Source organism: Rhynchophorus ferrugineus, unplaced genomic scaffold, assembly GCF_030347505.1.
Source record: "Rhynchophorus ferrugineus isolate W39M unplaced genomic scaffold, kcgeb_rfMv2 rfM13, whole genome shotgun sequence".
Lineage (NCBI taxonomy): Eukaryota > Metazoa > Arthropoda > Insecta > Coleoptera > Curculionidae > Rhynchophorus > Rhynchophorus ferrugineus.
Window position 1 is genome coordinate 2,483,732 of NW_027472592.1, and position 72,089 is coordinate 2,555,820.

The window sequence follows — 72,089 nt, forward strand, 5'->3', positions numbered from 1 at the left end:
TTACGTTGCCGATTGCCAAATTGCATTATCTCTTATAGTTTCCGAGATATGGACTATCGACATCTGACAATATTGGCTCTGCTTCTAACTTGGGCCAGAATTGTAAAATGGTCTTATGAATTAGCGATTTCGTTCCAATTCACATTCCAAGTAATATTCGGCATGCTAATTACGCTGCCGATTGCCAAATTGCATTATCTCTTATAGTTTCCGAGATATGGACAATCGAAATTTTACACCTTAGAGTCTGTTTCTAACTGGGGTCAAAATTGTAAAATGGTCTTACGAATTAGCGATTTCGATCCAATTCACATTCCAAGTAATATTCGGCATGCTATTTACGCTGCCGATTGCCAAATTGCATTATCTCTTATAGTTTCCGAGATATGGACTATCGACATCTAACAATATAGGCTCTGCTTCTAACTTGGGCCAGAATTGTAAAATGGTCTTATGAATTAGCGATTTCGTTCCAATTCACATTCCAAGTAATATTCGGCATGCTAATTACGTTGCCGATTGCCAAATTGCATTATCTCTTATAGTTTCCGAAATATGGACAATCGAAATTTTACACCTTAGAGTCTGTTTCTAACTGGGGTCAAAATTGTAAAATGGTCTTACGAATTAGCGATTTCGTTCCAATTCACATTCCAAGTAATATTCGGCATGCTAATTACGTTGCCCATTGCCAAATTGCATTATCTCTTATAGTTTCCGAGATATGGACTATCGACATCTGACAATATTGGCTCTGCTTCTAACTTGGGCGAGAACTGTAAAATGGTCTTATGAATTAGCGATTTCGTTCCAATTCACATTCCAAGTAATATTCGGCATGCTAATTACGCTGCCGATTGCCAAATTGCATTATCTCTTATAGTTTCCGAGATATGGACAATCGAAATTTTACACCTTAGAGTCTGTTTCTAACTGGGGTCAAAATTGTAAAATGGTCTTACGAATTAGCGATTTCGTTCCAATTCACATTCCAAGTAATATTCGGCATGCTATTTACGCTGCCGATTGCCAAATTGCATTATCTCTTATAGTTTCCGAGATATGGACTATCGACATCTAACAATATAGGCTCTGTTTCTAACTGGGGTCAAAATTGTAAAATGGTCTTACGAATTAGCGATTTCGTTCCAATTCACATTCCAAGTAATATTCGGCATGCTAATTACGTTGCCGATTGCCAAATTGCATTATCTCTTATAGTTTCCGAGATATGGACTATCGACATCTGACAATATTGGCTCTGCTTCTAACTTGGGCCAGAATTGCAAAATGGTCTTATGAATTAGCGATTTCGCTCCAATTCACATTCCAAGTAATATTCGGCATGCTAATTACGTTGCCGATTGCCAAATTGCATTATCTCTTATAGTTTCCGAGATATGGACTATCGAAATTTTACACCTTAGAGTCTGTTTCTAACTGGGGTCAAAATTGTAAAATGGCCTTACGAATTAGCGATTTCGTTCCAATTCACATTCCAAGTAATATTCGGCATGCTAATTACGCTGCCGATTGCCAAATTGCATTATCTCTTATAGTTTCCGAGATATGGACTATCGACATCTAACAATATTGGCTCTGCTTCTAACTTGGGCCAGAATTGTAAAATGGTCTTATGAATTAGAGATTTCGCTCCAATTCACATTCCAAGTAATATTCGGCATGCTATTTACGCTGCCGATTGCCAAATTGCATTATCTCTTATAGTTTCCGGAATATGGACTATCGACATCTAACAATATTGGCTCTGCTTCTAACTTGGGCCAGAATTGTAAAATGGTCTTATGAATTAGCGATTTCGTTCCAATTCACATTCCAAGTAATATTCGGCATGCTAATTACGCTGCCGATTGCCAAATTGCATTATCTCTTATAGTTTCCGAAATATGGACAATCGAAATTTTACACCTTAGAGTCTGTTTCTAACTGGGGTCAAAATTGTAAAATGGTCTTACGAATTAGCGATTTCGTTCCAATTCACATTCCAAGTAATATTCGGCATGCTAATTACGTTGCCCATTGCCAAATTGCATTATCTCTTATAGTTTCCGAGATATGGACTATCGACATCTGACAATATTGGCTCTGCTTCTAACTTGGGCCAGAACTGTAAAATGGTCTTATGAATTAGCGATTTCGTTCCAATTCACATTCCAAGTAATATTCGGCATGCTAATTACGCTGCCGATTGCCAAATTGCATTATCTCTTATAGTTTCCGAGATATGGACAATCGAAATTTTACACCTTAGAGTCTGTTTCTAACTGGGGTCAAAATTGTAAAATGGTCTTACGAATTAGCGATTTCGTTCCAATTCACAATCCAAGTAATATTCGGCATGCTATTTACGCTGCCGATTGCCAAATTGCATTATCTCTTATAGTTTCCGAGATATGGACTATCGACATCTAACAATATAGGCTCTGTTTCTAACTGGGGTCAAAATTGTAAAATGGTCTTACGAATTAGCGATTTCGTTCCAATTCACATTCCAAGTAATATTCGGCATGCTAATTACGTTGCCGATTGCCAAATTGCATTATCTCTTATAGTTTCCGAGATATGGACTATCGACATCTGACAATATTGGCTCTGCTTCTAACTTGGGCCAGAATTGTAAAATGGTCTTATGAATTAGCGATTTCGCTCCAATTCACATTCCAAGTAATATTCGGCATGCTAATTACGTTGCCGATTGCCAAATTGCATTATCTCTTATAGTTTCCGAGATATGGACTATCGAAATTTTACACCTTAGAGTCTGTTTCTAACTGGGGTCAAAATTGTAAAATGGTCTTACGAATTAGCGATTTCGTTCCAATTCACATTCCAAGTAATATTCGGCATGCTAATTACGCTGCCGATTGCCAAATTGCATTATCTCTTATAGTTTCCGAGATATGGACTATCGACATCTAACAATATTGGCTCTGCTTCTAACTTGGGCCAGAATTGTAAAATGGTCTTATGAATTAGAGATTTCGCTCCAATTCACATTCCAAGTAATATTCGGCATGCTATTTACGCTGCCGATTGCCAAATTGCATTATCTCTTATAGTTTCCGGGATATGGACTATCGACATCTAACAATATTGGCTCTGCTTCTAACTTGGGCCAGAATTGTAAAATGGTCTTATGAATTAGCGATTTCGTTCCAATTCACATTCCAAGTAATATTCGGCATGCTAATTACGCTGCCGATTGCCAAATTGCATTATCTCTTATAGTTTCCGAGATATGGACAATCGACATCTGACAATATTGGCTCTGCTTCTAACTTGGGCCAGAACTGTAAAATGGTCTTATGAATTAGCGATTTCGTTCCAATTCACATTCCAAGTAATATTCGGCATGCTAATTACGCTGCCGATTGCCAAATTGCATTATCTCTTATAGTTTCCGAGATATGGACAATCGAAATTTTACACCTTAGAGTCTGTTTCTAACTGGGGTCAAAATTGTAAAATGGTCTTACGAATTAGCGATTTCGTTCCAATTCACATTCCAAGTAATATTCGGCATGCTATTTACGCTGCCGATTGCCAAATTGCATTATCTCTTATAGTTTCCGAGATATGGACTATCGACATCTAACAATATAGGCTCTGTTTCTAACTGGGGTCAAAATTGTAAAATGGTCTTACGAATTAGCGATTTCGTTCCAATTCACATTCCAAGTAATATTCGGCATGCTAATTACGTTGCCGATTGCCAAATTGCATTATCTCTTATAGTTTCCGAGATATGGACTATCGACCTCTGACAATATTGGCTCTGCTTCTAACTTGGGCCAGAATTGTAAAATGGTCTTACGAATTAGCGATTTCGTTCCAATTCACATTCCAAGTAATATTCGGCATGCTAATTACGTTGCCGATTGCCAAATTGCATTATCTCTTATAGTTTCCGAGATATGGACTATCGACATCTAACAATATTGGCTCTGCTTCTAACTAGGGCCAGAATTGTAAAATGGTCTTATGAATTAGCGATTTCGCTCCAATTCACATTCCAAGTAATATTCGGCATGCTAATTACGTTGCCGATTGCCAAATTGCATTATCTCTTATAGTTTCCGAGATATGGACTATCGAAATTTTACACCTTAGAGTCTGTTTCTAACTGGGGTCAAAATTGTAAAATGGTCTTACGAATTAGCGATTTCGTTCCAATTCACATTCCAAGTAATATTCGGCATGCTAATTACGCTGCCGATTGCCAAATTGCATTATCTCTTATAGTTTCCGAGATATGGACTATCGACATCTAACAATATTGGCTCTGCTTCTAACTTGGGCCAGAATTGTAAAATGGTCTTATGAATTAGAGATTTCGCTCCAATTCACATTCCAAGTAATATTCGGCATGCTATTTACGCTGCCGATTGCCAAATTGCATTATCTCTTATAGTTTCCGAGATATGGACTATCGACATCTAACAATATTGGCTCTGCTTCTAACTTGGGCCAGAATTGTAAAATGGTCTTATGAGTTAGCGATTTCGCTCCAATTCACATTCTAAGTAATATTCGGCATGCTAATTACGTTGCCGATTGCCAAATTGCATTATCTCTTATAGTTTCCGAAATATGGACAATCGAAATTTTACACCTTAGAGTCTGTTTCTAACTGGGGTCAAAATTGTAAAATGGTCTTACGAATTAGCGATTTCGTTCCAATTCACATTCCAAGTAATATTCGGCATGCTAATTACGCTGCCGATTGCCAAATTGCATTATCTCTAATAGTTTCCGAGATATGGACTATCGAAATCTAACAATATTGGCTCTGCTTCTAACTTGGGCCAGAATTATAAAATGGTCTTATGAATTAGAGATTTCGCTCCAATTCACATTCCAAGTAATATTCGGCATGCTATTTACGCTGCCGATTGCCAAATTGCATTATCTCTTATAGTTTCCGAGATATGGACTATCGACATCTAACAATATTGGCTCTGCCTCTAACTTGGGCCAGAATTGTAAAATGGTCTTATGAATTAGAGATTTCGCTCCAATTCACATTCCAAGTAATATTCGGAATGCTAATTACGCTGCCGATTGCCAAATTGCATTATCTCTCATAGTTTCCGAGATATGGACAATCGAAATTTTACACCTTAGAGTCTGTTTCTAACTGGGGTCAAAATTGTAAAATGGTCTTACGAATTAGCGATTTCGTTCCAATTCACATTCCAAGTAATATTCGGCATGCTAATTACGCTGCCGATTGCCAAATTGCATTATCTCTCATAGTTTCCGAGATATATACAATCGAAATTTTACACCTTAGAGTCTGTTTCTAACTTTGGTCAAAATTGTAAAATGGTCTTACGAATTAGCGATTTCGTTCCAATTCACATTCCAAGTAATATTCGTCATGCTAATTACGTTGCCGATTGCCAAATTGCATTATCTCTTATAGTTTCCGAGATATGGACTATCGACATCTGACAATATTGGCTCTGCTTCTAACTTGGGCCAGAATTGTAAAATGGTCTTATGAATTAGCGATTTCGTTCCAATTCACATTCCAAGTAATATTCGGCATGCTAATTACGCTGCCGATTGCCAAATTGCATTATCTCTTATAGTTTCCGAGATATGGACAATCGAAATTTTACACCTTAGAGTCTGTTTCTAACTGGGGTCAAAATTGTAAAATGGTCTTACGAATTAGCGATTTCGATCCAATTCACATTCCAAGTAATATTCGGCATGCTATTTACGCTGCCGATTGCCAAATTGCATTATCTCTTATAGTTTCCGAGATATGGACTATCGACATCTAACAATATAGGCTCTGCTTCTAACTTGGGCCAGAATTGTAAAATGGTCTTATGAATTAGCGATTTCGTTCCAATTCACATTCCAAGTAATATTCGGCATGCTAATTACGTTGCCGATTGCCAAATTGCATTATCTCTTATAGTTTCCGAAATATGGACAATCGAAATTTTACACCTTAGAGTCTGTTTCTAACTGGGGTCAAAATTGTAAAATGGTCTTACGAATTAGCGATTTCGTTCCAATTCACATTCCAAGTAATATTCGGCATGCTAATTACGTTGCCCATTGCCAAATTGCATTATCTCTTATAGTTTCCGAGATATGGACTATCGACATCTGACAATATTGGCTCTGCTTCTAACTTGGGCCAGAACTGTAAAATGGTCTTATGAATTAGCGATTTCGTTCCAATTCACATTCCAAGTAATATTCGGCATGCTAATTACGCTGCCGATTGCCAAATTGCATTATCTCTTATAGTTTCCGAGATATGGACAATCGAAATTTTACACCTTAGAGTCTGTTTCTAACTGGGGTCAAAATTGTAAAATGGTCTTACGAATTAGCGATTTCGTTCCAATTCACATTCCAAGTAATATTCGGCATGCTATTTACGCTGCCGATTGCCAAATTGCATTATCTCTTATAGTTTCCGAGATATGGACTATCGACATCTAACAATATAGGCTCTGTTTCTAACTGGGGTCAAAATTGTAAAATGGTCTTACGAATTAGCGATTTCGTTCCAATTCACATTCCAAGTAATATTCGGCATGCTAATTACGTTGCCGATTGCCAAATTGCATTATCTCTTATAGTTTCCGAGATATGGACTATCGACATCTGACAATATTGGCTCTGCTTCTAACTTGGGCCAGAATTGTAAAATGGTCTTATGAATTAGCGATTTCGCTCCAATTCACATTCCAAGTAATATTCGGCATGCTAATTACGTTGCCGATTGCCAAATTGCATTATCTCTTATAGTTTCCGAGATATGGAATATCGAAATTTTACACCTTAGAGTCTGTTTCTAACTGGGGTCAAAATTGTAAAATGGTCTTACGAATTAGCGATTTCGTTCCAATTCACATTCCAAGTAATATTCGGCATGCTAATTACGCTGCCGATTGCCAAATTGCATCATCTCTTATAGTTTCCGAAATATGGACAATCGAAATTTTACACCTTAGAGTCTGTTTCTAACTGGGGTCAAAATTGTAAAATGGTCTTACGAATTAGCGATTTCGTTCCAATTCACATTCCAAGTAATATTCGGCATGCTAATTACGTTGCCCATTGCCAAATTGCATTATCTCTTATAGTTTCCGAGATATGGACTATCGACATCTGACAATATTGGCTCTGCTTCTAACTTGGGCCAGAACTGTAAAATGGTCTTATGAATTAGCGATTTCGTTCCAATTCACATTCCAAGTAATATTCGGCATGCTAATTACGCTGCCGATTGCCAAATTGCATTATCTCTTATAGTTTCCGAGATATGGACAATCGAAATTTTACACCTTAGAGTCTGTTTCTAACTGGGGTCAAAATTGTAAAATGGTCTTACGAATTAGCGATTTCGTTCCAATTCACATTCCAAGTAATATTCGGCATGCTAATTACGTTGCCCATTGCCAAATTGCATTATCTCTTATAGTTTCCGAGATATGGACTATCGACATCTGACAATATTGGCTCTGCTTCTAACTTGGGCCAGAACTGTAAAATGGTCTTATGAATTAGCGATTTCGTTCCAATTCACATTCCAAGTAATATTCGGCATGCTAATTACGTTGCCCATTGCCAAATTGCATTATCTCTTATAGTTTCCGAGATATGGACTATCGACATCTAACAATATTGGCTCTGCTTCTAACTTGGGCCAGAATTGTAAAATGGTCTTATGAATTAGAGATTTCGCTCCAATTCACATTCCAAGTAATATTCGGCATGCTATTTACGCTGCCGATTGCCAAATTGCATTATCTCTTATAGTTTCCGGGATATGGACTATCGACATCTAACAATATTGGCTCTGCTTCTAACTTGGGCCAGAATTGTAAAATGGTCTTATGAATTAGCGATTTCGTTCCAATTCACATTCCAAGTAATATTCGGCATGCTATTTACGCTGCCGATTGCCAAATTGCATTATCTCTTATAGTTTCCGAGATATGGACAATCGACATCTGACAATATTGGCTCTGCTTCTAACTTGGGAGAGAACTGTAAAATGGTCTTATGAATTAGCGATTTCGTTCCAATTCACATTCCAAGTAATATTCGGCATGCTAATTACGCTGCCGATTGCCAAATTGCATTATCTCTTATAGTTTCCGAGATATGGACAATCGAAATTTTACACCTTAGAGTCTGTTTCTAACTGGGGTCAAAATTGTAAAATGGTCTTACGAATTAGCGATTTCGTTCCAATTCACATTCCAAGTAATATTCGGCATGCTATTTACGCTGCCGATTGCCAAATTGCATTATCTCTTATAGTTTCCGAGATATGGACTATCGACATCTAACAATATAGGCTCTGTTTCTAACTGGGGTCAAAATTGTAAAATGGTCTTACGAATTAGCGATTTCGTTCCAATTCACATTCCAAGTAATATTCGGCATGCTAATTACGTTGCCGATTGCCAAATTGCATTATCTCTTATAGTTTCCGAGATATGGACTATCGACATCTGACAATATTGGCTCTGCTTCTAACTTGGGCCAGAATTGTAAAATGGTCTTACGAATTAGCGATTTCAGGTTCGTCCATCGATCGATGGACAATTCACATTCCAAGTAATATTCGGCATGCTAATTACGTTGCCGATTGCCAAATTGCATTATCTCTTATAGTTTCCGAGATATGGACTATCGACATCTAACAATATTGGCTCTGCTTCTAACTAGGGCCAGAATTGTAAAATGGTCTTATGAATTAGCGATTTCGCTCCAATTCACATTCCAAGTAATATTCGGCATGCTAATTACGTTGCCGATTGCCAAATTGCATTATCTCTTATAGTTTCCGAGATATGGACTATCGAAATTTTACACCTTAGAGTCTGTTTCTAACTGGGGTCAAAATTGTAAAATGGTCTTACGAATTAGCGATTTCGTTCCAATTCACATTCCAAGTAATATTCGGCATGCTAATTACGCTGCCGATTGCCAAATTGCATTATCTCTTATAGTTTCCGAGATATGGACTATCGACATCTAACAATATTGGCTCTGCTTCTAACTTGGGCCAGAATTGTAAAATGGTCTTATGAATTAGAGATTTCGCTCCAATTCACATTCCAAGTAATATTCGGCATGCTATTTACGCTGCCGATTGCCAAATTGCATTATCTCTTATAGTTTCCGAGATATGGACTATCGACATCTAACAATATTGGCTCTGCTTCTAACTTGGGCCAGAATTGTAAAATGGTCTTATGAGTTAGCGATTTCGCTCCAATTCACATTCTAAGTAATATTCGGCATGCTAATTACGTTGCCGATTGCCAAATTGCATTATCTCTTATAGTTTCCGAAATATGGACAATCGAAATTTTACACCTTAGAGTCTGTTTCTAACTGGGGTCAAAATTGTAAAATGGTCTTACGAATTAGCGATTTCGTTCCAATTCACATTCCAAGTAATATTCGGCATGCTAATTACGCTGCCGATTGCCAAATTGCATTATCTCTAATAGTTTCCGAGATATGGACTATCGAAATCTAACAATATTGGCTCTGCTTCTAACTTGGGCCAGAATTGTAAAATGGTCTTATGAATTAGAGATTTCGCTCCAATTCACATTCCAAGTAATATTCGGCATGCTATTTACGCTGCCGATTGCCAAATTGCATTATCTCTTATAGTTTCCGAGATATGGACTATCGACATCTAACAATATTGGCTCTGCCTCTAACTTGGGCCAGAATTGTAAAATGGTCTTATGAATTAGCGATTTCGCTCCAATTCACATTCCAAGTAATATTCGGAATGCTAATTACGCTGCCGATTGCCAAATTGCATTATCTCTCATAGTTTCCGAGATATGGACAATCGAAATTTTACACCTTAGAGTCTGTTTCTAACTGGGGTCAAAATTGTAAAATGGTCTTACGAATTAGCGATTTCGTTCCAATTCACATTCCAAGTAATATTCGGCATGCTAATTACGCTGCCGATTGCCAAATTGCATTATCTCTCATAGTTTCCGAGATATATACAATCGAAATTTTACACCTTAGAGTCTGTTTCTAACTTTGGTCAAAATTGTAAAATGGTCTTACGAATTAGCGATTTCGTTCCAATTCACATTCCAAGTAATATTCGTCATGCTAATTACGTTGCCGATTGCCAAATTGCATTATCTCTTATAGTTTCCGAGATATGGACTATCGACATCTGACAATATTGGCTCTGCTTCTAACTTGGGCCAGAATTGTAAAATGGTCTTATGAATTAGCGATTTCGTTCCAATTCACATTCCAAGTAATATTCGGCATGCTAATTACGCTGCCGATTGCCAAATTGCATTATCTCTTATAGTTTCCGAGATATGGACAATCGAAATTTTACACCTTAGAGTCTGTTTCTAACTGGGGTCAAAATTGTAAAATGGTCTTACGAATTAGCGATTTCGATCCAATTCACATTCCAAGTAATATTCGGCATGCTATTTACGCTGCCGATTGCCAAATTGCATTATCTCTTATAGTTTCCGAGATATGGACTATCGACATCTAACAATATAGGCTCTGCTTCTAACTTGGGCCAGAATTGTAAAATGGTCTTATGAATTAGCGATTTCGTTCCAATTCACATTCCAAGTAATATTCGGCATGCTAATTACGTTGCCGATTGCCAAATTGCATTATCTCTTATAGTTTCCGAAATATGGACAATCGAAATTTTACACCTTAGAGTCTGTTTCTAACTGGGGTCAAAATTGTAAAATGGTCTTACGAATTAGCGATTTCGTTCCAATTCACATTCCAAGTAATATTCGGCATGCTAATTACGTTGCCCATTGCCAAATTGCATTATCTCTTATAGTTTCCGAGATATGGACTATCGACATCTGACAATATTGGCTCTGCTTCTAACTTGGGCCAGAACTGTAAAATGGTCTTATGAATTAGCGATTTCGTTCCAATTCACATTCCAAGTAATATTCGGCATGCTAATTACGCTGCCGATTGCCAAATTGCATTATCTCTTATAGTTTCCGAGATATGGACAATCGAAATTTTACACCTTAGAGTCTGTTTCTAACTGGGGTCAAAATTGTAAAATGGTCTTACGAATTAGCGATTTCGTTCCAATTCACATTCCAAGTAATATTCGGCATGCTATTTTCGCTGCCGATTGCCAAATTGCATTATCTCTTATAGTTTCCGAGATATGGACTATCGACATCTAACAATATAGGCTCTGTTTCTAACTGGGGTCAAAATTGTAAAATGGTCTTACGAATTAGCGATTTCGTTCCAATTCACATTCCAAGTAATATTCGGCATGCTAATTACGTTGCCGATTGCCAAATTGCATTATCTCTTATAGTTTCCGAGATATGGACTATCGACATCTGACAATATTGGCTCTGCTTCTAACTTGGGCCAGAATTGTAAAATGGTCTTATGAATTAGCGATTTCGCTCCAATTCACATTCCAAGTAATATTCGGCATGCTAATTACGTTGCCGATTGCCAAATTGCATTATCTCTTATAGTTTCCGAGATATGGAATATCGAAATTTTACACCTTAGAGTCTGTTTCTAACTGGGGTCAAAATTGTAAAATGGTCTTACGAATTAGCGATTTCGTTCCAATTCACATTCCAAGTAATATTCGGCATGCTAATTACGCTGCCGATTGCCAAATTGCATTATCTCTTATAGTTTCCGAGATATGGACTATCGACATCTAACAATATTGGCTCTGCTTCTAACTTGGGCCAGAATTGTAAAATGGTCTTATGAATTAGAGATTTCGCTCCAATTCACATTCCAAGTAATATTCGGCATGCTATTTACGCTGCCGATTGCCAAATTGGATTATCTCTTATAGTTTCCGGGATATGGACTATCGACATCTAACAATATTGGCTCTGCTTCTAACTTGGGCCAGAATTGTAAAATGGTCTTATGAATTAGCGATTTCGTTCCAATTCACATTCCAAGTAATATTCGGCATGCTAATTACGCTGCCGATTGCCAAATTGCATTATCTCTTATAGTTTCCGAAATATGGACAATCGAAATTTTACACCTTAGAGTCTGTTTCTAACTGGGGTCAAAATTGTAAAATGGTCTTACGAATTAGCGATTTCGTTCCAATTCACATTCCAAGTAATATTCGGCATGCTAATTACGTTGCCCATTGCCAAATTGCATTATCTCTTATAGTTTCCGAGATATGGACTATCGACATCTGACAATATTGGCTCTGCTTCTAACTTGGGCCAGAACTGTAAAATGGTCTTATGAATTAGCGATTTCGTTCCAATTCACATTCCAAGTAATATTCGGCATGCTAATTACGCTGCCGATTGCCAAATTGCATTATCTCTTATAGTTTCCGAGATATGGACAATCGAAATTTTACACCTTAGAGTCTGTTTCTAACTGGGGTCAAAATTGTAAAATGGTCTTACGAATTAGCGATTTCGTTCCAATTCACAATCCAAGTAATATTCGGCATGCTATTTACGCTGCCGATTGCCAAATTGCATTATCTCTTATAGTTTCCGAGATATGGACTATCGACATCTAACAATATAGGCTCTGTTTCTAACTGGGGTCAAAATTGTAAAATGAATTTTGAATTAGAGATTTCGCTCCAATTCACATTCCAAGTAATATTCGGCATGCTATTTACGCTGCCGATTGCCAAATTGCATTATCTCTTATAGTTTCCGGGATATGGACTATCGACATCTAACAATATTGGCTCTGCTTCTAACTTGGGCCAGAATTGTAAAATGGTCTTATGAATTAGCGATTTCGTTCCAATTCACATTCCAAGTAATATTCGGCATGCTAATTACGCTGCCGATTGCCAAATTGCATTATCTCTTATAGTTTCCGAGATATGGACAATCGACATCTGACAATATTGGCTCTGCTTCTAACTTGGGCCAGAACTGTAAAATGGTCTTATGAATTAGCGATTTCGTTCCAATTCACATTCCAAGTAATATTCGGCATGCTAATTACGCTGCCGATTGCCAAATTGCATTATCTCTTATAGTTTCCGAGATATGGACAATCGAAATTTTACACCTTAGAGTCTGTTTCTAACTGGGGTCAAAATTGTAAAATGGTCTTACGAATTAGCGATTTCGTTCCAATTCACATTCCAAGTAATATTCGGCATGCTATTTACGCTGCCGATTGCCAAATTGCATTATCTCTTATAGTTTCCGAGATATGGACTATCGACATCTAACAATATAGGCTCTGTTTCTAACTGGGGTCAAAATTGTAAAATGGTCTTACGAATTAGCGATTTCGTTCCAATTCACAATCTAAGTAATATTCGGCATGCTAATTACGTTGCCGATTGCCAAATTGCATTATCTCTTATAGTTTCCGAGATATGGACTATCGACATCTGACAATATTGGCTCTGCTTCTAACTTGGGCCAGAATTGTAAAATGGTCTTACGAATTAGCGATTTCGTTCCAATTCACATTCCAAGTAATATTCGGCATGCTAATTACGTTGCCGATTGCCAAATTGCATTATCTCTTATAGTTTCCGAGATATGGACTATCGAAATTTTACACCTTAGAGTCTGTTTCTAACTGGGGTCAAAATTGTAAAATGGTCTTAGGAATTAGCGATTTCGTTCCAATTCACATTCCAAGTAATATTCGGCATGCTAATTACGCTGCCGATTGCCAAATTGCATTATCTCTTATAGTTTCCGAGATATGGACTATCGACATCTAACAATATTGGCTCTGCTTCTAACTTGGGCCAGAATTGTAAAATGGTCTTATGAATTAGAGATTTCGCTCCAATTCACATTCCAAGTAATATTCGGCATGCTATTTACGCTGCCGATTGCCAAATTGCATTATCTCTTATAGTTTCCGGGATATGGACTATCGACATCTAACAATATTGGCTCTGCTTCTAACTTGGGCCAGAATTGTAAAATGGTCTTATGAATTAGCGATTTCGTTCCAATTCACATTCCAAGTAATATTCGGCATGCTAATTACGCTGCCGATTGCCAAATTGCATTATCTCTTATAGTTTCCGAGATATGGACAATCGACATCTGACAATATTGGCTCTGCTTCTAACTTGGGCCAGAACTGTAAAATGGTCTTATGAATTAGCGATTTCGTTCCAATTCACATTCCAAGTAATATTCGGCATGCTAATTACGCTGCCGATTGCCAAATTGCATTATCTCTTATAGTTTCCGAGATATGGACAATCGAAATTTTACACCTTAGAGTCTGTTTCTAACTGGGGTCAAAATTGTAAAATGGTCTTACGAATTAGCGATTTCGTTCCAATTCACATTCCAAGTAATATTCGGCATGCTATTTACGCTGCCGATTGCCAAATTGCATTATCTCTTATAGTTTCCGAGATATGGACTATCGACATCTAACAATATAGGCTCTGTTTCTAACTGGGGTCAAAATTGTAAAATGGTCTTACGAATTAGCGATTTCGTTCCAATTCACAATCTAAGTAATATTCGGCATGCTAATTACGTTGCCGATTGCCAAATTGCATTATCTCTTATAGTTTCCGAGATATGGACTATCGACATCTGACAATATTGGCTCTGCTTCTAACTTGGGCCAGAATTGTAAAATGGTCTTACGAATTAGCGATTTCGTTCCAATTCACATTCCAAGTAATATTCGGCATGCTAATTACGTTGCCGATTGCCAAATTGCATTATCTCTTATAGTTTCCGAGATATGGACTATCGACATCTAACAATATTGGCTCTGCTTCTAACTAGGGCCAGAATTGTAAAATGGTCTTATGAATTAGCGATTTCGCTCCAATTCACATTCCAAGTAATATTCGGCATGCTAATTACGTTGCCGATTGCCAAATTGCATTATCTCTTATAGTTTCCGAGATATGGACTATCGAAATTTTACACCTTAGAGTCTGTTTCTAACTGGGGTCAAAATTGTAAAATGGTCTTACGAATAAGCGATTTCGTTCCAATTCACATTCCAAGTAATATTCGGCATGCTAATTACGCTGCCGATTGCCAAATTGCATTATCTCTTATAGTTTCCGAGATATGGACTATCGACATCTAACAATATTGGCTCTGCTTCTAACTTGGGCCAGAATTGTAAAATGGTCTTATGAATTAGAGATTTCGCTCCAATTCACATTCCAAGTAATATTCGGCATGCTATTTACGCTGCCGATTGCCAAATTGCATTATCTCTTATAGTTTCCGAGATATGGACTATCGACATCTAACAATATTGGCTCTGCTTCTAACTTGGGCCAGAATTGTAAAATGGTCTTATGAGTTAGCGATTTCGCTCCAATTCACATTCTAAGTAATATTCGGCATGCTAATTACGTTGCCGATTGCCAAATTGCATTATCTCTTATAGTTTCCGAAATATGGACAATCGAAATTTCACACCTTAGAGTCTGTTTCTAACTGGGGTCAAAATTGTAAAATGGTCTTACGAATTAGCAATTTCGTTCCAATTCACATTCCAAGTAATATTCGGCATGCTAATTACGTTGCCGATTGCCAAATTACATTATCTCTTATAGTTTCCGAGATATGGACTATCGACATCTGACAATATTGGCTCTGCTTCTAACTTGGGCCAGAATTGTAAAATGGTCTTATGAATTAGCGATTTCGCTCCAATTCACATTCCAAGTAATATTCGGAATGCTAATTACGCTGCCGATTGCCAAATTGCATTATCTCTTATACTTTCCGAGATATGGACTATCGACATCTAACAATATTGGCTCTGCTTCTAACTTGGGCCAGAATTGTAAAATGGTCTTATGAGTTGGCGATTTCGTTCCAATTCACATTCTAAGTAATATTCGGCATGCTAATTACGTTGCCGATTGCCAAATTGCATTATCTCTTATAGTTTCCGAGATATGGACTATCGAAATTTTACACCTTAGAGTCTGCTTCTAACTGGGGTCAAAATTGTAAAATGGTCTTACGAATTAGCGATTTCGTTCCAATTCACATTCCAAGTAATATTCGGCATGCTAATTACGCTGCCGATTGCCAAATTGCATTATCTCTTATAGTTTCCGAGATATGGACTATCGACATCTAACAATATTGGCTCTGCTTCTAACTTGGGCCAGAATTGTAAAATGGTCTTATGAATTAGCGATTTCGCTCCAATTCACATTCCAAGTAATATTCGGAATGCTAATTACGCTGCCGATTGCCAAATTGCATTATCTCTCATAGTTTCCGAGATATGGACAATCGAAATTTTACACCTTAGAGTCTGTTTCTAACTGGGGTCAAAATTGTAAAATGGTCTTACGAATTAGCGATTTCGTTCCAATTCACATTCCAAGTAATATTCGGCATGCTAATTACGTTGCCGATTGCCAAATTGCATTATCTCTTATAGTTTCCGAGATATGGACTATCGACATCTGACAATACTGGCTCTGCTTCTAACTTGGGCCAGAATTGTAAAATGGTCTTATGAATTAGCGATTTCGTTCCAATTCACATTCCAAGTAATATTCGGCATGCTAATTACGCTGCCGATTGCCAAATTGCATTATCTCTCATAGTTTCCGAGATATGGACTATCGACATCTGACAATATTGGCTCTGCTTCTAACTTGGGCCAGAATTGTAAAATGGTCTTATGAATTAGCGATTTCGTTCCAATTCACATTCCAAGTAATATTCGGCATGCTAATTACGCTGCCGATTGCCAAATTGCATTATCTCTTATAGTTTCCGAGATATGGACAATCGAAATTTTACACCTTAGAGTCTGTTTCTAACTGGGGTCAAAATTGTAAAATGGTCTTACGAATTAGCGATTTCGTTCCAATTCACATTCCAAGTAATATTCGGCATGCTAATTACGTTGCCGATTGCCAAATTGCATTATCTCTTATAGTTTCCGAGATATGGACTATCGACATCTGACAATATTGGCTCTGCTTCTAACTTGGGCCAGAATTGTAAAATGGTCTTATGAATTAGCGATTTCGTTCCAATTCACATTCCAAGTAATATTCGGCATGCTAATTACGCTGCCGATTGCCAAATTGCATTATCTCTTATAGTTTCCGAGATATGGACAATCGAAATTTTACACCTTAGAGTCTGTTTCTAACTGGGGTCAAAATTGTAAAATGGTCTTACGAATTAGCGATTTCGTTCCAATTCACATTCCAAGTAATATTCGGCATGCTATTTACGCTGCCGATTGCCAAATTGCATTATCTCTTATAGTTTCCGAGATATGGACTATCGACATCTAACAATATAGGCTCTGCTTCTAACTTGGGCCAGAATTGTAAAATGGTCTTATGAATTAGCGATTTCGTTCCAATTCACATTCCAAGTAATATTCGGCATGCTAATTACGTTGCCGATTGCCAAATTGCATTATCTCTTATAGTTTCCGAAATATGGACAATCGAAATTTTACACCTTAGAGTCTGTTTCTAACTGGGGTCAAAATTGTAAAATGGTCTTACGAATTAGCGATTTCGTTCCAATACACATTCCAAGTAATACTCGGCATGCTAATTACGTTGCCGATTGCCAAATTGCATTATCTCTTATAGTTTCCGAGATATGGACTATCGACATCTGACAATATTGGCTCTGCTTCTAACTTGGGCCAGAATTGTAAAATGGTCTTATGAATTAGCGATTTCGTTCCAATTCACATTCCAAGTAATATTCGGCATGCTAATTACGCTGCCGATTGCCAAATTGCATTATCTCTTATAGTTTCCGAGATATGGACAATCGAAATTTTACACCTTAGAGTCTGTTTCTAACTGGGGTCAAAATTGTAAAATGGTCTTACGAATTAGCGATTTCGTTCCAATTCACATTCCAAGTAATATTCAGCATGCTATTTACGCTGCCGATTGCCAAATTGCATTATCTCTTATAGTTTCCGAGATATGGACTATCGACATCTAACAATATAGGCTCTGTTTCTAACTGGGGTCAAAATTGTAAAATGGTCTTACGAATTAGCGATTTCGTTCCAATTCACATTCCAAGTAACATTCGGCATGCTAATTACGTTGCCGATTGCCAAATTGCATTATCTCTTATAGTTTCCGAGATATGGACTATCGACATCTAACAATATTGGCTCTGCTTCTAACTTGGGCCAGAATTGTAAAATGGTCTTATGAGTTAGCGATTTCGCTCCAATTCACATTCTAAGTAATATTCGGCATGCTAATTACGTTGCCGATTGCCAAATTGCATTATCTCTTATAGTTTCCGAAATATGGACAATCGAAATTTTACACCTTAGAGTCTGTTTCTAACTGGGGTCAAAATTGTAAAATGGTCTTACGAATTAGCAATTTCGTTCCAATTCACATTCCAAGTAATATTCGGCATGCTAATTACGTTGCCGATTGCCAAATTGCATTATCTCTTATAGTTTCCGAGATATGGACTATCGACATCTGACAATATTGGCTCTGCTTCTAACTTGGGCCAGAATTGTAAAATGGTCTTATGAATTAGCGATTTCGTTCCAATTCACATTCCAAGTAATATTCGGCATGCTAATTACGCTGCCGATTGCCAAATTGCATTATCTCTTATAGTTTCCGAGATATGGACAATCGAAATTTTACACCTTAGAGTCTGTTTCTAACTGGGGTCAAAATTGTAAAATGGTCTTACGAATTAGCGATTTCGTTCCAATTCACATTCCAATTAATATTCGGCATGCTATTTACGCTGCCGATTGCCAAATTGCATTATCTGTTATAGTTTCCGAAATATGGACTATCGACATCTAACAATATAGGCTCTGTTTCTAACTTGGGCCAGAATTGTAAAATGGTCTTACGAATTAGCGATTTCGTTCCAATTCACATTCCAAGTAATATACGGCATGCTAATTACGTTGCCGATTGCCAAATTGCATTATCTCTTATAGTTTCCGAGATATGGACTATCGACATCTAACAATATTGGCTCTGCTTCTAACTTGGGCCAGAATTGTAAAATGGTCTTATGAATTAGCGATTTCGCTCCAATTCACATTCCAAGTAATATTCGGAATGCTAATTACGCTGCCGATTGCCAAATTGCATTATCTCTTATACTTTCCGAGATATGGACTATCGACATCTAACAATATTGGCTCTGCTTCTAACTTGGGCCAGAATTGTAAAATGGTCTTATGAGTTGGCGATTTCGCTCCAATTCACATTCTAAGTAATATTCGGCATGCTAATTACGTTGCCGATTGCCAAATTGCATTATCTCTTATAGTTTCCGAGATATGGACTATCGAAATTTTACACCTTAGAGTCTGCTTCTAACTGGGGTCAAAATTGTAAAATGGTCTTACGAATTAGCGATTTCGTTCCAATTCACATTCCAAGTAATATTCGGCATGCTAATTACGCTGCCGATTGCCAAATTGCATTATCTCTTATAGTTTCCGAGATATGGACTATCGACATCTAACAATATTGGCTCTGCTTCTAACTTGGGCCAGAATTGTAAAATGGTCTTATGAATTAGCGATTTCGCTCCAATTCACATTCCAAGTAATATTCGGAATGCTAATTACGCTGCCGATTGCCAAATTGCATTATCCCTCATAGTTTCCGAGATATGGACAATCGAAATTTTACACCTTTGAGTCTGTTTCTAATTGGGGTCAAAATTGTAAAATGGTCTTACGAATTAGCGATTTCGTTCCAATTCACATTCCAAGTAATATTCGGCATGCTAATTACATTGCCGATTGCCAAATTGCATTATCTCTTATAGTTTCCGAGATATGGACTATCGACATCTGACAATGACTCTGCTTCTAACTTGGGCCAGAATTGTAAAATGGTCTTATGAATTAGCGATTTCGTTCCAATTCACATTCCAAGTAATATTCGGCATGCTAATTACGCTGCCTATTGCCAAATTGCATTATCTCTTATAGTTTCCGATATAGGGACAATCGAAATTTTACACCTTAGAGTCTGTTTCTAACTGGGGTCAAAATTGTAAAATGGTCTTACGAATTAGCGATTTCGTTCCAAATCACATTCCAAGTAATATTCGGCATGCTATTTACGCTGCCGATTGCCAAATTGCATTATCCCTTATAGTTTCCGAGATATGGACTATCGACATCTAACAATATAGGCTCTGCTTCTAACTTGGGCCAGAATTGTAAAATGGTCTTATGAATTAGCGATTTCGTTCCAATTCACATTCCAAGTAATATTCGGCATGCTAATTACGTTGCCGATTGCCAAATTGCATTATCTCTTATAGTTTCCGTGATATGGACTATCGACATCTAACAATATTGGCTCTGCTTCTAACTTGGGCCAGAATTGTAAAATGGTCTTATGAATTAGCGATTTCGCTCCAATTCACATTCCAAGTAATATTCGGAATGCTAATTACGCTGCCGATTGCCAAATTGCATTATCTCTTATACTTTCCGAGATATGGACTATCGACATCTAACAATATTGGCTCTGCTTCTAACTTGGGCCAGAATTGTAAAATGGTCTTATGAATTAGCGATTTCGTTCCAATTCACATTCCAAGTAATATTCGGCATGCTAATTACGCTGCCGATTGCCAAATTGCATTATCTCTTATAGTTTCTGAGATATGGACAATCGAAATTTTACACCTTAGAGTCTGTTTCTAACTGGGGTCAAAATTGTAAAATGGTCTTACGAATTAGCGATTTCGTTCCAATTCACATTCCAAGTAATATTCAGCATGCTATTTACGCTGCCGATTGCCAAATTGCATTATCTCTTATAGTTTCCGAGATATGGACTATCGACATCTAACAATATAGGCTCTGTTTCTAACTGGGGTCAAAATTGTAAAATGGTCTTACGAATTAGCGATTTCGTTCCAATTCACATTCCAAGTAACATTCGGCATGCTAATTACGTTGCCGATTGCCAAATTGCATTATCTCTTATAGTTTCCGAGATATGGACTATCGACATCTAACAATATTGGCTCTGCTTCTAACTTGGGCCAGAATTGTAAAATGGTCTTATGAGTTAGCGATTTCGCTCCAATTCACATTCTAAGTAATATTCGGCATGCTAATTACGTTGCCGATTGCCAAATTGCATTATCTCTTATAGTTTCCGAAATATGGACAATCGAAATTTTACACCTTAGAGTCTGTTTCTAACTGGGGTCAAAATTGCAAAATGGTCTTACGAATTAGCAATTTCGTTCCAATTCATATTCCAAGTAATATTCGGCATGCTAATTACGTTGCCGATTGCCAAATTGCATTATCTCTTATAGTTTCCGAGATATGGACTATCGACATCTGACAATATTGGCTCTGCTTCTAACTTGGGCCAGAATTGTAAAATGGTCTTATGAATTAGCGCTTTCGTTCCAATTCACATTCCAAGTAATATTCGGCATGCTAATTACGCTGCCGATTGCCAAATTGCATTATCTCTTATAGTTTCCGAGATATGGACTATCGACATCTAACAATATAGGCTCTGCTTCTAACTTGGGCCAGAATTGTAAAATGGTCTTAAGAATTAGCGATTTCGCTCCAATTCACATTCTAAGTAATATTCGGCATGCTAATTACGTTGCCGATTGCCAAATTGCATTATCTCTTATAGTTTCCGAGATATGGACTATCGAAATTTTACACCTTAGAGTCTGCTTCTAACTGGGGTCAAAATTGTAAAATGGTCTTGCGAATTAGCGATTTCGTTCCAATTCACATTCCAAGTAATATTCGGCATGCTAATTACGCTGCCGATTGCCAAATTGCATTATCTCTTATAGTTTCCGAGATATGGGCTATCGACATCTAACAATATTGGCTCTGTTTCTAACTTGGGCCAGAATTGTAAAATGGTCTTATGAATTAGCGATTTCGCTCCAATTCACATTCCAAGTAATATTCGGAATGCTAATTACGCTGCCGATTGCCAAATTGCATTATCCCTCATAGTTTCCGAGATATGGACAATCGAAATTTTACACCTTAGAGTCTGTTTCTAACTGGGGTCAAAATTGTAAAATGGTCTTAGGAATTAGCGATTTCGTTCCAATTCACATTCCAAGTAATTTTCGGCATGCTAATTACGTTGCCGATTGCCAAATTGCATTATCTCTTATAGTTTCCGAGATATGGACTATCGACATCTGACAATATTGGCTCTGCTTCTAACTTGGGCCAGAATTGTAAAATGGTCTTATGAATTAGCGATTTCGTTCCAATTCACATTCCAAGTAATATTCGGCATGCTAATTACGCTGCCGATTGCCAAATTGCATTATCTCTCATAGTTTCCGAGATATGGACAATCGAAATTTTACACCTTAGAGTCTGTTTCTAACTGGGGTCAAAATTGTAAAATGGTCTTACGAATTAGCGATTTCGTTCCAATTCACATTCCAAGTAATATTCGGCATGCTAATTACATTGCCGATTGCCAAATTGCATTATCTCTTATAGTTTCCGAGATATGGACTATCGACATCTGACAATATTGGCTCTGCTTCTAACTTGGGCCAGAATTGTAAAATGGTCTTATGAATTAGCGATTTCGTTCCAATTCACATTCCAAGTAATATTCGGCATGCTAATTACGCTGCCTATTGCCAAATTGCATTATCTCTTATAGTTTCCGAGATATGGACAATCGAAATTTTACACCTTAGAGTCTGTTTCTAACTGGGGTCAAAATTGTAAAATGGTCTTACGAATTAGCGATTTCGTTCCAATTCACATTCCAAGTAATATTCGGCATGCTATTTACGCTGCCGATTGCCAAATTGCATTATCTCTTATAGTTTCCGAGATATGGACTATCGACATCAAACAATATAGGCTCTGCTTCTAACTTGGGCCAGAATTGTAAAATGGTCTTATGAATTAGCGATTTCGTTCCAATTCACATTCCAAGTAATATTCGGCATGCTAATTACGTTGCCGATTGCCAAATTGCATTATCTCTTATAGTTTCCGAAATATGGACAGTCGAAATTTTACATCTTAGAGTCTGTTTCTAACTGGGGTCAAAATTGTAAAATGGTCTTACGAATTAGCGATTTCGTTCCAATACACATTCCAAGTAATATTCGGCATGCTAATTACGTTGCCGATTGCCAAATTGCATTATCTCTTAAAGTTTCCGAGATATGGACTATCGACATCTGACAATATTGGCTCTGCTTCTAACTTGGGCCAGAATTGTAAAATGGTCTTATGAATTAGCGATTTCGTTCCAATTCACATTCCAAGTAATATTCGGCATGCTAATTACGCTGCCGATTGCCAAATTGTATTATCTCTTATAGTTTCCGAGATATGGACAATCGAAATTTTACACCTTAGGGTCTGTTTCTAACTGGGGTCAAAATTGTAAAATGGTCTTACGAATTAGCGATTTCGTTCCAATTCACATTCCAAGTAATATTCGGCATGCTATTTACGCTGCCGATTGCCAAATTGCATTATCTGTTATAGTTTCCGAAATATGGACTATCGACATCTAACAATATAGGCTCTGCTTCTAACTTGGGCCAGAATTGTAAAATGGTCTTACGAATTAGCGATTTCGTTCCAATTCACATTCCAAGTAATATTCGGCATGCTAATTACGTTGCCGATTGCCAAATTGCATTATCTCTTATAGTTTCCGAGATATGGACTATCGACATCTAACAATATTGGCTCTGCTTCTAACTTGGGCCAGAATTGTAAAATGGTCTTATGAATTAGCGATTTCGCTCCAATTCACATTCCAAGTAATATTCGGAATGCTAATTACGCTGCCGATTGCCAAATTGCATTATCTCTTATACTTTCCGAGATATGGACTATCGACATCTAACAATATTGGCTCTGCTTCTAACTTGGGCCAGAATTGTAAAATGGTCTTATGAGTTGGCGATTTCGCTCCTATTCACATTCTAAGTAATATTCGGCATGCTAATTACGTTGCCGATTGCCAAATTGCATTATCTCCTATAGTTTCCGAGATATGGACTATCGAAATTTTACACCTTAGAGTCTGCTTCTAACTGGGGTCAAAATTGTAAAATGGTCTTACGAATTAGCGATTTCGTTCCAATTCACATTCCAAGTAATATTCGGCATGCTAATTACGCTGCCGATTGCCAAATTGCATTATCTCTTATAGTTTCCGAGATATGGACTATCGACATCTAACAATATTGGCTCTGCTTCTAACTTGGGCCAGAATTGTAAAATGGTCTTATGAATTAGCGATTTCGCTCCAATTCACATTCCAAGTAATATTCGGAATGCTAATTACGCTGCCGATTGCCAAATTGCATTATCCCTCATAGTTTCCGAGATATGGACAATCGAAATTTTACACCTTAGAGTCTGTTTCTAACTGGGGTCAAAATTGTAAAATGGTCTTACGAATTAGCGATTTCGTTCCAATTCACATTCCAAGTAATTTTCGGCATGCTAATTACGTTGCCGATTGCCAAATTGCATTATCTCTTATAGTTTCCGAGATATGGACTATCGACATCTGACAATATTGGCTCTGCTTCTAACTTGGGCCAGAATTGTAAAATGGTCTTATGAATTAGCGATTTCGCTCCAATTCACATTCCAAGTAATATTCGGAATGCTAATTACGCTGCCGATTGCCAAATTGCATTATCCCTCATAGTTTCCGAGATATGGACAATCGAAATTTTACACCTTAGAGTCTGTTTCTAACTGGGGTCAAAATTGTAAAATGGTCTTGCGAATTAGCGATTTCGTTCCAATTCACATTCCAAGTAATATTCGGCATGCTAATTACGCTGCCTATTGCCAAATTGCATTATCTCTTATAGTTTCCGAGATATGGACAATCGAAATTTTACACCTTAGAGTCTGTTTCTAACTGGGGTCAAAATTGTAAAATGGTCTTACGAATTAGCGATTTCGTTCCAATTCACATTCCAAGTAATATTCGGCATGCTATTTACGCTGCCGATTGCCAAATTGCATTATCTCTTATAGTTTCCGAGATATGGACTATCGACATCTAACAATATAGGCTCTGCTTCTAACTTGGGCCAGAATTGTAAAATGGTCTTATGAATTAGCGATTTCGTTCCAATTCACATTCCAAGTAATATTCGGCATGCTAATTACGTTGCCGATTGCCAAATTGCATTATCTCTTATAGTTTCCGAAATATGGACAGTCGAAATTTTACATCTTAGAGTCTATTTCTAACTGGGGTCAAAATTGTAAAATGGTCTTACGAATTAGCGATTTCGTTCCAATACACATTCCAAGTAATATTCGGCATGCTAATTACGTTGCCGATTGCCAAATTGCATTATCTCTTAAAGTTTCCGAGATATGGACTATCGACATCTGACAATATTGGCTCTGCTTCTAACTTGGGCCAGAATTGTAAAATGGTCTTATGAATTAGCGATTTCGTTCCAATTCACATTCCAAGTAATATTCGGCATGCTAATTACGCTGCCGATTGCCAAATTGCATTATCTCTTATAGTTTCCGAGATATGGACAATCGAAATTTTACACCTTAGAGTCTGTTTCTAACTGGGGTCAAAATTGTAAAATGGTCTTACGAATTAGCGATTTCGTTCCAATTCACATTCCAAGTAATATTCGGCATGCTATTTACGCTGCCGATTGCCAAATTGCATTATCTGTTATAGTTTCCGAAATATGGACTATCGACATCTAACAATATAGGCTCTGCTTCTAACTTGGGCCAGAATTGTAAAATGGTCTTACGAATTAGCGATTTCGTTCCAATTCACATTCCAAGTAATATTCGGCATGCTAATTACGTTGCCGATTGCCAAATTGCATTATCTCTTATAGTTTCCGAGATATGGACTATCGACATCTAACAATATTGGCTCTGCTTCTAACTTGGGCCAGAATTGTAAAATGGTCTTATGAATTAGCGATTTCGCTCCAATTCACATTCCAAGTAATATTCGGAATGCTAATTACGCTGCCGATTGCCAAATTGCATTATCTCTTATACTTTCCGAGATATGGACTATCGACATCTAACAATATTGGCTCTGCTTCTAACTTGGGCCAGAATTGTAAAATGGTCTTATGAGTTGGCGATTTCGCTCCTATTCACATTCTAAGTAATATTCGGCATGCTAATTACGTTGCCGATTGCCAAATTGCATTATCTCTTATAGTTTCCGAGATATGGACTATCGAAATTTTACACCTTAGAGTCTGCTTCTAACTGGGGTCAAAATTGTAAAATGGTCTTACGAATTAGCGATTTCGTTCCAATTCACATTCCAAGTAATATTCGGCATGCTAATTACGCTGCCGATTGCCAAATTGCATTATCTCTTATAGTTTCCGAGATATGGACTATCGACATCTAACAATATTGGCTCTGCTTCTAACTTGGGCCAGAATTGTAAAATGGTCTTATGAATTAGCGATTTCGCTCCAATTCACATTCCAAGTAATATTCGGAATGCTAATTACGCTGCCGATTGCCAAATTGCATTATCCCTCATAGTTTCCGAGATATGGACAATCGAAATTTTACACCTTAGAGTCTGTTTCTAACTGGGGTCAAAATTGTAAAATGGTCTTACGAATTAGCGATTTCGTTCCAATTCACATTCCAAGTAATATTCGGCATGCTAATTACATTGCCGATTGCCAAATTGCATTATCTCTTATAGTTTCCGAGATATGGACTATCGACATCTGACAATATTGGCTCTGCTTCTAACTTGGGCCAGAATTGTAAAATGGTCTTATGAATTAGCGATTTCGTTCCAATTCACATTCCAAGTAATATTCGGCATGCTAATTACGCTGCCGACTGCCAAATTGCATTATCTCTTATAGTTTCCGAGATATGGACAATCGAAATTTTACACCTTAGAGTCTGTTTCTAACTGGGGTCAAAATTGTAAAATGGTCTTACGAATTAGTGATTTCGTTCCAATTCACATTCCAAGTAATATTCGGCATGCTATTTACGCTGCCGATTGCCAAATTGCATTATCTCTTATAGTTTCCGAGATATGGACTATCGACATCTAACAATATAGGCTCTGCTTCTAACTTGGGCCAGAATTGTAAAATGGTCTTATGAATTAGCGATTTCGTTCCAATTCACATTCCAATTAATATTCGGCATGCTAATTACGTTGCCGATTGCCAAATTGCATTATCTCTTATAGTTTCCGAAATATGGACAGTCGAAATTTTACATCTTAGAGTCTGTTTCTAACTGGGGTCAAAATTGTAAAATGGTCTTACGAATTAGCGATTTCGTTCCAATACACATTCCAAGTAATATTCGGCATGCTAATTACGTTGCCGATTGCCAAATTGCATTATCTCTTATAGTTTCCGAGATATGGACTATCGACATCTGACAATATTGGCTCTGCTTCTAACTTGGGCCAGAATTGTAAAATGGTCTTATGGATTAGCGATTTCGCTCCAATTCACATTCCAAGTAATATTCGGCATGCTAATTACGTTGCCGATTGCCAAATTGCATTATCTCTTATAGTTTCCGAGATATGGACGATCGAAATTTTACACCTTAGAGTCTGTTTCTAACTGGGGTCAAAATTGTAAAATGGTCTTACGAATTAGCGATTTCGTTCCAATTCACATTCCAAGTAATATTCGGCATGCTAATTACGCTGCCGATTGCCAAATTGCATTATCTCTTATAGTTTCCGAGATATGGACTATCGACATCTAACAATATAGGCTCTGCTTCTAACTTGGGCCAGAATTGTAAAATGGTCTTACGAATTAGCGATTTCGTTCCAATTCACATTCCAAGTAATATTTGGCATGCTAATTACGTTGCCGATTGCCAAATTGCATTATCTCTTATAGTTTCCGAGATATGGACTATCGACATCTGACAATATTGGCTCTGCTTCTAACTTGGGCCAGAATTGTAAAATGGTCTTATGAATTAGCGATTTCGCTCCAATTCACATTCCAAGTAATATTCGGCATGCTAATTACGTTGCCGATTGCCAAATTGCATTATCTCTTATAGTTTCCGAGATATGGACTATCGACATCTAACAATATTGGCTCTGCTTCTAACTAGGGCCAGAATTGTAAAATGGTCTTATGAATTAGCGATTTCGCTCCAATTCACATTCCAAGTAATATTCGGCATGCTAATTACGTTGCCGATTGCCAAATTGCATTATCTCTTATAGTTTCCGAGATATGGACTATCGAAATTTTACACCTTAGAGTCTGCTTCTAACTGGGGTCAAAATTGTAAAATGGTCTTACGAATTAGCGATTTCGTTCCAATTCACATTCCAAGTAATATTCGGCATGCTAATTACGCTGCCGATTGCCAAATTGCATTATCTCTTATAGTTTCCGAGATATGGACTATCGACATCTAACAATATTGGCTCTGCTTCTAACTTGGGCCAGAATTGTAAAATGGTCTTATGAATTAGCGATTTCGCTCCAATTCACATTCCAAGTAATATTCGGAATGCTAATTACGCTGCCGATTGCCAAATTGCATTATCCCTCATAGTTTCCGAGATATGGACAATCGAAATTTTACACCTTAGAGTCTGTTTCTAACTGGGGTCAAAATTGTAAAATGGTCTTACGAATTAGCGATTTCGTTCCAATTCACATTCCAAGTAATTTTCGGCATGCTAATTACGTTGCCGATTGCCAAATTGCATTATCTCTTATAGTTTCCGAGATATGGACTATCGACATCTGACAATATTGGCTCTGCTTCTAACTTGGGCCAGAATTGTAAAATGGTCTTATGAATTAGCGATTTCGCTCCAATTCACATTCCAAGTAATATTCGGAATGCTAATTACGCTGCCGATTGCCAAATTGCATTATCCCTCATAGTTTCCGAGATATGGACAATCGAAATTTTACACCTTAGAGTCTGTTTCTAACTGGGGTCAAAATTGTAAAATGGTCTTACGAATTAGCGATTTCGTTCCAATTCACATTTCAAGTAATATTCGGCATGCTAATTACGCTGCCTATTGCCAAATTGCATTATCTCTTATAGTTTCCGAGATATGGACAATCGAAATTTTACACCTTAGAGTCTGTTTCTAACTGGGGTCAAAATTGTAAAATGGTCTTACGAATTAGCGATTTCGTTCCAATTCACATTCCAAGTAATATTCGGCATGCTATTTACGCTGCCGATTGCCAAATTGCATTATCTCTTATAGTTTCCGAGATATGGACTATCGACATCTAACAATATAGGCTCTGCTTCTAACTTGGGCCAGAATTGTAAAATGGTCTTATGAATTAGCGATTTCGTTCCAATTCACATTCCAAGTAATATTCGGCATGCTAATTACGTTGCCGATTGCCAAATTGCATTATCTCTTATAGTTTCCGAAATATGGACAGTCGAAATTTTACATCTTAGAGTCTGTTTCTAACTGGGGTCAAAATTGTAAAATGGTCTTACGAATTAGCGATTTCGTTCCAATACACATTCCAAGTAATATTCGGCATGCTAATTACGTTGCCGATTGCCAAATTGCATTATCTCTTAAAGTTTCCGAGATATGGACTATCGACATCTGACAATATTGGCTCTGCTTCTAACTTGGGCCAGAATTGTAAAATGGTCTTATGAATTAGCGATTTCGTTCCAATTCACATTCCAAGTAATATTCGGCATGCTAATTACGCTGCCGATTGCCAAATTGCATTATCTCTTATAGTTTCCGAGATATGGACAATCGAAATTTTACACCTTAGAGTCTGTTTCTAACTGGGGTCAAAATTGTAAAATGGTCTTACGAATTAGCGATTTCGTTCCAATTCACATTCCAAGTAATATTCGGCATGCTATTTACGCTGCCGATTGCCAAATTGCATTATCTGTTATAGTTTCCGAAATATGGACTATCGACATCTAACAATATAGGCTCTGCTTCTAACTTGGGCCAGAATTGTAAAATGGTCTTACGAATTAGCGATTTCGTTCCAATTCACATTCCAAGTAATATTCGGCATGCTAATTACGTTGCCGATTGCCAAATTGCATTATCTCTTATAGTTTCCGAGATATGGACTATCGACATCTAACAATATTGGCTCTGCTTCTAACTTGGGCCAGAATTGTAAAATGGTCTTATGAATTAGCGATTTCGCTCCAATTCACATTCCAAGTAATATTCGGAATGCTAATTACGCTGCCGATTGCCAAATTGCATTATCCCTCATAGTTTCCGAGATATGGACAATCGAAATTTTACACCTTAGAGTCTGTTTCTAACTGGGGTCAAAATTGTAAAATGGTCTTACGAATTAGCGATTTCGTTCCAATTCACATTCCAAGTAATATTCGGCATGCTAATTACGCTGCCTATTGCCAAATTGCATTATCTCTTATAGTTTCCGAGATATGGACAATCGAAATTTTACACCTTAGAGTCTGTTTCTAACTGGGGCCAAATTGTAAAATGGTCTTACGAATTAGCGATTTCGTTCCAATTCACATTCCAAGTAATATTCGGCATCCTATTTACGCTGCCGATTGCCAAATTGCATTATCTCTTATAGTTTCCGAGATATGGACTATCGACATCTAACAATATAGGCTCTGCTTCTAACTTGGGCCAGAATTGTAAAATGGTCTTATGAATTAGCGATTTCGTTCCAATTCACATTCCAAGTAATATTCGGCATGCTAATTACGTTGCCGATTGCCAAATTGCATTATCTCTTATAGTTTCCGAAATATGGACAGTCGAAATTTTACATCTTAGAGTCTGTTTCTAACTGGGGTCAAAATTGTAAAATGGTCTTACGAATTAGCGATTTCGTTCCAATACACATTCCAAGTAATATTCGGCATGCTAATTACGTTGCCGATTGCCAAATTGCATTATCTCTTAAAGTTTCCGAGATATGGACTATCGACATCTGACAATATTGGCTCTGCTTCTAACTTGGGCCAGAATTGTAAAATGGTCTTATGAATTAGCGATTTCGTTCCAATTCACATTCCAAGTAATATTCGGCATGCTAATTACGCTGCCGATTGCCAAATTGCATTATCTCTTATAGTTTCCGAGATATGGACAATCGAAATTTTACACCTTAGAGTCTGTTTCTAACTGGGGTCAAAATTGTAAAATGGTCTTACGAATTAGCGATTTCGTTCCAATTCACATTCCAAGTAATATTCGGCATGCTATTTACGCTGCCGATTGCCAAATTGCATTATCTGTTATAGTTTCCGAAATATGGACTATCGACATCTAACAATATAGGCTCTGCTTCTAACTTGGGCCAGAATTGTAAAATGGTCTTACGAATTAGCGATTTCGTTCCAATTCACATTCCAAGTAATATTCGGCATGCTAATTACGTTGCCGATTGCCAAATTGCATTATCTCTTATAGTTTCCGAGATATGGACTATCGACATCTAACAATATTGGCTCTGCTTCTAACTTGGGCCAGAATTGTAAAATGGTCTTATGAATTAGCGATTTCGCTCCAATTCACATTCCAAGTAATATTCGGAATGCTAATTACGCTGCCGATTGCCAAATTGCATTATCTCTTATACTTTCCGAGATATGGACTATCGACATCTAACAATATTGGCTCTGCTTCTAACTTGGGCCAGAATTGTAAAATGGTCTTATGAGTTGGCGATTTCGCTCCTATTCACATTCTAAGTAATATTCGGCATGCTAATTACGTTGCCGATTGCCAAATTGCATTATCTCTTATAGTTTCCGAGATATGGACTATCGAAATTTTACACCTTAGAGTCTGCTTCTAACTGGGGTCAAAATTGTAAAATGGTCTTACGAATTAGCGATTTCGTTCCAATTCACATTCCAAGTAATATTCGGCATGCTAATTACGCTGCCGATTGCCAAATTGCATTATCTCTTATAGTTTCCGAGATATGGACTATCGACATCTAACAATATTGGCTCTGCTTCTAACTTGGGCCAGAATTGTAAAATGGTCTTATGAATTAGCGATTTCGCTCCAATTCACATTCCAAGTAATATTCGGAATGCTAATTACGCTGCCGATTGCCAAATTGCATTATCCCTCATAGTTTCCGAGATATGGACAATCGAAATTTTACACCTTAGAGTCTGTTTCTAACTGGGGTCAAAATTGTAAAATGGTCTTACGAATTAGCGATTTCGTTCCAATTCACATTCCAAGTAATTTTCGGCATGCTAATTACGTTGCCGATTGCCAAATTGCATTATCTCTTATAGTTTCCGAGATATGGACTATCGACATCTGACAATATTGGCTCTGCTTCTAACTTGGGCCAGAATTGTAAAATGGTCTTATGAATTAGCGATTTCGTTCCAATTCACATTCCAAGTAATATTCGGCATGCTAATTACGCTGCCGATTGCCAAATTGCATTATCTCTCATAGTTTCCGAGATATGGACAATCGAAATTTTACACCTTAGAGTCTGTTTCTAACTGGGGTCAAAATTGTAAAATGGTCTTACGAATTAGCGATTTCGTTCCAATTCACATTCCAAGTAATATTCGGCATGCTAATTACATTGCCGATTGCCAAATTGCATTATCTCTTACAGTTTCCGAGATATGGACTATCGACATCTGACAATATTGGCTCTGCTTCTAACTTGGGCCAGAATTGTAAAATGGTCTTATGAATTAGCGATTTCGTTCCAATTCACATTCCAAGTAATATTCGGCATGCTAATTACGCTGCCGACTGCCAAATTGCATTATCTCTTATAGTTTCCGAGATATGGACAATCGAAATTTTACACCTTAGAGTCTGTTTCTAACTGGGGTCAAAATTGTAAAATGGTCTTACGAATTAGTGATTTCGTTCCAATTCACATTCCAAGTAATATTCGGCATGCTATTTACGCTGCCGATTGCCAAATTGCATTATCTCTTATAGTTTCCGAGATATGGACTATCGACATCTAACAATATAGGCTCTGCTTCTAACTTGGGCCAGAATTGTAAAATGGTCTTATGAATTAGCGATTTCGTTCCAATTCACATTCCAAGTAATATTCGGCATGCTAATTACGTTGCCGATTGCCAAATTGCATTATCTCTTATAGTTTCCGAAATATGGACAGTCGAAATTTTACATCTTAGAGTCTGTTTCTAACTGGGGTCAAAATTGTAAAATGGTCTTACGAATTAGCGATTTCGTTCCAATACACATTCCAAGTAATATTCGGCATGCTAATTACGTTGCCGATTGCCAAATTGCATTATCTCTTATAGTTTCCGAGATATGGACTATCGACATCTGACAATATTGGCTCTGCTTCTAACTTGGGCCAGAATTGTAAAATGGTCTTATGTATTAGCGATTTCGCTCCAATTCACATTCCAAGTAATATTCGGCATGCTAATTACGTTGCCGATTGCCAAATTGCATTATCTCTTATAGTTTCCGAGATATGGACTATCGAAATTTTACACCTTAGAGTCTGTTTCTAACTGGGGTCAAAATTGTAAAATGGTCTTACGAATTAGCGATTTCGTTCCAATTCACATTCCAAGTAATATTCGGCATGCTAATTACGCTGCCGATTGCCAAATTGCATTATCTCTTATAGTTTCCGAGATATGGACTATCGACATCTAACAATATTGGCTCTGCTTCTAACTTGGGCCAGAATTGTAAAATGGTCTTATGAATTATCGATTTCGCTCCAATTCACATTCCAAGTAATATTCGGCATGCTATTTACGCTGCCGATTGCCAAATTGCATTATCTCTTATAGTTTCCGAGATATGGACTATCGACATCTAACAATATTGGCTCTGCATCTAACTTGGGCCAGAATTGTAAAATGGTCTTATGAGTTAGCGATTTCGCTCCAATTCACATTCTAAGTAATATTCGGCATGCTAATTACGTTGCCGATTGCCAAATTGCATTATCTCTTATAGTTTCCGAGATATGGACAATCGAAATTTTACACCTTAGAGTCTGTTTCTAACTGAGGTCAAAATTGTAAAATGGTCTTACGAATTAGCGATTTCGTTCCAATTCACATTCCAAGTAATATTCGGCATGCTAATTACGTTGCCGATTGCCAAATTGCATTATCTCTTATAGTTTCCGAGATATGGACTATCGACATCTGACAATATTGGCTCTGCTTCTAACTTGAGCCAGAATTGTAAAATGGTCTTATGAATTAGCGATTTCGTTCCAATTCACATTCCAAGTAATATTCGGCATGCTAATTACGCTGCCGATTGCCAAATTGCATTATCTCTTATAGTTTCCGAGATATGGACAATCGAAATTTTACACCTTAGAGTCTATTTCTAACTGGGGTCAAAATTGTAAAATGGTCTTACGAATTAGCGATTTCGTTCCAATTCACATTCCAAGTAATATTCGGCATGCTATTTACGCTGCCGATTGCCAAATTGCATTATCTGTTATAGTTTCCGAAATATGGACTATCGACATCTAACAATATAGGCTCTGCTTCTAACTTGGGCCAGAATTGTAAAATGGTCTTATGAATTAGCGATTTCGCTCCAATTCACATTCCAAGTAATATTCGGCATGCTAATTACGTTGCCGATTGCCAAATTGCATTATCTCTTATAGTTTCCGAGATATGGACTATCGACATCTAACAATATTGGCTCTGCTTCTAACTAGGGCCAGAATTGTAAAATGGTCTTATGAATTAGCGATTTCGCTCCAATTCACATTCCAAGTAATATTCGGCATGCTAATTACGTTGCCGATTGCCAAATTGCATTATCTCTTATAGTTTCCGAGATATGGACTATCGAAATTTTACACCTTAGAGTCTGTTTCTAACTGGGGTCAAAATTGTAAAATGGTCTTACGAATTAGCGATTTCGTTCCAATTCACATTCCAAGTAATATTCGGCATGCTAATTACGCTGCCGATTGCCAAATTGCATTATCTCTTATAGTTTCCGAGATATGGACTATCGACATCTAACAATATTGGCTCTGCTTCTAACTTGGGCCAGAATTGTAAAATGGTCATATGAATTAGCGATTTCGCTCCAATTCACATTCCAAGTAATATTCGGCATGCTAATTACGCTGCCGATTGCCAAATTGCATTATCTCTTATAGTTTCCGAGATATGGACTATCGACATCTAACAATATTGGCTCTGCTTCTAACTTGGGCCAGAATTGTAAAATGGTCTAATGAATTAGCGATTTAGTTCCAATTCACATTCCAAGTAATATTCGGCATGCTAATTACGCTGCCGATTGCCAAACTGCATTATCTCTTATAGTTTCCGAGATATGGACAATCGAAATTTTACACCTTAGAGTCTGTTTCTAACTGGGGTCAAAATTGTAAAATGGTCTTACGAATTAGCGATTTCGTTCCAATTCACATTCCAAGTAATATTCGGCATGCTAATTACGCTGCCGATTGCCAAATTGCATTATCTCTTATAGTTTCCGAGATATGGACTATCGACATCTAACAATATTGGCTCTGCTTCTAACTTGGGCCAGAATTGTAAAATGGTCATATGAATTAGCGATTTCGCTCCAATTCACATTCCAAGTAATATTCGGCATGCTAATTACGCTGCCGATTGCCAAATTGCATTATCTCTTATAGTTTCCGAGATATGGACTATCGACATCTAACAATATTGGCTCTGCTTCTAACTTGGGCCAGAATTGTAAAATGGTCTTATGAATTATCGATTTCGCTCCAATTCACATTCCAAGTAATATTCGGCATGCTATTTACGCTGCCGATTGCCAAATTGCATTATCTCTTATAGTTTCCGAGATATGGACTATCGACATCTAACAATATTGGCTCTGCATCTAACTTGGGCCAGAATTGTAAAATGGTCTTATGAGTTAGCGATTTCGCTCCAATTCACATTCTAAGTAATATTCGGCATGCTAATTACGTTGCCGATTGCCAAATTGCATTATCTCTTATAGTTTCCGAGATATGGACAATCGAAATTTTACACCTTAGAGTCTGTTTCTAACTGAGGTCAAAATTGTAAAATGGTCTTACGAATTAGCGATTTCGTTCCAATTCACATTCCAAGTAATATTCGGCATGCTAATTACGTTGCCGATTGCCAAATTGCATTATCTCTTATAGTTTCCGAGATATGGACTATCGACATCTGACAATATTGGCTCTGCTTCTAACTTGAGCCAGAATTGTAAAATGGTCTTATGAATTAGCGATTTCGTTCCAATTCACATTCCAAGTAATATTCGGCATGCTAATTACGCTGCCGATTGCCAAATTGCATTATCTCTTATAGTTTCCGAGATATGGACAATCGAAATTTTACACCTTAGAGTCTATTTCTAACTGGGGTCAAAATTGTAAAATGGTCTTACGATTTAGCGATTTCGTTCCAATTCACATTCCAAGTAATATTCGGCATGCTATTTACGCTGCCGATTGCCAAATTGCATTATCTGTTATAGTTTCCGAAATATGGACTATCGACATCTAACAATATAGGCTCTGCTTCTAACTTGGGCCAGAATTGTAAAATGGTCTTACGAATTAGCGATTTCGTTCCAATTCACATTTCAAGTAATATTCGGCATGCTAATTACGTTGCCGATTGCCAAATTGCATTATCTCTTATAGTTTCCGAGATATGGACTATCGACATCTGACAATATTGGCTCTGCTTCTAACTTGGGCCAGAATTGTAAAATGGTCTTATGAATTAGCGATTTCGCTCCAATTCACATTCCAAGTAATATTCGGCATGCTAATTACTTTGCCGATTGCCAAATTGCATTATCTCTTATAGTTTCCGAGATATGGACTATCGACATCTAACAATATTGGCTCTGCTTCTAACTAGGGCCAGAATTGTAAAATGGTCTTATGAATTAGCGATTTCGCTCCAATTCACATTCCAAGTAATATTCGGCATGCTAATTACGTTGCCGATTGCCAAATTGCATTATCTCTTATAGTTTCCGAGATATGGACTATCGAAATTTTACACCTTAGAGTCTGTTTCTAACTGGGGTCAAAATTGTAAAATGGTCTTACGAATTAGCGATTTCGTTCCAATTCACATTCCAAGTAATATTCGGCATGCTAATTACGCTGCCGATTGCCAAATTGCATTATCGCTTATAGTTTCCGAGATATGGACTATCGACATCTAACAATATTGGCTCTGCTTCTAACTTGGGCCAGAATTGTAAAATGGTCATATGAATTAGCGATTTCGCTCCAATTCACATTCCAAGTAATATTCGGCATGCTAATTACGCTGCCGATTGCCAAATTGCATTATCTCTTATAGTTTCCGAGATATGGACTATCGACATCTAACAATATTGGCTCTGCTTCTAACTTGGGCCAGAATTGTAAAATGGTCTAATGAATTAGCGATTTAGTTCCAATTCACATTCCAAGTAATATTCGGCATGCTAATTACGCTGCCGATTGCCAAACTGCATTATCTCTTATAGTTTCCGAGATATGGACAATCGAAATTTTACACCTTAGAGTCTGTTTCTAACTGGGGTCAAAATTGTAAAATGGTCTTACGAATTAGCGATTTCGTTCCAATTCACATTCCAAGTAATATTCGGCATGCTAATTACGCTGCCGATTGCCAAATTGCATTATCTCTTATAATTTCCGAGATATGGACAATCGAAATTTTACACCTTAGGGTCTGTTTCTAACTGGGGTCAAAATTGTAAAATGGTCTTACGAATTAGCAATTTCGTTCCAATTCACATTCCAAGTAATATTCGGCATGCTATTTACGCTGCCGATTGCCAAATTGCATTATCTCTTATAGTTTCCGAGATATGGACTATCGACATCTAACAATATAGGCTCTGCTTCTAACTTGGGCCAGAATTGTAAAATGGTCTTATGAATTAGCGATTTCGTTCCAATTCACATTCCAAGTAATATTCGGCATGCTAATTACGTTGCCGATTGCCAAATTGCATTATCTCTTATAGTTTCCGAAATACGGACAATCGAAATTTTACACCTTAGAGTCTGTTTCTAACTGGGGTCAAAATTGTAAAATGGTCTTACGAATTAGCGATTTCGTTCCAATTCACATTCCAAGTAATATTCGGCATGCTAATTACGTTGCCGATTGCCAAATTGCATTATCTCTTATAGTTTCCGAGATATGGACTATCGACATCTGACAATATTGGCTCTGCTTCTAACTTGGGCCAAAATTTTAAAATGGTCTTATGAATTAGCGATTTCGTTCCAATTCACATTCCAAGTAATATTCGGCATGCTAATTACGCTGCCGATTGCCAAATTGCATTATCTCTTATAGTTTCCGAGATATGGACAATCGAAATTTTACACCTTAGAGTCTGTTTCTAACTGGGGTCAAAATTGTAAAATGGTCTTACGAATTAGCGATTTCGTTCCAATTCACATTCCAAGTAATATTCGGCATGCTATTTACGCTGCCGATTGCCAAATTGCATTATCTCTTATAGTTTCCGAGATATGGACTATCGACATCTAACAATATAGGCTCTGTTTCTAACTGGGGTCAAAATTGTAAAATGGTCTTACGAATTAGCGATTTCGTTCCAATTCACATTCCAAGTAACATTCGGCATGCTAATTACGTTGCCGATTGCCAAATTGCATTATCTCTTATAGTTTCCGAGATATGGACTATCGACATCTAACAATATTGGCTCTGCTTCTAACTTGTTCCAGAATTGTAAAATGGTCTTATGAATTAGCGATTTCGCTCCAATTGACATTCCAAGTAATATTCGGCATGCTATTTACGCTGCCGATTGCCAAATTGCATTATCTCTTATAGTTTCCGAGATATGGACTATCGACATCTAACAATATTGGCTCTGCTTCTAACTTGGGCCAGAATTGTAAAATGGTCTTATGAGTTAGCGATTTCGCTCCAATTCACATTCTAAGTAATATTCGGCATGCTAATTACGTTGCCGATTGCCAAATTGCATTATCTCTTATAGTTTCCGAGATATGGACAATCGAAATTTTACACCTTAGAGTCTGTTTCTAACTGGGGTCAAAATTGTAAAATGGTCTTACGAATTAGCGATTTCGTTCCAATTCACATTCCAAGTAATATTCGGCATGCTAATTACGCTGCCGATTGCCAAATTGCATTATCTCTTATAGTTTCCGAGATATGGACTATCGACATCTAACAATATTGGCTCTGCTTTTAACTTGGGCCAGAATTGTAAAATGGTCTTATGAATTAGCGATTTCGCTCCAATTCACATTCCAAGTAATATTCGGCATGCTATTTACGCTGCCGATTGCCAAATTGCATTATCTCTTATAGTTTCCGAGATATGGACAATCGAAATTTTACACCTTAGAGTCTGTTTCTAACTGGGGTCAAAATTGTAAAACGGTCTTACGAATTAGCGATTTCGTTCCAATTCACATTCCAAGTAATATTCGGCATGCTAATTACGTTGCCGATTGCCAAATTGCATTATCTCTTATAGTTTCCGAGATATGGACTATCGACATCTGACAATATTGGCTCTGCTTCTAACTTGGGCCAGAATTGTAAAATGGTCTTATGAATTAGCGATTTCGTTCCAATTCACATTATAAGTAATATTCGGCATGCTAATTACGCTGCCGATTGCCAAATTGCATTATCTCTCATAGTTTCCGAGATATGGACAATCGAAATTTTACACCTTAGAGTCTGTTTCTAACTGGGGTCAAAATTGTAAAATGGTCTTACGAATTAGCGATTTCGTTCCAATTCACATTCCAAGTAATATTCGGCATGCTATTTACGCTGCCGATTGCCAAATTGCATTATCTCTTATAGTTTCCGAGATATGGACTATCGACATCTAACAATATAGGCTCTGCTTCTAACTTGGGCCAGAATTGTAAAATGGTCTTATGAGTTAGCGATTTCGCTCCAATTCACATTCTAAGTAATATTCGGCATGCTATTTACGTTGCCGATTGCCAAATTGCATTATCTCTTATAGTTTCCGAGATATGGACAATCGAAATTTTACACCTTAGAGTCTGTTTCTAACTGGGGTCAAAATTGTAAAATGGTCTTACGAATTAGCGATTTCGTTCCAATTCACATTCCAAGTAATATTCGGCATGCTAATTACGCTGCCGATTGCCAAATTGCATTATCTCTTATAGTTTCCGAGATATGGACTATCGACATCTAACAATATTGGCTCTGCTTTTAACTTGGGCCAGAATTGTAAAATGGTCTTATGAATTAGCGATTTCGCTCCAATTCACATTCCAAGTAATATTCGGCATGCTATTTACGCTGCCGATTGCCAAATTGCATTATCTCTTATAGTTTCCGAGATATGGACAATCGAAATTTTACACCTTAGAGTCTGTTTCTAACTGGGGTCAAAATTGTAAAACGGTCTTACGAATTAGCGATTTCGTTCCAATTCACATTCCAAGTAATATTCGGCATGCTAATTACGTTGCCGATTGCCAAATTGCATTATCTCTTATAGTTTCCGAGATATGGACTATCGACATCTGACAATATTGGCTCTGCTTCTAACTTGGGCCAGAGTTGTAAAATGGTCTTATGAATTAGCGATTTCGTTCCAATTCACATTATAAGTAATATTCGGCATGCTAATTACGCTGCCGATTGCCAAATTGCATTATCTCTCATAGTTTCCGAGATATGGACAATCGAAATTTTACACCTTAGAGTCTGTTTCTAACTGGGGTCAAAATTGTAAAATGGTCTTACGAATTAGCGATTTCGTTCCAATTCACATTCCAAGTAATATTCGGCATGCTATTTACGCTGCCGATTGCCAAATTGCATTATCTCTTATAGTTTCCGAGATATGGACTATCGACATCTAACAATATAGGCTCTGCTTCTAACTTGGGCCAGAATTGTAAAATGGTCTTATGAATTAGCGATTTCGTTCCAATTCACATTCCAAGTAATATTCGGCATGCTAATTACGTTGCCGATTGCCAAATTGCATTATCTCTTATAGTTTCCGAAATATGGACAATCGAAATTTTACACCTTAGAGTCTGTTTCTAACAGGGGTCAAAATTGTAAAATGGTCTTACGAATTAGCGATTTCGTTCCAATTCACATTCCAAGTAATATTCGGCATGCTAATTACGTTGCCGATTGCCAAATTGCATTATCTCTTATAGTTTCCGAGATATGGACTATCGACATCTGACAATATTGGCTCTGCTTCTAACTTGGGCCAAAATTTTAAAATGGTCTTATGAATTAGCGATTTCGTTCCAATTCACATTCCAAGTAATATTCGGCATGCTAATTACGCTGCCGATTGCCAAATTGCATTATCTCTTATAGTTTCCGAGATATGGACAATCGAAATTTTACACCTTAGAGTCTGTTTCTAACTGGGGTCAAAATTGTAAAATGGTCTTACGAATTAGCGATTTCGTTCCAATTCACATTCCAAGTAATATTCGGCATGCTAATTACGCTGCCGATTGCCAAATTGCATTATCTCTTATAGTTTCCGAGATATGGACTATCGACATCTAACAATATTGGCTCTGCTTCTAACTTGGGCCAGAATTGTAAAATGGTCTTATGAATTAGCGATTTCGCTCCAATTCACATTCCAAGTAATATTCGGCATGCTATTTACGCTGCCGATTGCCAAATTGCATTATCTCTTATAGTTTCCGAGATATGGACTATCGACATCTAACAATATTGGCTCTGCTTCTAACTTGGGCCAGAATTGTAAAATGGTCTTATGAGTTAGCGATTTCGCTCCAATTCACATTCTAAGTAATATTCGGCATGCTAATTACGTTGCCGATTGCCAAATTGCATTATCTCTTATAGTTTCCGAGATATGGACAATCGAAATTTTACACCTTAGAGTCTGTTTCTAACTGGGGTCAAAATTGTAAAATGGTCTTACGAATTAGCGATTTCGTTCCAATTCACATTCTAAGTAATATTCGGCATGCTAATTACGCTGCCGATTGCCAAATTGCATTATCTCTTATAGTTTCCGAGATATGGACAATCGACATCTAACAATATTGGCTCTGCTTCTAACTTGGGCCAGAATTGTAAAATGGTCTTATGAATTAGCGATTTCGCTGCAATTCACATTCCAAGTAATATTCGGCATGCTATTTACGCTGCCGATTGCCAAATTGCATTATCTCTTATAGTTTCCGAGATATGGACTATCGACATCTAACAATATTGGCTCTGCTTCTAACTTGGGCCAGAATTGTAAAATGGTCTTATGAGTTAGCGATTTCGCTCCAATTCACATTCTAAGTAATATTCGGCATGCTAATTACGTTGCCGATTGCCAAATTGCATTATCTCTTATAGTTTCCGAGATATGGACAATCGAAATTTTACACCTTAGAGTCTGTTTCTAACTGGGGTCAAAATTGTAAAATGGTCATACGAATTAGCGATTTCGTTCCAATTCACATTCCAAGTAATATTCGGCATGCTAATTACGTTGCCGATTGCCAAATTGCATTATCTCTTATAGTTTCCGAGATATGGACTATCGACATCTGACAATATTGGCTCTGCTTCTAACTTGGGCCAGAATTGTAAAATGGTCTTATGAATTAGCGATTTCGCTCCAATTCACATTCCAAGTAATATTCGGCATGCTAATTACGCTGCCGATTGCCAAATTGCATTATCTCTTATAGTTTCCGAGATATGGACTATCGACATCTAACAATATTGGCTCTGCTTCTAACTTGGGCCAGAATTGTAAAATGGTCTAATGAATTAGCGATTTAGTTCCAATTCACATTCCAAGTAATATTCGGCATGCTAATTACGCTGCCGATTGCCAAACTGCATTATCTCTTATAGTTTCCGAGATATGGACAATCAAAATTTTACACCTTAGTGTCTGTTTCTAACTGGGGTCAAAATTGTAAAATGGTCTTACGAATTAGCGATTTCGTTCCAATTCACATTCCAAGTAATATTCGGCATGCTAATTACGTTGCCGATTGCCAAATTGCATTATCTCTTATAGTTTCCGAAATATGGACAATCGAAATTTTACACCTTAGAGTCTGTTTCTAACTGGGGTCAAAATTGTAAAATGGTCTTACGAATTAGCGATTTCGTTCCAATTCACATTCCAAGTAATATTCGGCATGCTAATTACGTTGCCGATTGCCAAATTGCATTATCTCTTATAGTTTCCGAGATATGGACTATCGACATCTGACAATATTGGCTCTGCTTCTAACTTGGGCCAAAATTGTAAAATGGTCTTATGAATTAACGATTTCGTTCCAATTCACATTCCAAGTAATACTCGGCATGCTAATTACGCTGCCGATTGCCAAATTGCATTATCTCTTATAGTTTTCGAGATATGGACAATCGAAATTTTACACCTTAGAGTCTGTTTCTAACTGGGGTCAAAATTGTAAAATGGTCTTACGAATTAGCGATTTCGTTCCAATTCACATTCCAAGTAATATTCGGCATGCTATTTACGCTGCCAATTGCCCAATTGCATTATCTCTTATAGTTTCCGAGATATGGACTATCGACATCTAACAATATAGGCTCTGTTTCTAACTGGGGTCAAAATTGTAAAATGGTCTTACGAATTAGCGATTTCGTTCCAATTCACATTCCAAGTAACATTCGGCATGCTAATTACGTTGCCGATTGCCAAATTGCATTATCTCTTATAGTTTCCGAGATATGGACTATCGACATCTGACAATATTGGCTCTGCTTCTAACTTGGGCCAGAATTGTAAAATGGTCTTATGAATTAGCGATTTCGCTCCAATTCACATTCCAAGTAATATTCGGCATGCTAATTACGTTGCCGATTGCCAAATTGCATTATCTCTTATAGTTTCCGAGATATGGACAATCGAAATTTTACACCTTAGAGTCTGTTTCTAACTGGGGTCAAAATTGTAAAATGGTCTTACGAATTAGCGATTTCGTTCCAATTCACATTCTAAGTAATATTCGGCATGCTAATTACGCTGCCGATTGCCAAATTGCATTATCTCTTATAGTTTCCGAGATATGGACAATCGACATCTAACAATATTGGCTCTGCTTCTAACTTGGGCCAGAATTGTAAAATGGTCTTATGAATTAGCGATTTCGCTCCAATTCACATTCCAAGTAATATTCGGCATGCTATTTACGCTGCCGATTGCCAAATTGCATTATCTCTTATAGTTTCCGAGATATGGACTATCGACATCTAACAATATTGGCTCTGCTTCTAACTTGGGCCAGAATTGTAAAATGGTCTTATGAGTTAGCGATTTCGCTCCAATTCACATTCTAAGTAATATTCGGCATGCTAATTACGTTGCCGATTGCCAAATTGCATTATCTCTTATAGTTTCCGAGATATGGACAATCGAAATTTTACACCTTAGAGTCTGTTTCTAACTGGGGTCAAAATTGTAAAATGGTCATACGAATTAGCGATTTCGTTCCAATTCACATTCCAAGTAATATTCGGCATGCTAATTACGTTGCCGATTGCCAAATTGCATTATCTCTTATAGTTTCCGAGATATGGACTATCGACATCTGACAATATTGGCTCTGCTTCTAACTTGGGCCAGAATTGTAAAATGGTCTTATGAATTAGCGATTTCGCTCCAATTCACATTCCAAGTAATATTCGGCATGCTAATTACGTTGCCGATTGCCAAATTGCATTATCTCTTATAGTTTCCGAGATATGGACTATCGACATCTAACAATATTGGCTCTGCTTCTAACTAGGGCCAGAATTGTAAAATGGTCTTATGAATTAGCGATTTCGCTCCAATTCACATTCCAAGTAATATTCGGCATGCTAATTACGTTGCCGATTGCCAAATTGCATTATCTCTTATAGTTTCCGAGATATGGACTATCGAAATTTTACACCTTAGAGTCTGTTTCTAACTGGGGTCAAAATTGTAAAATGGTCTTACGAATTAGCGATTTCGTTCCAATTCACATTCCAAGTAGTATTCGGCATGCTAATTACGCTGCCGATTGCCAAATTGCATTATCTCTTATAGTTTCCGAGATATGGACTATCGACATCTAACAATATTGGCGCTGCTTCTAACTTGGGCCAGAATTGTAAAATGGTCTTATGAATTAGCGATTTCGCTCCAATTCACATTCCAAGTAATATTCGGCATGCTAATTACGCTGCCGATTGCCAAATTGCATTATCTCTTATAGTTTCCGAGATATGGACTATCGACATCTAACAATATTGGCTCTGCTTCTAACTTGGGCCAGAATTGTAAATTGGTCTAATGAATTAGCGATTTAGTTCCAATTCACATTCCAAGTAATATTCGGCATGCTAATTACGCTGCCGATTGCCAAACTGCATTATCTCTTATAGTTTCCGAGATATGGACAATCGAAATTTTACACCTTAGAGTCTGTTTCTAACTGGGGTCAAAATTGTAAAATGGTCTTACGAATTAGCGATTTCGTTCCAATTCACATTCCAAGTAATATTCGGCATGCTAATTACGTTGCCGATTGCCAAATTGCATTATCTCTTATAGTTTCCGAGATATGGACTATCGACATCTGACAATATTGGCTCTGCTTCTAACTTGGGCCAGAATTGTAAAATGGTCTTATGAATTAGCGATTTCGTTCCAATTCACATTATAAGTAATATTCGGCATGCTAATTACGCTGCCGATTGCCAAATTGCATTATCTCTCATAGTTTCCGAGATATGGACAATCGAAATTTTACACCTTAGAGTCTGTCTCTAACTGGGGTCAAAATTGTAAAATGGTCTTACGAATTAGCGATTTCGTTCCAATTCACATTCCAAGTAATATTTGGCATGCTAATTACGTTGCCGATTGCCAAATTGCATTATCTCTTATAGTTTCCGAGATATGGACTATCGACATCTGACAATATTGGCTCTGCTTCTAACTTGGGCCAGAATTGTAAAATGGTCTTATGAATTAGCGATTTCGTTCCAATTCACATTCCAAGTAATATTCGGCATGCTAATTACGCTGCCGATTGCCAAATTGCATTATCTCTTATAGTTTTCGAGATATGGACAATCGAAATTTTACACCTTAGAGTCTGTTTCTAAATGGGGTCAAAATTGTAAAATGGTCTTACGAATTAGCGATTTCGTTCCAATTCACATTCCAAGTAATATTCCCAATGCTATTTACGCTGCCGATTGCCAAATTGCATTATCTCTTATAGTTTCCGAGATATGGACTATCGACATCTAACAATATAGGCTCTGCTTCTAACTTGGGCCAGAATTGTAAAATGGTCTTATGAATTAGCGATTTCGTTCCAATTCACATTCCAAGTAATATTCGGCATGCTAATTACGTTGCCGATTGCCAAATTGCATTATCTCTTATAGTTTCCGAAATATGGACAATCGAAATTTTACACCTTAGAGTCTGTTTCTAACTGGGGTCAAAATTGTAAAATGGTCTTACGAATTAGCGATTTCGTTCCAATTCACATTCCAAGTAATATTCGGCATGCTAATTACGTTGCCGATTGCCAAATTGCATTATCTCTTATAGTTTCCGAGATACGGACTATCGACATCTGACAATATTGGCTGTGCTTCTAACTTGGGCCAACATTGTAAAATGGTCTTATGAATTAGCGATTTCGTTCCAATTCACATTCCAAGTAATACTCGGCATGCTAATTACGCTGCCGATTGCCAAATTGCATTATCTCTTATAGTTTTCGAGATATGGACAATCGAAATTTTACACCTTAGAGTCTGTTTCTAACTGGGGTCAAAATTGTAAAATGGTCTTACGAATTAGCGATTTCGTTCCAATTCACATTCCAAGTAATATTCGGCATGCTATTTACGCTGCCAATTGCCAAATTGCATTATCTCTTATAGTTTCCGAGATATGGACTATCGACATCTAACAATATAGGCTCTGTTTCTAACTGGGGTCAAAATTGTAAAATGGTCTTACGAATTAGCGATTTCGTTCCAATTCACATTCCAAGTAACATTCGGCATGCTAATTACGTTGCCGATTGCCAAATTGCATTATCTCTTATAGTTTCCGAGATATGGACTATCGACATCTGACAATATTGGCTCTGCTTCTAACTTGGGCCAGAATTGTAAAATGGTCTTACGAATTAGCGATTTCGTTCCAATTCACATTCTAAGTAATATTCGGCATGCTAATTACGTTGCCGATTGCCAAATTGCATTATCTCTTATAGTTTCCGAGATATGGACTATCGAAATTTTACACCTTAGAGTCTGTTTCTGACTGGGGTCAAAATTGTAAAATGGTCTTACGAATTAGCGATTTCGTTCCAATTCACATTCCAAGTAGTATTCGGCATGCTAATTACGCTGCCGATTGCCAAATTGCATTATCTCTTATAGTTTCCGAGATGTGGACTATCGACATCTAACAATATTGGCTCTGCTTCTAACTTGGGCCAGAATTGTAAAATGGTCTTATGAATTAGCGATTTCGCTCCAATTCACATTCCAAGTAATATTCGGCATGCTAATTACGCTGCCGATTGCCAAATTGCATTATCTCTTATAGTTTCCGAGATATGGACTATCGACATCTAACAATATTGGCTCTGCTTCTAACTTGGGCCAGAATTGTAAAATGGTCTAATGAATTAGCGATTTAGTTCCAATTCACATTCCAAGTAATATTCGGCATGCTAATTACGCTGCCGATTGCCAAACTGCATTATCTCTTATAGTTTCCGAGGTATGGACAATCGAAATTTTACACCTTAGAGTCTGTTTCTAACTGGGGTCAACATTGTAAAATGGTCTTACGAATTAGCGATTTCGTTCCAATTCACATTCCAAGTAATATTCGGCATGCTATTTACGCTGCCGATTGCCAAATTGCATTATCTCTTATAGTTTCCGAGATATGGACTATCGACATCTAACAATATTGGCTCTGCTTCTAACTTGGGCCAGAATTGTAAAATGGTCTTATGAGTTAGCGATTTCGCTCCAATTCACATTCTAAGTAATATTCGGCATGCTAATTACGTTGCCGATTGCCAAATTGCATTATCTCTTATAGTTTCCGAGATATGGAGAATCGAAATTTTACACCTTAGAGTCTGTTTCTAACTGGGGTCAAAATTGTAAAATGGTCTTACGAATTAGCGATTTCGTTCCAATTCACATTCCAAGTAATATTCGGCATGCTAATTACGTTGCCGATTGCCAAATTGCATTATCTCTTATAGTTTCCGAGATATGGACTATCGACATCTGACAATATTGGCTCTGCTTCTAACTTGGGCCAGAATTGTAAAATGGTCTTATGAATTAGCGATTTCGTTCCAATTCACATTCCAAGTAATATTCGGCATGCTAATTACGCTGCCGATTGCCAAATTGCATTATCTCTCATAGTTTCCGAGATATGGACAATCGAAATTTTACACCTTAGAGTCTGTTTCTAACTGGGGTCAAAATTGTAAAATGGTCTTACGAATTAGCGATTTCGTTCCAATTCACATTCCAAATAATATTCGGCATGCTAATTACGTTGCCGATTGCCAAATTGCATTATCTCTTATAGTTTCCGAGATATGGACTATCGACATCTGACAATATTGGCTCTGCTTCTAACTTGGGCCAGAATTGTAAAATGGTCTTATGAATTAGCGATTTCGTTCCAATTCACATTCCAAGTAATATTCGGCATGCTAATAACGCTGCCGATTGCCAAATTGCATTATCTCTTATAGTTTCCGAGATATGGACAATCGAAATTTTACACCTTAGAGTCTGTTTCTAACTGGGGTCAAAATTGTAAAATGGTCTTACGAATTAGCGATTTCGTTCCAATTCACATTCCAAGTAATATTCGGCATGCTATTTACGCTGCCGATTGCCAAATTGCATTATCTCTTATAGTTTCCGAGATATGGACTATCGACATCTAACAACATAGGCTCTGCTTCTAACTTGGGCCAGAATTGTAAAATGGTCTTATGAATTAGCGATTTCGTTCCAATTCACATTCCAAGTAATATTCGGCATGCTAATTACGTTGCCGATTGCCAAATTGCATTATCTCTTATAGTTTCCGAAATATGGACAATCGAAATTTTACACCTTAGAGTCTGTTTCTAACTGGGGTCAAAATTGTAAAATGGTCTTACGAATTAGCGATTTCGTTCCAATTCACATTCCAAGTAATATTTTGCATGCTAATTACGTTGCCGATTGCCAAATTGCATTATCTCTTATAGTTTCCGAGATATGGACTATCGACATCTGACAATATTGGCTCTGCTTCTAACTTGGGCCAGAATTGTAAAATGGTCTTATGAATTAGCGATTTCGTTCCAATTCACATTATAAGTAATATTCGGCATGCTAATTACGCTGCCGATTGCCAAATTGCATTATCTCTCATAGTTTCCGAGATATGGACAATCGAAATTTTACACCTTAGAGTCTGTTTCTAACTGGGGTCAAAATTGTAAAATGGTCTTACGAATTAGCGATTTCGTTCCAATTCACATTCCAAGTAATATTTTGCATGCTAATTACGTTGCCGATTGCCAAATTGCATTATCTCTTATAGTTTCCGAGATATGGACTATCGACATCTGACAATATTGGCTCTGCTTCTAACTTGGGCCAGAATTGTAAAATGGTCTTATGAATTAGCGATTTCGTTCCAATTCACATTCCAAGTAATATTCGGCATGCTAATTACGCTGCCGATTGCCAAATTGCATTATCTCTTATAGTTTTCGAGATATGGACAATCGAAATTTTACACCTTAGAGTCTGTTTCTAAATGGGGTCAAAATTGTAAAATGGTCATACGAATTAGCGATTTCGTTCCAATTCACATTCCAAGTAATATTCGGCATGCTAATTACGCTGCCGATTGCCAAATTGCATTATCTCTTATAGTTTTCGAGATATGGACTATCGAAATTTTACACCTTAGAGTCTGTTTCTAACTGGGGTCAAAATTGTAAAATGGTCTTACGAATTAGCGATTTCGTTCCAATTCACATTCCAAGTAGTATTCGGCATGCTAATTACGCTGCCGATTGCCAAATTGCATTATCTCTTATAGTTTCCGAGATATGGACTATCGACATCTAACAATATTGGCTCTGCTTCTAACTTGGGCCAGAATTGTAAAATGGTCTTATGAATTAGCGATTTCGCTCCAATTCACATTCCAAGTAATATTCGGCATGCTAATTACGCTGCCGATTGCCAAATTGCATTATCTCTTATAGTTTCCGAGATATGGACTATCGACATCTAACAATATTGGCTCTGCTTCTAACTTGGGCCAGAATTGTAAAATGGTCTAATGAATTAGCGATTTAGTTCCAATTCACATTCCAAGTAATATTCGGCATGCTAATTACGCTGCCGATTGCCAAACTGCATTATCTCTTATAGTTTCCGAGATATGGACAATCGAAATTTTACACCTTAGAGTCTGTTTCTAACTGGGGTCAAAATTGTAAAATGGTCTTACGAATTAGCGATTTCGTTCCAATTCACATTCCAAGTAATATTCGGCATGCTAATTACGTTGCCGATTGCCAAATTGCATTATCTCTTATAGTTTCCGAGATATGGACTATCGACATCTGACAATATTGGCTCTGCTTCTAACTTGGGCCAGAATTGTAAAATGGTCTTATGAATTAGCGATTTCGTTCCAATTCACATTATAAGTAATATTCGGCATGCTAATTACGCTGCCGATTGCCAAATTGCATTATCTCTCATAGTTTCCGAGATATGGACAATCGAAATTTTACACCTTAGAGTCTGTTTCTAACTGGGGTCAAAATTGTAAAATGGTCTTACGAATTAGCGATTTCGTTAAAATTCACATTCCAAGTAATATTTGGCATGCTAATTACGTTGCCGATTGCCAAATTGCATTATCTCTTATAGTTTCCGAGATATGGACTATCGACATCTGACAATATTGGCTCTGCTTCTAACTTGGGCCAGAATTGTAAAATGGTCTTATGAATTAGCGATTTCGTTCCAATTCACATTCCAAGTAATATTCGGCATGCTAATTACGCTGCCGATTGCCAAATTGCATTATCTCTTATAGTTTTCGAGATATGGACAATCGAAATTTTACACCTTAGAGTCTGTTTCTAAATGGGGTCAAAATTGTAAAATGGTCATACGAATTAGCGATTTCGTTCCAATTCACATTCCAAGTAATATTCGGCATGCTATTTACGCTGCCGATTGCCAAATTGCATTATCTCTTATAGTTTCCGAGATATGGACTATCGACATCTAACAATATAGGCTCTGCTTCTAACTTGGGCCATAATTGTAAAATGGTCTTATGAATTAGCGATTTCGTTCCAATTCACATTCCAAGTAATATTCGGCATGCTAATTACGTTGCCGATTGCCAAATTGCATTATCTCTTATAGTTTCCGAAATATGGACAATCGAAATTTTACACCTTAGAGTCTGTTTCTAACTGGGGTCAAAATTGTAAAATGGTCTTACGAATTAGCGATTTCGTTCCAATTCACATTCCAAGTAATATTCGGCATGCTAATTACGCTGCCGATTGCCAAATTGCATTATCTCTTATAGTTTCCGAGATATGGACAATCGACATCTAACAATATTGGCTCTGCTTCTAACTTGGGCCAGAATTGTAAAATGGTCTTATGAATTAGCGATTTCGCTCCAATTCACATTCCAAGTAATATTCGGCATGCTATTTACGCTGCCGATTGCCAAATTGCATTATCTCTTATAGTTTCCGAGATATGGACTATCGACATCTAACAATATTGGCTCTGCTTCTAACTTGGGCCAGAATTGTAAAATGGTCTTATGAGTTAGCGATTTCGCTCCAATTCACATTCTAAGTAATATTCGGCATGCTAATTACGTTGCCGATTGCCAAATTGCATTATCTCTTATAGTTTCCGAGATATGGACAATCGAAATTTTACACCTTAGAGTCTGTTTCTAACTGGGGTCAAAATTGTAAAATGGTCATACGAATTAGCGATTTCGTTCCAATTCACATTCCAAGTAATATTCGGCATGCTAATTACGTTGCCGATTGCCAAATTGCATTATCTCTTATAGTTTCCGAGATATGGACTATCGACATCTGACAATATTGGCTCTGCTTCTAACTTGGGCCAGAATTGTAAAATGGTCTTATGAATTAGCGATTTCGCTCCAATTCACATTCCAAGTAATATTCGGCATGCTAATTACGTTGCCGATTGCCAAATTGCATTATCTCTTATAGCTTCCGAGATATGGACTATCGACATCTAACAATATTGGCTCTGCTTCTAACTAGGGCCAGAATTGTAAAATGGTCTTATGAATTAGCGATTTCGCTCCAATTCACATTCCAAGTAATATTCGGCATGCTAATTACGTTGCCGATTGCCAAATTGCATTATCTCTTATAGTTTCCGAGATATGGACTATCGAAATTTTACACCTTAGAGTCTGTTTCTAACTGGGGTCAAAATTGTAAAATGGTCTTACGAATTAGCGATTTCGTTCCAATTCACATTCCAAGTAGTATTCGGCATGCTAATTACGCTGCCGATTGCCAAATTGCATTATCTCTTATAGTTTCCGAGATATGGACTATCGACATCTAACAATATTGGCTCTGCTTCTATCTTGGGCCAGAATTGTAAAATGGTCTTATGAATTAGCGATTTCGCTCCAATTCACATTCCAAGTAATATTCGGCATGCTAATTACGCTGCCGATTGCCAAATTGCATTATCTCTTATAGTTTCCGAGATATGGACTATCGACATCTAACAATATTGGCTCTGCTTCTAACTTGGGCCAGAATTGTAAAATGGTCTAATGAATTAGCGATTTAGTTCCAATTCACATTCCAAGTAATATTCGGCATGCTAATTACGCTGCCGATTGCCAAACTGCATTATCTCTTATAGTTTCCGAGATATGGACAATCGAAATTTTACACCTTAGAGTCTGTTTCTAACTGGGGTCAAAATTGTAAAATGGTCTTACGAATTAGCGATTTCGTTCCAATTCACATTCCAAGTAATATTCGGCATGCTAATTACGTTGCCGATTGCCAAATTGCATTATCTCTTATAGTTTCCGAGATATGGACTATCGACATCTGACAATATTGGCTCTGCTTCTAACTTGGGCCAGAATTGTAAAATGGTCTTATGAATTAGCGATTTCGTTCCAATTCACATTATAAGTAATATTCGGCATGCTAATTACGCTGCCGATTGCCAAATTGCATTATCTCTCATAGTTTCCGAGATATGGACAATCGAAATTTTACACCTTAGAGTCTGTTTCTAACTGGGGTCAAAATTGTAAAATGGTCTTACGAATTAGCGATTTCGTTCCAATTCACATTCCAAGTAATATTTGGCATGCTAATTACGTTGCCGATTGCCAAATTGCATTATCTCTTATAGTTTCCGAGATATGGACTATCGACATCTGACAATATTGGCTCTGCTTCTAACTTGGGCCAGAATTGTAAAATGGTCTTATGAATTAGCGATTTCGTTCCAATTCACATTCCAAGTAATATTCGGCATGCTAATTACGCTGCCGATTGCCAAATTGCATTATCTCTTATAGTTTTCGAGATATGGACAATCGAAATTTTACACCTTAGAGTCTGTTTCTAAATGGGGTCAAAATTGTAAAATGGTCATACGAATTAGCGATTTCGTTCCAATTCACATTCCAAGTAATATTCGGCATGCTATTTACGCTGCCGATTGCCAAATTGCATTATCTCTTATAGTTTCCGAGATATGGACTATCGACATCTAACAATATAGGCTCTGCTTCTAACTTGGGCCAGAATTGTAAAATGGTCTTATGAATTAGCGATTTCGTTCCAATTCACATTCCAAGTAATATTCGGCATGCTAATTACGTTGCCGATTGCCAAATTGCATTATCTCTTATAGTTTCCGAAATATGGACAATCGAAATTTTACACCTTAGAGTCTGTTTCTAACTGGGGTGAAAATTGTAAAATGGTCTTACGAATTAGCGATTTCGTTCCAATTCACAATCCAAGTAATATTCGGCATGCTAATTACGTTGCCGATTGCCAAATTGCATTATCTCTTATAGTTTCCGAGATATGGACTATCGACATCTGACAATATTGGCTCTGCTTCTAACTTGGGCCAAAATTGTAAAATGGTCTTATGAATTAGCGATTTCGTTCCAATTCACATTCCAAGTAATACTCGGCATGCTAATTACGCTGCCGATTGCCAAATTGCATTATCTCTTATAGTTTTCGAGATATGGACAATCGAAATTTTACACCTTAGAGTCTGTTTCTAACTGGGGTCAAAATTGTAAAATGGTCTTACGAATTAGCGATTTCGTTCCAATTCACATTCCAAGTAATATTCGGCATGCTATTTACGCTGCCAATTGCCCAATTGCATTATCTCTTATAGTTTCCGAGATATGGACTATCGACATCTAACAATATAGGCTCTGTTTCTAACTGGGGTCAAAATTGTAAAATGGTCTTACGAATTAGCGATTTCGTTCCAATTCACATTCCAAGTAACATTCGGCCTGCTAATTACGTTGCCGATTGCCAAATTGCATTATCTCTTATAGTTTCCGAGATATGGACTATCGACATCTGACAATATTGGCTCTGCTTCTAACTTGGGCCAGAATTGTAAAATGGTCTTACGAATTAGCGATTTCGTTCCAATTCACATTCTAAGTAATATTCGGCATGCTAATTACGTTGCCGATTGCCAAATTGCATTATCTCTTATAGTTTCCGAGATATGGACTATCGAAATTTTACACCTTAGAGTCTGTTTCTGACTGGGGTCAAAATTGTAAAATGGTCTTACGAATTAGCGATTTCGTTCCAATTCACATTCCAAGTAGTATTCGGCATGCTAATTACGCTGCCGATTGCCAAATTGCATTATCTCTTATAGTTTCCGAGATGTGGACTATCGACATCTAACAATATTGGCTCTGCTTCTAACTTGGGCCAGAATTGTAAAATGGTCTTATGAATTAGCGATTTCGCTCCAATTCACATTCCAAGTAATATTCGGCATGCTAATTACGTTGCCGATTGCCAAATTGCATTATCTCTTATAGTTTCCGAGATATGGACAATCGAAATTTTACACCTTAGAGTCTGTTTCTAACTGGGGTCAAAATTGTAAAATGGTCTTACGAATTAGCGATTTCGTTCCAATTCACATTCTAAGTAATATTCGGCATGCTAATTACGCTGCCGATTGCCAAATTGCATTATCTCTTATAGTTTCCGAGATATGGACAATCGACATCTAACAATATTGGCTCTGCTTCTAACTTGGGCCAGAATTGTAAAATGGTCTTATGAATTAGCGATTTCGCTCCAATTCACATTCCAAGTAATATTCGGCATGCTATTTACGCTGCCGATTGCCAAATTGCATTATCTCTTATAGTTTCCGAGATATGGACTATCGACATCTAACAATATTGGCTCTGCTTCTAACTTGGGCCAGAATTGTAAAATGGTCTTATGAGTTAGCGATTTCGCTCCAATTCACATTCTAAGTAATATTCGGCATGCTAATTACGTTGCCGATTGCCAAATTGCATTATCTCTTATAGTTTCCGAGATATGGACAATCGAAATTTTACACCTTAGAGTCTGTTTCTAACTGGGGTCAAAATTGTAAAATGGTCATACGAATTAGCGATTTCGTTCCAATTCACATTCCAAGTAATATTCGGCATGCTAATTACGCTGCCGATTGCCAAATTGCATTATCTCTTATAGTTTCCGAGATATGGACTATCGACATCTGACAATATTGGCTCTGCTTCTAACTTGGGCCAGAATTGTAAAATGGTCTTATGAATTAGCGATTTCGCTCCAATTCACATTCCAAGTAATATTCGGCATGCTAATTACGTTGCCGATTGCCAAATTGCATTATCTCTTATAGTTTCCGAGATATGGACTATCGACATCTAACAATATTGGCTCTGCTTCTAACTAGGGCCAGAATTGTAAAATGGTCTTATGAATTAGCGATTTCGCTCCAATTCACATTCCAAGTAATATTCGGCATGCTAATTACGTTGCCGATTGCCAAATTGCATTATCTCTTATAGTTTCCGAGATATGGACTATCGAAATTTTACACCTTAGAGTCTGTTTCTAACTGGGGTCAAAATTGTAAAATGGTCTTACGAATTAGCGATTTCGTTCCAATTCACATTCCAAGTAGTATTCGGCATGCTAATTACGCTGCCGATTGCCAAATTGCATTATCTCTTATAGTTTCCGAGATATGGACTATCGACATCTAACAATATTGGCTCTGCTTCTAACTTGGGCCAGAATTGTAAAATGGTCTTATGAATTAGCGATTTCGCTCCAATTCACATTCCAAGTAATATTCGGCATGCTAATTACGTTGCCGATTGCCAAATTGCATTATCTCTTATAGTTTCCGAGATATGGACTATCGACATCTAACAATATTGGCTCTGCTTCTAACTAGGGCCAGAATTGTAAAATGGTCTTATGAATTAGCGATTTCGCTCCAATTCACATTCCAAGTAATATTCGGCATGCTAATTACGTTGCCGATTGCCAAATTGCATTATCTCTTATAGTTTCCGAGATATGGACTATCGAAATTTTACACCTTAGAGTCTGTTTCTAACTGGGGTCAAAATTGTAAAATGGTCTTACGAATTAGCGATTTCGTTCCAATTCACATTCCAAGTAGTATTCGGCATGCTAATTACGCTGCCGATTGCCAAATTGCATTATCTCTTATAGTTTCCGAGATATGGACTATCGACATCTAACAATATTGGCTCTGCTTCTAACTTGGGCCAGAATTGTAAAATGGTCTTATGAATTAGCGATTTCGCTCCAATTCACATTATAAGTAATATTCGGCATGCTAATTACGCTGCCGATTGCCAAATTGCATTATCTCTCATAGTTTCCGAGATATGGACAATCGAAATTTTACACCTTAGAGTCTGTTTCTAACTGGGGTCAAAATTGTAAAATGGTCTTACGAATTAGCGATTTCGTTCCAATTCACATTCCAAGTAATATTTGGCATGCTAATTACGTTGCCGATTGCCAAATTGCATTATCTCTTATAGTTTCCGAGATATGGACTATCGACATCTGACAATATTGGCTCTGCTTCTAACTTGGGCCAGAATTGTAAAATGGTCTTATGAATTAGCGATTTCGTTCCAATTCACATTCCAAGTAATATTCGGCATGCTAATTACGCTGCCGATTGCCAAATTGCATTATCTCTTATAGTTTTCGAGATATGGACAATCGAAATTTTACACCTTAGAGTCTGTTTCTAAATGGGGTCAAAATTGTAAAATGGTCTTACGAATTAGCGATTTCGTTCCAATTCACATTCCAAGTAATATTCGGCATGCTATTTACGCTGCCGATTGCCAAATTGCATTATCTCTTATAGTTTCCGAGATATGGACTATCGACATCTAACAATATAGGCTCTGCTTCTAACTTGGGCCAGAATTGTAAAATGGTCTTATGAATTAGCGATTTCGTTCCAATTCACATTCCAAGTAATATTCGGCATGCAAATTACGTTGCCGATTGCCAAATTGCATTATCTCTTATAGTTTCCGAAATATGGACAATCGAAATTTTACACCTTAGAGTCTGTTTCTAACTGGGGTCAAAATTGTAAAATGGTCTTACGAATTAGCGATTTCGTTCCAATTCACATTCCAAGTAATATTCGGCATGCTAATTACGTTGCCGATTGCCAAATTGCATTATCTCTTATAGTTTCCGAGATATGGACTATCGACATCTGACAATATTATCTCTGCTTCTAACTTGGGCCAAAATTGTAAAATGGTCTTATGAATTAGCGATTTCGTTCCAATTCACATTCCAAGTAATATTCGGCATGCTAATTACGCTGCCGATTGCCAAATTGCATTATCTCTTATAGTTTTCGAGATATGGACAATCGAAATTTTACACCTTAGAGTCTGTTTCTAACTGGGGTCAAAATTGTAAAATGGTCTTACGAATTAGCGATTTCGTTCCAATTCACATTCCAAGTAATATTCGGCATGCTATTTACGCTGCCAATTGCCAAATTGCATTATCTCTTATAGTTTCCGAGATATGGACTATCGACATCTAACAATATAGGCTCTGTTTCTAACTGGGGTCAAAATTGTAAAATGGTCTTACGAATTAACGATTTCGTTCCAATTCACATTCCAAGTAACATTCGGCATGCTAATTACGTTGCCGATTGCCAAATTGCATTATCTCTTATAGTTTCCGAGATATGGACTATCGACATCTGACAATATTGGCTCTGCTTCTAACTTGGGCCAGAATTGTAAAATGGTCTTACGAATTAGCGATTTCGTTCCAATTCACATTCTAAGTAATATTCGGCATGCTAATTACGTTGCCGATTGCCAAATTGCATTATCTCTTATATTTTCCGAGATATGGACTATCGAAATTTTACACCTTAGAGTCTGTTTCTGACTTTGGTCAAAATTGTAAAATGGTCTTACGAATTAGCGATTTCGTTCCAATTCACATTCCAAGTAGTATTCGGCATGCTAATTACGCTGCCGATTGCCAAATTGCATTATCTCTTATAGTTTCCGAGATGTGGACTATCGACATCTAACAATATTGGCTCTGCTTCTAACTTGGGCCAGAATTGTAAAATGGTCTTATGAATTAGCGATTTCGCTCCAATTCACATTCCAAGTAATATTCGGCATGCTAATTACGCTGCCGATTGCCAAATTGCATTATCTCTTATAGTTTCCGAGATATGGACTATCGACATCTAACAATATTGGCTCTGCTTCTAACTTGGGCCAGAATTGTAAAATGGTCTAATGAATTAGCGATTTAGTTCCAATTCACATTCCAAGTAATATTCGGCATGCTAATTACGCTGCCGATTGCCAAACTGCATTATCTCTTATAGTTTCCGAGATATGGACAATCGAAATTTTACACCTTAGAGTCTGTTTCTAACTGGGGTCAAAATTGTAAAATGGTCTTACGAATTAGCGATTTCGTTCCAATTCACATTCCAAGTAATATTCGGCATGCTAATTACGTTGCCGATTGCCAAATTGCATTATCTCTTATAGTTTCAGAGATATGGACTATCGACATCTGACAATATTGGCTCTGCTTCTAACTTGGGCCAGAATTGTAAAATGGTCTTATGAATTAGCGATTTCGTTCCAATTCACATTATAAGTAATATTCGGCATGCTAATTACGCTGCCGATTGCCAAATTGCATTATCTCTCATAGTTTCCGAGATATGGACAATCGAAATTTTACACCTTAGAGTCTGTTTCTAACTGGGGTCAAAATTGTAAAATGGTCTTACGAATTAGCGATTTCGTTCCAATTCACATTCCAAGTAATATTTGGCATGCTAATTACGTTGCCGATTGCCAAATTGCATTATCTCTTATAGTTTCCGAGATATGGACTATCGACATCTGACAATATTGGCTCTGCTTCTAACTTGGGCCAGAATTGTAAAATGGTCTTATGAATTAGCGATTTCGTTCCAATTCACATTCCAAGTAATATTCGGCATGCTAATTACGTTGCCGATTGCCAAATTGCATTATCTCTTATAGTTTCCGAAATATGGACAATCGAAATTTTACACCTTAGAGTCTGTTTCTAACTGGGGTCAAAATTGTAAAATGGTCTTACGAATTAGCGATTTCGTTCCAATTCACATTCCAAGTAATATTCGGCATGCTAATTACGTTGCCGATTGCCAAATTGCATTATCTCTTATAGTTTCCGAGATATGGACTATCGACATCTGACAATATTGGCTCTGCTTCTAACTTGATCCAAAATTGTAAAATGGTCTTATGAATTAGCGATTTCGTTCCAATTCACATTCCAAGTAATATTCGGCATGCTAATTACGTTGCCGATTGCCAAATTGCATTATCTCTTATAGTTTCCGAAATATGGACAATCGAAATTTTACACCTTAGAGTCTGTTTCTAACTGGGGTCAAAATTGTAAAATGGTCTTACGAATTAGCGATTTCGTTCCAATTCACATTATAAGTAATATTCGGCATGCTAATTACGCTGCTGATTGCCAAATTGCATTATCTCTTATAGTTTTCGAGATATGGACAATCGAAATTTTACACCTTAGAGTCTGTTTCTAAATGGGTTCAAAATTGTAAAATGGTCTTACGAATTAGCGATTTCGTTCCAATTCACATTCCAAGTAATATTCGGCATGCTATTTACGCTGCCGATTGCCAAATTGCATTATCTCTTATAGTTTCCGAGATATGGACTATCGACATCTAACAATATAGGCTCTGCTTCTAACTTGGGCCAGAATTGTAAAATGGTCTTATGAATTAGCGATTTCGTTCCAATTCACATTCCAAGTAATATTCGGCATGCTAATTACGTTGCCGATTGCCAAATTGCATTATCTCTTATAGTTTCCGAAATATGGACAATCGAAATTTTACACCTTAGAGTCTGTTTCTAACTGGGGTCAAAATTGTAAAATGGTCTTACGAATTAGCGATTTCGTTCCAATTCACATTCCAAGTAATATTCGGCATGCTAATTACGTTGCCGATTGCCAAATTGCATTATCTCTTATAGTTTCCGAGATATGGACTATCGACATCTGACAATATTGGCTCTGCTTCTAACTTGATCCAAAATTGTAAAATGGTCTTATGAATTAGCGATTTCGTTCCAATTCACATTCCAAGTAATACTCGGCATGCTAATTACGCTGCCGATTGCCAAATTGCATTATCTCTTATAGTTTTCGAGATATGGACAATCGAAATTTTACACCTTAGAGTCTGTTTCTAACTGGGGTCAAAATTGTAAAATGGTCTTACGAATTAGCGATTTCGTTCCAATTCACATTCCAAGTAATATTCGGCATGCTATTTACGCTGCCAATTGCCAAATTGCATTATCTCTTATAGTTTCCGAGATATGGACTATCGACATCTAACAATATAGGCTCTGTTTCTAACTGGGGTCAAAATTGTAAAATGGTCTTACGAATTAGCGATTTCGTTCCAATTCACATTCCAAGTAACATTCGGCATGCTAATTACGTTGCCGATTGCCAAATTGCATTATCTCTTATAGTTTCCGAGATATGGACTATCGACATCTGACAATATTGGCTCTGCTTCTAACTTGGGCCAGAATTGTAAAATGGTCTTACGAATTAGCGATTTCGTTCCAATTCACATTCTAAGTAATATTCGGCATGCTAATTACGTTGCCGATTGCCAAATTGCATTATCTCTTATAGTTTCCGAGATATGGACTATCGAAATTTTACACCTTAGAGTCTGTTTCTGACTGGGGTCAAAATTGTAAAATGGTCTTACGAATTAGCGATTTCGTTCCAATTCACATTCCAAGTAGTATTCGGCATGCTAATTACGCTGCCGATTGCCAACTTGCATTATCTCTTATAGTTTCCGAGATGTGGACTATCGACATCTAACAATATTGGCTCTGCTTCTAACTTGGGCCAGAATTGTAAAATGGTCTTATGAATTAGCGATTTCGTTCCAATTCACATTCCAAGTAATATTCGGCATGCTAATTACGCTGCCGATTGCCAAATTGCATTATCTCTTATAGTTTCCGAGATATGGACTATCGACATCTAACAATATTGGCTCTGCTTCTAACTTGGGCCAGAATTGTAAAATGGTCTAATGAATTAGCGATTTAGTTCCAATTCACATTCCAAGTAATATTCGGCATGCTAATTACGCTGCCGATTGCCAAACTGCATTATCTCTTATAGTTTCCGAGATATGGACAATCGAAATTTTACACCTTAGAGTCTGTTTCTAACTGGGGTCAAAATTGTAAAATGGTCTTACGAATTAGCGATTTCGTTCCAATTCACATTCCAAGTAATATTCGGCATGCTATTTACGCTGCCGATTGCCAAATTGCATTATCTCTTATAGTTTCCGAGATATGGACTATCGACATCTAACAATATTGGCTCTGCTTCTAACTTGGGCCAGAATTGTAAAATGGTCTTATGAGTTAGCGATTTCGCTCCAATTCACATTCTAAGTAATATTCGGCATGCTAATTACGCTGCCGATTGCCAAATTGCATTATCTCTTATAGTTTCCGAGATATGGACAATCGAAATTTTACACCTTAGAGTCTGTTTCTAACTGGGGTCAAAATTGTAAAATGGTCTTACGAATTAGCGATTTCGTTCCAATTCACATTCCAAGTAATATTCGGCATGCTAATTACGTTGCCGATTGCCAAATTGCATTATCTCTTATAGTTTCCGAGATATGGACTATCGACATCTGACAATATTGGCTCTGCTTCTAACTTGGGCCAGAATTGTAAAATGGTCTTATGAATTAGCGATTTCGTTCCAATTCACATTCCAAGTAATATTCGGCATGCTAATTACGCTGCCGATTGCCAAATTGCATTATCTCTTATAGTTTCCGAGATATGGACAATCGAAATTTTACACCTTAGAGTCTGTTTCTAACTGGGGTCAAAATTGTAAAATGGTCTTACGAATTAGCGATTTCGTTCCAATTCACATTCCAAGTAATATTCGGCATGCTAATTACGTTGCCGATTGCCAAATTGCATTATCTCTTATAGTTTCCGAGATATGGACTATCGACATCTGACAATATTGGCTCTGCTTCTAACTTGGGCCAGAATTGTAAAATGGTCTTATGAATTAGCGATTTCGTTCCAATTCACATTCCAAGTAATATTCGGCATGCTAATAACGCTGCCGATTGCCAAATTGCATTATCTCTTATAGTTTCCGAGATATGGACAATCGAAATTTTACACCTTAGAGTCTGTTTCTAACTGGGGTCAAAATTGTAAAATGGTCTTACGAATTAGCGATTTCGTTCCAATTCACATTCCAAGTAATATTCGGCATGCTATTTACGCTGCCGATTGCCAAATTGCATTATCTCTTATAGTTTCCGAGATATGGACTATCGACATCTAACAACATAGGCTCTGCTTCTAACTTGGGCCAGAATTGTAAAATGGTCTTATGAATTAGCGATTTCGTTCCAATTCACATTCCAAGTAATATTCGGCATGCTAATTACGCTGCCGATTGCCAAATTGCATTATCTCTTATAGTTTCCGAGATATGGACAATCGAAATTTTACACCTTAGAGTCTGTTTCTAACTGGGGTCAAAATTGTAAAATGGTCTTACGAATTAGCGATTTCGTTCCAATTCACATTCCAAGTAATATTCGGCATGCTATTTACGCTGCCGATTGCCAAATTGCATTATCTCTTATAGTTTCCGAGATATGGACTATCGACATCTAACAATATAGGCTCTGTTTCTAACTGGGGTCAAAATTGTAAAATGGTCTTACGAATTAGCGATTTCGTTGCAATTCACATTTCAAGTAATATTCCGCATGCTAATTACGTTGCCGATTGCCAAATTGCATTATCTCTTATAGTTTCCGAGATATGGACTATCGACATCTGACAATATTGGCTCTGCTTCTAACTTGGGCCAGAATTGTAAAATGGTCTAATGAATTGGCGATTTCGTTCCAATTCACATTCCAAGTAATATTCGGCATGCTAATTACGCTGCCGATTGCCAAACTGCATTATCTCTTATAGTTTCCGAGATATGGACAATCGAAATTTTACACCTTAGAGTCTGTTTCTAACTGGGGTCAAAATTGTAAAATGGTCTTACGAATTAGCGATTTCGTTCCAATTCACATTCCAAGTAATATTCGGCATGCTAATTACGTTGCCGATTGCCAAATTGCATTATCTCTTATAGTTTCCGAGATATGGACAATCGACATCTGACAATATTGGCTCTGCTTCTAACTTGGGCCAGAATTGTAAAATGGTCTTATGAATTAGCGATTTCGTTCCAATTCACATTCCAAGTAATATTCGGCATGCTAATTACACTGCCGATTGCCAAATTGCATTATCTCTCATAGTTTCCGAGATATTGACAATCGAAATTTTACACCTTAGAGTCTGTTTCTAACTGGGGTCAAAATTGTAAAATGGTCTTACGAATTAGCGATTTCGTTCCAATTCACATTCCAAGTAATATTCGGCATTCTATTTACGCTGCCGATTGCCAAATTGCATTATCTGTTATAGTTTCCGAAATATGGACTATCGACATCTAACAATATAGGCTCTGCTTCTAACTTGGGCCAGAATTGTAAAATGGTCTTACGAATTAGCGATTTCGTTCCAATTCACATTCCAAGTAATATTCGGCATGCTAATTACGTTGCCGATTGCCAAATTGCATTATCTCTTATAGTTTCCGAGATATGGACTATCGACATCTAACAATATAGGCTCTGCTTCTAACTTGGGCCAGAATTGTAAAATGGTCTTATGAATTAGCGATTTCGTTCCAATTCACATTCCAAGTAATATTCGGCATGCTAATTACGTTGCCGATTGCCAAATTGCATTATCTCTTATAGTTTCCGAAATATGGACAATCGAAATTTTACACCTTAGAGTCTGTTTCTAACTGGGGTCAAAATTGTAAAATGGTCTTACGAATTAGCGATTTCGTTCCAATACACATTCCAAGTAATATTCGGCATGCTAATTACGTTGCCGATTGCCAAATTGCATTATCTCTTATAGTTTCCGAGATATGGACTATCGACATCTGACAATATTGGCTCTGCTTCTAACTTGGGCCAGAATTGTAAAATGGTCTTATGAATTAGCGATTTCGTTCCAATTCACATTCCAAGTAATATTCGGCATGCTAATTAAGCTGCCGATTGCCAAATTGCATTATCTCTTATAGTTTCCGAGATATGGACTATCGACATCTGACAATATTGGCTCTGCTTCTAACTTGGGCCAGAATTGTAAAATGGACTTATGAATTAGCGATTTCGTTCCAATTCACATTCCAAGTAATATTCGGCATGCTATTTACGCTGCCGATTGCCAAATTGCATTATCTCTTATAGTTTCCGAGATATGGACTATCGACATCTGACAATATTGGCTCTGTTTCTAACTTGGGCCAGAATTGTAAAATGGTCTTATGAATTAGCGATTTCGTTCCAATTCACATTCCAAGTAATATTCGGCATGCTAATTACGCTGCCGATTGCCAAATTGCATTATCTCTTATAGTTTCCGAGATATGGACAATCGAAATTTTACACCTTAGAGTCTGTTTCTAACTGGGGTCAAAATTGTAAAATGGTCTTACGAATTAGCGATTTCGTTCCAATTCACATTCCAAGTAATATTCGGCATGCTATTTACGCTGCCGATTGCCAAATTGCATTATCTCTTATAGTTTCCGAGATATGGACAATCGAAATTTTACACCTTAGAGTCTGTTTCTAACTGGGGTCAAAATTGTAAAATGGTCTTACGAATTAGCGATTTCGTTCCAATTCACATTCCAAGTAATATTCGGCATGCTATTTACGCTGCCGATTGCCAAATTGCATTATCTCTTATAGTTTCCGAGATATGGACTATCGACATCTAACAATATAGGCTCTGTTTCTAACTGGGGTCAAAATTGTAAAATGGTCTTACGAATTAGCGATTTCGTTCCAATTCACATTCCAAGTAACATTCGGCATGCTAATTACGTTGCCGATTGCCAAATTGCATTATCTCTTATAGTTTCCGAGATATGGACTATCGACATCTAACAATATTGGCTCTGCTTCTAACTTGGGCCAGAATTGTAAAATGGCCTTATGAATTAGCGATTTCGCTCCAATTCACATTCCAAGTAATATTCGGCATGCTAATTACGTTGCCGATTGCCAAATTGCATTATCTCTTATAGTTTCCGAGATATGGACTATCGAAATTTTACACCTTAGAGTCTGTTTCTAACTGGGGTCAAAATTGTAAAATGGTCTTACGAATTAGCGATTTCGTTCCAATTCACATTCCAAGTAATATTCGGCATGCTAATTACGTTGCCGATTGCCAAATTGCATTATCTCTTATAGTTTCCGAGATATGGACTATCGACATCTGACAATATAGGCTCTGCTTCTAACTTGGGCCAGAATTGTAAAATGGTCTTACGAATTAGCGATTTCGTTCCAATTCACATTCCAAGTAATATTCGGCATGCTAATTACGTTGCCGATTGCCAAATTGCATTATCTCTTATAGTTTCCGAGATATGGACTATCGACATCTGACAATATTGGCTCTGCTTCTAACTTGGGCCAGAATTGTAAAATGGTCTTATGAATTAGCGATTTCGCTCCAATTCACATTCCAAGTAATATTCGGCATGCTAATTACGTTGCCGATTGCCAAATTGCATTATCTCTTATAGTTTCCGAGATATGGACTATCGACATCTAACAATATTGGCTCTGCTTCTAACTGGGGCCAGAATTGTAAAATGGTCTTATGAATTAGCGATTTCGCTCCAATTCACATTCCAAGTAATATTCGGCATGCTAATTACGTTGCCGATTGCCAAATTGCATTATCTCTTATAGTTTCCGAGATATGGACTATCGAAATTTTACACCTTAGAGTCTGTTTCTAACTGGGGTCAAAATTGTAAAATGGTCTTACGAATTAGCGATTTCGTTCCAATTCACATTCCAAGTAATATTCGGCATGCTAATTACGCTGCCGATTGCCAAATTGCATTATCTCTTATAGTTTCCGAGATATGGACTATCGACATCTAACAATATTGGCTCTGCTTCTAACTTGGGCCAGAATTGTAAAATGGTCTTATGAATTAGCGATTTCGCTCCAATTCACATTCCAAGTAATATTCGGCATGCTATTTACGCTGCCGATTGCCAAATTGCATTATCTCTTTTAGTTTCCGAGATATGGACTTTCGACATCTAACAATATTGGCTCTGCTTCTAACTTGGGCCAGAATTGTAAAATGGTCTTATGAGTTAGCGATTTCGCTCCAATTCACATTCTAAGTAATATTCGGCATGCTAATTACGTTGCCGATTGCCAAATTGCATTATCTCTTATAGTTTCCGAGATATGGACAATCGAAATTTTACACCTTAGAGTCTGTTTCTAACTGGAGTCAAAATTGTAAAATGGCCTTACGAATTAGCGATTTCGTTCCAATTCACATTCCAAGTAATATTCGGTATGCTAATTACGTTGCCGATTGCCAAATTGCATTATCTCTTATAGTTTCCAAGATATGGACTATCGACATCTGACAATATTGGCTCTGCTTCTAACTTGGGCCAGAATTGTAAAATGGTCTTATGAATTAGCGATTTCGCTCCAATTCACATTCCAAGTAATATTCGGCATGCTAATTACGTTGCCGATTGCCAAATTGCATTATCTCTTATAGTTTCCGAGATATGGACAATCGAAATTTTACACCTTAGAGTCTGTTTCTAACTGGGGTCAAAATTGTAAAATGGTCTTATGAATTAGCGATTTCGTTCCAATTCACATTCCAAGTAATATTCGGCATGCTAATTACGCTGCCGATTGCCAAATTGCATTATCTCTTATAGTTTCCGAGATATGGACAATCGAAATTTTACACCTTAGAGTTTGTTTCTAACTGGGGTCAAAATTGTAAAATGGTCTTACGAATTAGCGATTTCGTTCCAATTCACATTCCAAGTAATATTCGGCATGCTATTTACGCTGCCGATTGCCAAATTGCATTATCTCCTATAGTTTCCGAGATATGGACTATCGACATCTAACAATATAGGCTCTGCTTCTAACTTGGGTCAGAATTGTAAAATGGTCTTATGAATTAGCGATTTCGTTCCAATTCACATTCCAAGTAATATTCGGCATGCTAATTACGCTGCCGATTGCCAAATTGCATTATCTCTTATAGTTTCCGAGATATGGACAATCGAAATTTTACACCTTAGAGTCTGTTTCTAACTGGGGTCAAAATTGTAAAATGGTCTTACGAATTAGCGATTTCGTTCCAATTCACATTCCAAGTAATATTCGGCATGCTAATCACGATGCCGATTGCCAAATTGCATTATCTCTTATAGTTTCCGAGATATGGACTATCGACATCTGACAATATTGGCTCTGCTTCTAACTTGGGCCAAAATTGTAAAATGGTCTTATGAATTAGCGATTTCGTTCCAATTCACATTCCAAGTAATATTCGGCATGCTAATTACGCTGCCGATTGCCAAATTGCATTACCTCTTATAGTTTCCGAGATATGGACAATCGAAATTTTACACCTTAGAGTCTGTTTCTAACTGGGGTCAAAATTGTAAAATGGTCTTACGAATTAGCGATTTCGTTCCAATTCACATTCCAAGTAATATTCGGCATGCTATTTACGCTGCCGATTGCCAAATTGCATTATCTCTTATAGTTTCCGAGATATGGACTATCGACTTCTAACAATATAGGCTCTGTTTCTAACTGGGGTCAAAATTGTAAAATGGTCTTACGAATTAGCGATTTCGTTCCAATTCACATTCCAAGTAACATTCATCATGCTAATCACGATGCCGATTGCCAAATTGCATTATCTCTTATAGTTTCCGAGATATGGACTATCGACATCTGACAATATTGGCTCTGCTTCTAACTTGGGCCAGAATTGTAAAATGGTCTTACGAATTAGCGATTTCGTTCCAATTCACATTCCAAGTAATATTCGGCATGCTAATTACGTTGCCGATTGCCAAATTGCATTATCTCTTATAGTTTCCGAGATATGGACTATCGACATCTAACAATATTGGCTCTGCTTCTAACTAGGGCCAGAATTGTAAAATGGTCTTATGAATTAGCGATTTCGCTCCAATTCACATTCCAAGTAATATTCGGCATGCTAATTACGTTGCCGATTGCCAAATTGCATTATCTCTTATAGTTTCCGAGATATGGACTATCGAAATTTTACACCTTAGAGTCTGTTTCTAACTGGGGTCAAAATTGTAAAATGGTCTTACGAGTTAGCGAATTCGTTCCAATTCACATTCCAAGTAATATTCGGCACGCTAATTACGCTGCCGATTGCCAAATTGCATTATCTCTTATAGTTTCCGAGATATGGACTATCGACATCTAACAATATTGGCTCTGCTTCTAACTTGGGCCAGAATTGTAAAATGGTCTTATGAGTTAGCGATTTCGCTCCAATTCACATTCCAAGTAATATTCGGCATGCTATTTACGCTGCCGATTGCCAAATTGCATTATCTCTTATAGTTTCCGAGAAATGGACTATCGACATCTAACAATATTGGCTCTGCTTCTAACTTGGGCCAGAATTGTAAAATGGTCTTATGAATTAGCGATTTCGCTCAAATTCACATTCCAAGTAATATTCGGCATGCTATTTACGCTGCCGATTGCCAAATTGCATTATCTCTTATAGTTACCGAGATATGGACTATCGACATCTAACAATATTGGCTCTGCTTCTAACTTGGGCCAGAATTGTAAAATGGTCTTATGAGTTAGCGATTTCGCTCCAATTCACATTCTAAGTAATATTCGGCATGCTAATTACGTTGCCGATTGCCAAATTGCATTATCTCTTATAGTTTCCGAGATATGGACAATCGAAATTTTACACCTTAGAGTCTGTTTCTAACTGGGGTCAAAATTGTAAAATGGTCTTACGAATTAGCGATTTCGTTCCAATTCACATTCCAAGTAATATTCGGCATGCTAATTACGTTGCCGATTGCCAAATTGCATTATCTCTTATAGTTTCCGAGATATGGACTATCGACATCTGACAATATTGGCTCTGCTTCTAACTTGGGCCAGAATTGTAAAATGGTCTTATGAATTAGCGATTTCGTTCCAATTCACATTCCAAGTAATATTCGGCATGCTAATTACGCTGCCGATTGCCAAATTGCATTATCTCTTATAGTTTCCGAGATATGGACAATCGAAATTTTACACCTTAGAGTCTGTTTCTAATTGGGGTCAAAATTGTAAAATGGTCTTACGAATTAGCGATTTCGTTCCAATTCACATTCCAAGTAATATTCGGCATGCTATTTACGCTGCCGATTGCCAAATTGCATTATCTCTTATAGTTTCCGAGATATGGACTATCGACATCTAACAACATAGGCTCTGCTTCTAACTTGGGCCAGAATTGTAAAATGGTCTTATGAATTAGCGATTTCGTTACAATTCACATTCCAAGTAATATTCGGCATGCTAATTACGTTGCCGATTGCCAAATTGCATTATCTCTTATAGTTTCCGAAATATGGACAATCGAAATTTTACACCTTAGAGTCTGTTTCTAACTGGGGTCAAAATTGTAAAATGGTCTTACGAATTAGCGATTTCGTTCCAATTCACATACCAAGTAATATTCGGCATGCTAATTACGTTGCCGATTGCCAAATTGCATTATCTCTTATAGTTTCCGAGATATGGACTATCGACATCTGACAATATTGGCTCTGCTTCTAACTTGGGCCAGAATTGTAAAATGGTCTAATGAATTGGCGATTTCGTTCCAATTCACATTCCAAGTAATATTCGGCATGCTAATTACGCTGCCGATTGCCAAAGTGCATTATCTCGTATAGTTTCCGAGATATGGACAATCGAAATTTTACACCTTAGAGTCTGTTTCTAACTGGGGTCAAAATTGTAAAATGGTCTTACGAATTAGCGATTTCGTTCCAATTCACATTCCAAGTAATATTCGGCATGCTAATTACGTTGCCGATTGCCAAATTGCATTATCTCTTATAGTTTCCGAGATATGGACTATCGACATCTGACAATATTGGCTCTGCTTCTAACTTGGGCCAGAATTGTAAAATGGTCTTATGAATTAGCGATTTCGTTCCAATTCACATTCCAAGTAATACTCGGCATGCTAATTACGTTGCCGATTGCCAAATTGCATTATCTCTTATAGTTTCCGAGATATGGACTATCGACATCTGAAAATATTGGCTCTGCTTCTAACTTGGGCCAGAATTGTAAAATGGTCTTATGAATTAGCGATTTCGTTCCAATTCACATTCTAAGTAATATTCGGCATCCTAATTACGTTGCCGATTGCCAAATTGCATTATCTCTTATAGTTTCCGAGATATGGACTATCGACATCTAACAACATTGGCTCTGCTTCTAACTTGGGCCAGAATTGTAAAATGGTCTTATGAATTAGCGATTTCGTTCCAATTCACATTCCAAGTAATATTCGGCATGCTAATTACGTTGCCGATTGCCAAATTGCATTATCTCTTATAGTTTCCGAGATATGGACTATCGACATCTGACAATATTGGCTCTGCTTCTAACTTGGGCCAGAATTGTAAAATGGTCTTATGAATTAGCGATTTCGTTCCAATTCACATTCCAAGTAATATTCGGCATGCTAATTACGTTGCCGATTGCCAAATTGCATTATCTCTTATAGTTTCCGAGATATGGACTATCGACATCTGACAATATTGGCTCTGCTTCTAACTTGGGTCAAAATTGTAAAATGGTCTTATGAATTAGCGATTTCGTTCCAATTCACATTCCAAGTAATATTCGGCATGCTAATTACGTTGCCGATTGCCAAATTGCATTATCTCTTATAGTTTCCGAGATATGGACTATCGACATCTAACAAAATTGGCTCTGCTTCTAACTTGGGCCAGAATTGTAAAATGGTCTTACGAATTAACGATTTCGTTCCAATTCACACTCCAAGTAATATTCGGCATGCTAATTACGTTGCCGATTGCCAAATTGCATTATCTCTTATAGTTTCCGAGATATGGACTATCGAAATTTTACACCTTAGAGTCTG